At 33.2% G+C, this 72,089-nt stretch overlaps 4 protein-coding genes and 1 pseudogene across 8 annotated transcripts; 4 read left to right on the top strand and 1 right to left on the bottom strand.

The window, feature by feature from the left end:
* The first annotated feature begins 3,476 nt into the window (after nt 1–3,476).
* LOC148553753 (secreted RxLR effector protein 161 pseudogene) lies at nt 3,477–4,211 on the top strand (annotated as a pseudogene).
* A 12,785-nt stretch (nt 4,212–16,996) lies between these two features.
* LOC107609655 (protein NLP4) lies at nt 16,997–21,309 on the top strand. Of its 5 annotated transcripts, none has more exons than XM_088493759.1 (6): nt 16,997–17,067; nt 17,551–17,690; nt 17,829–18,664; nt 18,995–19,042; nt 19,150–20,056; nt 20,193–21,309. In XM_088493759.1, exons 2-6 carry the CDS (start codon nt 17,663–17,665, stop codon nt 21,110–21,112), a joined length of 2,739 nt encoding a protein of 912 aa, XP_088349885.1. In that variant the 5' UTR covers nt 16,997–17,067; nt 17,551–17,662; the 3' UTR covers nt 21,113–21,309. The 5 variants fall into 5 exon arrangements, with proteins under 5 accessions (XP_088349885.1, XP_016167149.3, XP_088349886.1 ...); XM_088493760.1 differs by having other exon boundaries at nt 17,020–17,336; XM_016311663.3 differs by having other exon boundaries at nt 17,551–18,664.
* A 19,684-nt stretch (nt 21,310–40,993) lies between these two features.
* On the top strand, nt 40,994–41,608 carry LOC107607473 (uncharacterized). Its single transcript, XM_088494874.1, has one exon. The coding sequence runs from the start codon at nt 40,994–40,996 to the stop codon at nt 41,606–41,608; it is 615 nt and encodes a 204-aa protein (XP_088351000.1).
* A 33-nt stretch (nt 41,609–41,641) lies between these two features.
* On the top strand, nt 41,642–42,283 carry LOC148553752 (uncharacterized). Its single transcript, XM_088494873.1, has one exon. It carries the CDS (start codon nt 41,642–41,644, stop codon nt 42,281–42,283), a length of 642 nt encoding a protein of 213 aa, XP_088350999.1.
* A 4,055-nt stretch (nt 42,284–46,338) lies between these two features.
* Nucleotides 46,339–60,709, bottom strand: LOC107609654 (uncharacterized). Its single transcript, XM_016311662.3, has 39 exons — nt 60,472–60,709; nt 59,453–59,517; nt 59,173–59,272; nt 58,905–59,012; nt 58,524–58,640; nt 58,192–58,342; nt 57,824–58,071; nt 57,498–57,689; nt 57,262–57,338; nt 57,064–57,181; nt 56,574–56,657; nt 56,084–56,179; nt 55,901–56,002; nt 55,721–55,789; nt 55,415–55,510; nt 55,226–55,333; nt 54,715–54,828; nt 54,459–54,542; nt 54,145–54,273; nt 53,433–53,631; nt 53,186–53,329; nt 52,093–52,136; nt 51,635–51,718; nt 51,446–51,514; nt 51,279–51,355; nt 50,806–50,875; nt 50,421–50,570; nt 49,914–49,979; nt 49,653–49,797; nt 49,439–49,503; nt 49,297–49,362; nt 49,036–49,129; nt 48,770–48,806; nt 48,577–48,634; nt 48,339–48,449; nt 48,062–48,129; nt 47,238–47,304; nt 47,078–47,146; nt 46,339–46,917 (listed from the first exon to the last, which is right to left on the bottom strand). The coding sequence occupies exons 1-39, from the start codon at nt 60,700–60,702 to the stop codon at nt 46,843–46,845; spliced, it is 4,047 nt and encodes a 1,348-aa protein (XP_016167148.2). The 5' UTR covers nt 60,703–60,709; the 3' UTR covers nt 46,339–46,842.
* Between the last annotated feature and the right edge of the window lie 11,380 nt (nt 60,710–72,089).

The following is a 72,089-nucleotide window of genomic DNA, read 5'->3' as shown; positions in this document are numbered from 1 at the left end:
TTTCTACCTATGGGTGCTCTCCTATTTATATACATTTGGAGATAGGGTGGTTGGGATATTTTAAATTTCAAACGGAGGGTGGTTACTAGGTTCCTATCCATAAATTCAAAATTCTAAGCTTATCTCATAACTGATTTTCAAATTTCGAATTTAATTTTGTTTCTAGAAGGGGTGGTTGTTACATGTGGTTACTCTCAAGGGTGAAGCCGATTGTACTGAGGAAGACAGAAAGAATGTAGAGCTCAACGCCAAAGCTGTCAACTTGCTCAACTGTGCAGTCATCTTCGAGGAATACCGATGAGTATCAAGATGCACAACGGAAAAGAAAATCTGGGACAAATTTTAAATCACTCATGAAGGCACAACTCTAGTAAAGAAGACCAGAATAGACATGCTAAACAGAGAATATGAAATGTTCTCAATGAGGGAAGGAGAATCGATAGATGAACTATTTGAAAGATTCAACGTCATCATCAATGGCTTGGATGCTATGGGGATTACATATTCTAAATATGTGCAATTGTGAGGAGAATATTGAGAAGTCTCACAAAAGAGTGGGAAACCAAGGCAATAGTTGTAGCTGAGAGTAGTGGCATTGATTCTATGACTTATGATTATTTGAGAGGAAATTTACTTGCTTTTGAAAACACATATTTAAAAAAGATACAAAAAAAAGGAATAGCTTTCAAATATGTTACTAACCCTCTGGATGATGAATCCAGTGATAACTCATCTGAAAATAATTTTGTTTTGTTTGCTAAGAAATTCAGGAAAATGGTGAAGCTGAAGGAAAGAAACAGAAGAAGTAGCTCAAGAAAACCAAAGAAGGATCTCAGTAAAGTGATCTGCTACAACTGCAAAGAGGCTGGACACTTCAAATTTGATTGCCTTAAACTGAAGAAGGAGGATAAGCCGAAAAAGGGAAAGAAGAAAGGTCTCATGGCTTCTTGGGAAGACTTGGAAAATGACTCTGATGAAGATGAAGAATCAGAAACCAAGTCTCAAACCTGCCTTATGGTAGATCACGTGGAACAGGTTTGCCTAGCATCCAAGCGAAAAGACAACATGTGGTATATGGATAGTGGGTGCTCTAGGCATATGACCGGAAAGACAACTTTCTTCATCAAGCTTGATGAGTATGATGGAGGGTTTGTCACTTTTGGTGATAATGGAAAAGGAAAGATAGTGGCCATAGGTAAAGTTGGTAAGAGTTTTTCTTCCTTCATAAATGATGTTTTACTTGTTGATGGTTTGAAACACAAGTTACTAAGCATTAGCCAATTATGTGATATTGGCTATGAAGTTATTTTTAGAAAATTGGATTGCTTAGTTTTTGGTGAAAAATCTGGTGAAATCTTGTTTGAAGCTAAAAGGTGTAATAATGTGTATAGATTGACTCTTGAGGATTTAAAAGATCAAAAAGTGACATGTTTTACTTCACTTGAATCTGAAAAATAGCTTTGGCATAAGAAACTGGGTCATGCAAGCATGTACCAGATTTCTAAACTTGTTAAGAAAAACTTGGTGAGAGGAATTCCTAACATTAAATTTGAAAAGGATATTACTTGTGATGCTTGCAACTAGGCAAACAAGTAAAATCCTCTTTCAAACCTAAAGATGGAATTTCCACCAAGAGGCCATTGAAAATGTTGCATATTGATCTTTTTAGTCCAACTAGAACTCAAAGTTTAGGAGGTAAACACTATAGTTTGGTGGTGGTGGATGACTATTCTAGATTCGGTTGGGTTCTCTTCTTAGCTCATAAGAATGATGCTTTTCATGCCTTTTCAACTATTTGTAAAAGGATTCAAAATGAAAAAGATTTGAAAATTACCCACTTGAGAAGTGATCATAGGAAAGAGTTTGAAAATTAAGATTTTGAAAAATTCTGTGATGATTTTGGTATTGCACATAACTTCTCATGTCCTAGAACTCCTCAACAAAATGGAGTAGTTGAAAGAAGGAATAGAAGCCTTCAAAAAATGACTAGGGCAATGCTTTGTGAAAATGAGGTACCAAAATTTTTGTGGTCTAAAGCTGTAAATACAGCTTGTTATATTTTGAATAGGACTATCATTCGAAAGGATTAAAGAAAACTCCTTATGAGTTATGGAAAGGAACCCCATCTAATCTTAAGTATTTCCATATTTTTGGATGCAAATGTTTTGTACTTAACAATAAAGAAATTCTTGAAAAATTTGATCCAAAATCCTATGAAGGAATGTTTGTTGGATACTCCACCACTAGCAAAGCATTTAGGATCTACCTCAAGGAACATAGAACCATAGAGGAATCCATACATGTGTCCTTTTGTGATACTAATTCAATTCCCAGTGCCCTTTTAGATGATGATGCAGGAAGTGAAGCTAATATGAACCATCAACCAAGTCAAGAAAATTCCAAAACTGTCCCAAGTGAAGAACATGTCCATCCAGAAATGTCTCATCAGGATGGAGGAGGCATTTCAGTTTTGTCTCCTAAACAAGCCAGAGAATCCGGAACAGAATAATCTACTGAATCTCATCAAGGCAGAACCTTACCTCAAAGGCCAAGAGAATGGAAGTTTTTTAAATGATTTTATCATTGGTGATCCTTCCCAAGGCGTAACCACTAGATCTTCAAGCAAGAAGTAATTGGAATCAAACAATGTTCCCTTCTTGTCCCAATTGGAACCTCTCAACATGAAGCAAGCTCTTGAAGATCCTTCTTGGATTAAAGCCATGGAAGAGAATCTAGCTCAATTTGAAAAGAATGAGGTTTTGACACTTGTACTAAATCCAAATGGTAAGAAGGTAACCGGTACAAAGTGGATCTTTAAAAATAAATTGGGTGAGGATGGTAGTGTTGTTCGTAACAGGGCTAGATTAGCGGCCCAAGGTTACGATCAAGAGGAAGGAATTGATTTTGATGAGTCTTTTACCCCGGTAGCTAGAATGAAAGCAATTAGATTGCTTCTTTCCTATGCTGCCCATAAGGGTTTTAAGATGTTTCAAATGGATGTTAAATGTGCTTTCCTTAATGACTTTATAGATAGAAAAGTATTTGTGGCTCAACCCCCCGGTTTTGAAAGTAAAGAATTTCCAAATCATGTTTTTAAACTTTCAAAGGCTCCTTATGGCCTTAGGCAAGCTCCAAGAGCTTGGTATGAAAGGCTTAGTGCCTTCTTGTTGGAAAATAAATTTCAAAGGGGTACCACCGATACTACTTTGTTTATAAAAGAATCTAATTATGATATTTTACTTATTCAAGTTTATGTGGATGACATACTGTTTGGTTCGGCCAATAAAATCTTGTGTGAAGAGTTTGGAAAACTTATGACTAGTGAGTTTGAAATGAGTTTAATGGGAGAATTAACCTTCTTTCTTGGCCTCCAAATTAAACAAACTCCTAGTGGTATTTTTATTCACCAAGGTAAATATGCAAAAGAATTAATCAAGAAATTTGGCCTTGAAAATTCCAAACCAATGGGAACACCTATGCATCCAAATACTAAACTTGAAAAGGATGAAAATAGCAAAGATGTGGATGAAACACGGTATAGAGGAATGATAGGCTCACTCATGTATCTTACATCCTCTAGGCCGGATATTGTTCAAAGTGTGGGTGTATGTTCAAGGTTTCAATCTCACCCAAAAGAATCTCATCTTTCAGTCGTCAAAAGAATCATTAGATACATTAAGGGCACATGTGACTTTGGCTTATGGTATCCTATATCTAATGATTTTTGTGCAGTAGGATTTTGTGATGCAGATTATGCGGGTGACCGAGTGGATAGAAGAAGTACATCTGGAATGTGTTGCTTCCTTGGAAGCTCACTCAATATGTGGTCAAGCAAGAAACAAGCCACTGTTGCTCTATCCACGACTGAAGCTGAATATATATCTGCCTCTACTTGTTGTTCTCAATTAATTTGGTTAAAAACTCAATTAGAGGATTATAAATTGAAAATCAATAGCATACCTTTATTTTGTGATAATATGAGTGCAATAAACATTTCTAAAAATTCTGTTCTGCACTCTAGAACTAAGCACATTGAAGTTAGATATCATTTTATTAGAGAACATGTGCAAAAAGGTACTATTGATATTCAATTTGTGAAATCCGAAGAACAACTGGCTGACATATTCACTAAACCTTTGTGTGAAGATAGGTTCTGTTCTTTAAGGAACAGTTTGGGAATGTTAGATTTGAGCTTTGTTGAAAAATTGTGATTTTATTGATTTTGTGTGTTTTTGTCTCGTAGGCAGCAGGGAGACAAAACTGGGCATATATTGAAAAAGCTTTGAAACAGGGCGAGACTGATCCTTGGTATCAGTAAACTTGAGCCCAACTAAACTCTTGTGGACCCACTCCATGATTCTGGCCCGTTCCCATTTTTTATTTTCATTAAAATTTTTTGGAAGAGTGTCACATCATATCTTTACAAAGAGAGTCCATGTCAAATCAATATCTTTTCTCTCCCACCTTTCAAGGAAAAGAACTTTCAGTTACTTATTTTATTTTATATTTCTTTGATTGAAAATCGTTTCATTTGATGATCAATATGCTCTCTCCACTCAGCATTTAATACAGTATCACCTCTCTCCACTCTCCACCCTCTTCGGCCACTCTTCACCTTCTCTATATCTACTTCATCTTTCATCATGAAAAAGAAGTTAGCCACTAGAAGAAGTAACGGAATCCCCTCCACCAAAAAAACCTCCATCATCCTTTGCTCCACAAACACACACTCATGTTCATATTCACTCTCTCTAATCTTCATCCCCCTCTTCACACTCTACCGATTCAATGAGAAAGAATGTGATTCATCCACGGACCTCTTCACGCAAGAAAGATGCAAAAGACAAGGGGCCAATGTCTGAAGAAGAAGAAGCGTCTCAGTCCTCACCACCACCCTCACCGCCACGACGCTCAACACCCCATCCTTCTGGCCAAACTGCATCGTCCCAGCGTTCAAAGGCTTACATTCTTCACAACACTCGTGAACCACCAAACTTGGACTCTCTGGAATTTAAAAATAAATTTGGTAAAAATCATTTTCATTTTGATCCTGCTCGTTTTGTATCATGCGTTGCATACGAATTTCATTCTCAAGTTTTAGTGAACCGCCATTTGTGTGCTACATCTGTTGTGAATCTGGAAAATCTGTCTGAAAAGGGTATATACTTTACTACACTCCTTGATAAGCTCAAATGGACTCCTCTTTTTAAGATTTGCAAACTAGTTTATCCGAATCTGATGCGTGAGTTCTATGCGAATATGATGTATCATGATGGTGCTTTACACTCTTATGTCAAGAGGGTGCATCTAACTCTGAACAGAGATACAGTGAGCGCTGCTCTAGGATACTAAGATAAAGGAGCAAAGGGGTACATGTCTGGCAAATGGGACTCCCATGTTGGAATTTCCCTTCAGGTTGCTCTATCTCGGGTCTGTGAGAACTTTTTGGCTCTTGATGGAACTATCTTGACTCACAAGGCTCTCAGTCCTGTGAGAGGGCTACTTCATCGCATCATCAATCACATTCTAATGCCCCAAAATGGTTTATATCAGCGAGTAACTGTCTGTGATACTCTTGTTTTATTTGCTGTTCTTAACTCTGCATCCATTTCTTTTTCATATCTCATGGTGCGACACATGTGGGATTGTGTTCGCAGCGATAAAAACGCAAATTTGCCTTATGAAATTTTTCTGACATGCATTTTTGAGTACATTGAAGTTAATTTGATTAATGAGCCTGTAGAGAACAGGGTTTCTACCATAAAGGGAGGCAGATTTCCTGAGTCCATAAAAAAGGAAAAAGTTCAAAAACATCCATGCTCTCTGATAGTGAAAATGACAGCATTCCTTCTTAATCTTTTAAACTTTTAGAATCTGTCAAAGATGTGTTGAATTAGTTTTCTCATATGTCTAATCTGATGGTCAAATCTTACAAAGAGGCTAGAAAACACGCATATGAAAACGAAAAGGCCTGGACCAAGTGCAATGAAATAGTCAATCTGCTGATCAAAAAAGCTTAGAAAAAGACATGGCTCATTCGGATGAAGATGATGATGACCTTGGCTCGGATATAAATCTTTCTGATGCTTGACTGATGTGTTTGTTGCTGCCTATAACTCTGAACAATTCCTATTTCACTGCTCTTTTGATTTAGTGTCTTTTGAACTGTTTGTAGTTGGATGACTGTACTAAGTATTTTCCTTTGAATCTTAATCAAATATTCTGCATTATTAGCATGATGTTTATAATCTATTTTGCAGGTCCCTCCTTGATGACAAAAGGGGGAGAAATTAAAAAGAAAAGAAAAAGGGGTTGATCTATTGATAAAAAATTGGAACTGCCAATCCAATTCATGTGCACTGTTTCTCTAATTTTTAGTGATGATTATTGCTTTATGCAAATTTTTAAGCTCTGATATGATTGGCTGAACATTTTATTGCTGGATATTTTTATTTTTGCCTGATTACACTGTTTGGCAGGAAATATTTTTTATAGCAGGGGTTACTGGCTTTGAATATATTGTTGTATAAAGTATGATGAGTTTGTGATATTTTGTTATGTACTCTAAAAGTACTCAATCATACTCTGTTTTAACAAGAAGTTTTTTAAGCAGCATGTTATTTGAAACTTGAGTCTTGATTAATTTTATAAAAAATTCTTTTGCTAAAAAATCAAGCTCTTTTGTTTAAACATATCTGAAAGGTTCCATGACTTGAATACATTATTTTTTTCGGAACTGTTTAAAGCATGCTGTTATAGGTATGACTTCCACTGGAAAAGATGCATACATTAAGGGGAGCTATGTGACAAATGGAAAGGGGGAGGATTCAAAATTTTCAAGGAAATTCTCTTAATCTTTAACCTTTTTCAAATTCATTTTTTTAATAATGTTTGTCATCAAGGGGGAGATTGTTGAGTTTGGAAAACTTCAAATTATTGTGATGATCAAACATTGTTAAAAATATTAATTAGAAATGATTAATTTGATTTTTTGCTTCAAATTATTTGTTTAATAATTTCTATTTTTGGGTGCAGAATTTTGATCATTGGGCATAAGCATCATAAAGCCCAATATATTGAAAATGTATTCAGCCTTGTACAAAATTCTATTTGATAAGTGGCTGAAATATTTATTTGGTTAGCAAGATAATTGGGCCAAGAAATTATTCAGCAAAGTCCAAAACAAGGCTTCCATTTGCCCTAACAATTGGTTAGTCCGAATTTGAAAGAAAGAAGAATGGAGTGGAGCATGTTCGGTTCGGTTAACCCTTCCCCTCTTTGATGGAATTCAAAAATTAATTAACTTAGTTTAATTGCATTGGTAACAGGAAAGAGAAAGTTGAAATTGATTTGATTGCTTTTATTTCCTCACACGTTACTATGCATAAGGGATGGAAAGTGGGTTTTAATTGATTTTAATTCCACTCATTACTTCCAAAGTTTTCTCTTTCTTCTCTCTCTTCTCTCTCTAGTTTTCGAATGTCACTTCTATCAGGGAAAGAAGATGGAAGAAGCTATCAGAGATAGAAGCAGAAAAGCTAAGAAGAAGCAAGCAGCCAAGGTGATGATGGCCTTTGCAAAAAGAATATCTACAGTATGGCGTGGCTAGGATTTTTGCCACTAAAGGCAAGATGTGGAGATGAAGCTTCAAGATCTCCATGCCTAAAAGTGGTAGCAATCTGTTTCGGTCAGAGAAGAAGATCTCTGAGGTAAAGCTCATTTCTAGTTTTTTTTCATCCATCACAGAAATTAGCTACTGTAGCTACGTGGAGGAAGAAGCAAAAATAGAACAGATGAAGCTGTGAAGGATCAAGAGTTCATTAAGGGTCAGAAATATTTCTTGGGGACAAAGTCAAGATAGAAGGTTCAGATTGATGAAGCTTGATGACAAGGGATGAGAGAGAGGTACATGCATGTTGTTATGATTTCGGTTTTCCCTATCTCTTCTCTCTGTCCGAACCGGTCAAGTGTTGGAGAAAAAGATTGGTGGTTTGGTTGAACCGGTTTTAACCTTGGAAGCTTCCCCTTCTAAATAAGGGTGAATGGCCAAGGGTTGGGATCAAGGAGAGAAATCACAAAGTTCTCATAGCTATCCAAAGCTAACAGAAGTTCTTCTCCTTCAATGTATTCTATTTTGTATTCTTTTCTTTAGTTTTGTCTGCCTGAGTCTCATAGTGAAAAAGGCAAAGAGAGTGAGGTTTGTAAGAAAAAGCCAGTGAGTGAAAAAAGACAGAGTGTACAAAATTAAAGAAAAAGCCATAGATGTCTTAGAGGTCCTTTTTACATCTATATGTTGTGTATCATGATTCTGTGAGAATCCCCTTGCAAGTTAGGTTAGCACTTAGCAGTTGAAAGTTTGGTAGGTGACCAAGTCAAGTTCAGTTTTGGGGATAGATTCTGGACTTGTCCCGGATAGGAATGGGTAGTTCCTAGGGAAGAATTGGTGTCTATAATCAGATGATTATAGTAAAATTCCATCCCAGTTGTGATGGAGACTGGATGTAGGCTGCATTGCACTTAGCAGCTGAACCAGGATACTTTTTGGTGTGATTCTCTCTTTCTCTTCTACTCCATCTCTATTTCTGTTGTGTAGGAGAGAAAATTGAAAAATATCTCCTGACTGGTTATGAGACAAAAAGAAAATGTCTCTTGACTAGTTATGAGACAAAAAGCAGAAAAATCTCCTGAAGATATTCTAAAAGGCAGAAAGTATTATTCAGTAAAAAGGTGCTAAGATTCAACCCCCTTCTCTTAGCCACTGATTACCATCACTCTCCAAATAGCAAACAACTTTCCTTGAAGAATATTGCAGCTCTCTATTGTTCCCAAACAGTCTCGTTGCCAATTTTCGTTTCAGTCTCTGTTAACACAGGCAAAACTAATTCGATCCCCAGAACTAGAGTAACTAGCATCACAATTGATCTTATAAGTACCAATCGAAGGAGGAACCCAAGAGCAACTAATCATAGAATGAATAGAAACTCGTTGCAATTCAAAGATATTTCAAAGCTCCTTCTTGAAGGCTAAAGCCATACAAGCCACTTTAAAAGGAGGCCAAGGCTCATGATAGTTAAAAATCTCATTGTTCCTAGCTCTCCAAATCTACCAAAGACCAGAAAAGAATATAAAAAGATCGTCTTTGCTATGGGACAAGAACCAGTTCTTCAAATCCAGAGGATGACTAGAAATCTCTAGAGTCTTCCAAACAAACTGAGCTTTCGAGCAATCCCGAATACAGTGAGAAACTGTTTCCTGGCAAATCAAGCAACTGGGGCAACTATTTGTAGGTGAAAGGCCTCTCCTGAGATGAAAAACAGCAGTGGGCAGTGCCTCTCACAGACAAAGCGAAGCTAAGAATTTGATCTTTTCTGGAATAAGCTGACGCCAACGCCGAACCAGTTCCCTCTCTCCTCCCATCCAAACATCTTCTTGCAGAGCCATAAGTAGTCATTACAGGCATTATAAACCTTACCTGTGCCTATCACTGAATGCTTTCATGCAAAATATGGTGAGGAGGAAAATAAACCTTCTCAAGGTGCCATTCCCAATCAATCATAGATCTAAAATTTGGAGATCCGAATAAAAAATGTGAACATAATCCATCTTATTACATAGTTACCCCCACTTTTCTCCATTTAGAGAACCAAAAATTCTGGTCAAAATCCCCGATGCACCAATCAAAACCATCCTTTAAAATATCCCAAATTTTTCACAAACTTCTCTAAACATAAGATCCATTATCCATAGAATGGCTGAAAGCTTCATCTAGAGAAAAACGGTATTTAACTACCAACAGTTGAACCCAAAGCTTGTAGGGACGATGAAAGAGTTACCAAACTAGTTTTCCAAGAAGAGCAACATTAGCACAAAATGGATCCCGTATTCCTAGGCCACCAAACTTCTTTGGAGTGATCAACACCTTCCGACTAATAAGATTTAGCCCCTGACTATTGACTTAACCTTTCTAGAAAAAATTCCTCATCATATATGCTATAGAATTTGTTATCCTTTTGGGAAAGAGAGAGACTTACATACGGTAAGTAGGAATAGCTGCCACAACCGAATTGATCAAACAGGGCCTTCCCACCCTGTTGAGTAAATGTCCTTTCCAGTTGGCTAGCCATCCTCAGATTTTATGCAGAACCTCATTAAAAGATGCTCGGGTCACCCGAGAATGACTAAGAGTAATCCCAAGATATTTGCCCAAATTCTGGAGGAAACAAATGAGAACACCCCAGTAAAGATTTCTTTTCTAGTTGCTGAAACATTATGGGAACACAACGCTTTAGACTTTTTCACATTAATCTTTATCCCAGAAACTTTACATAAACTCTCCAATGCTGCTATTATATTTTGAACTTGTAGTTTCTCCGCTTTACAAAAGAGAAGCAAATCATCAACGAACATTAAATGAAAAATTCTCGAACTCCCTCTAGAAATAGCAACCGGCTTCCACCTCCCCATAACAACTTGATGGTTAATCAAGTAGGATAGTCTCTTCATACACAACACATAAAGATATGGTGACATAGAATCTCCTTGCCGAAAACCCCGTCTAGGAGTAAAACTTTGCAATCTATTGCCATTCCAAAGAATAGACAAAGAGGATAAAGTGACACAGCTCATAACCAGGTTGACTATAGGAATAGAAAAATCAAATTTCATGAGGGTCTACTTTAGAAACCTCCAATCAACTCTGTTATATGCTTTCTTTAAATTAATCTTAAACGCCAGAGTTCCTTTCTTTGACTTAGTCCTTTTCATGAAATGAAGAATCTCTTGTGCTATAATAATGTTGTCTGGTACTCTCTTTAAAGAAATAAATCCCCTAAGAGAGGGCCAACAATATCCGTGAGATGAGGGCGGAGTCTGTGGACTAAAACTTTAATGATGACCTTGTAGACCACATTACAAAGACTAATATGTCTAAATGCCTTCATCAATATCGGTGAATCCACCTTGGGAATTAGAACTAGAAGAGTCTCCATCATCCTTAAAGTACTCCCAGAAAAAGCTTCTCTAACCATATTCCAAACATCCAAACCAATAATCTCCCAGTATTTCTTGAAGAAGTAAGCATGGAAACTATCCGAACCCGAAGCCTTAAAGGAAGTCAACATCCTTTAACTGACAGAATAAGCTCTTGAAGAAAGATTCAGCTTCCCATCTAAAAGCCTATGGATCCGTCTCTCACACACCATCCTTGAGAAAGAGACAGTGAATCTTATTTATCTTCCATTGCACAAGTGTCTGAACATAGAATAAGTTAGTATTTCTGTCCCCGAACTTCACCCACTATTCTTTGAATTTTTTAAACCAAAGAAGTTCCTCTTACACAAGAGTGTTACTATAATCCTCAATCAATTGTTGTTCCTTTTGACGCATGAAAGAATCTTCCCTCTCTTCCAAACGCTTCTGAAGATAATTAATTTTACATTCTAATTCATATTTTCTAACAAAGATGTTACCAAACACTGTAGAATTAAACTCAAGAGAATTCTTCTGCACCTCTGAAAGCTTGCTTTGCACCCCTCTAAAGCCAGACCACCAAGATTATTTCACAATATCTCTGTAACCAGGGTGAGTAACCCAAGCCGCCATAAAATGGAAGGGTCTATTTCTTTTCGACTGCGGTCGCCCTTTACAGTGCACTAAGATAAGATCGTGATTAGACTGCAGTCTATTCAGTATTTCTGCATAGGCCTCAGAAAAAAGAGATAACCATCCACTATTAATACAAACCCGATCAAGCCTTTTCGCCACCTCAGTATTGTTTTTCACCCTCCTCTACCAAGAAAAACATCTTTCAATAGTCTTTAAGTCAAACAGAGCACTATCCCCTTAAGAATTGGCAAACTGATCAGCACATCTACTAAAAAAATGATAACCCTTAGTTTCACAAGAGAAAAAAACCTCATTAAAATTACTGAGGACAATCCTAGACCCTTGAAAAGACGAAGACTGAGCTACCAGGTAATCCCAAAAAAGACATATAGTATTATGCTGAAAACTACCATAGATACCACTACACCTCTAAACCACATTTTGAAGTTGAACTTCGATTGTGACACATTGATCGCAAGCATCAACCAATTTGCAGTAAGTACCTTGCATTGAAGAAAGGAATCAGATACCACCTTTATGCCCAACTACCTCTTCTATACCCACAGGATAGTAACCGAGCCTTTTTTCAGAGCAGTTTTAAATGTTGAAAGAGAGACTGGGTCTCAATCTCAATAAAAATAAATAAGTCTAAATTTTCTAACAAGTTTCTTACAATTCACCTGGGTTAACTTATTAGAAGCACCCCTAATATTCCAAACTAGGATATTTAAACTATCGATTAAATAAAATTAATAAGAGAATACCAAGAAAATGTGAAATTAACTTGCACCACCAACCTCAGTAGAAGACATGTCCCCTAGAACGGAACAACTCGGGCCTCCATGCACCACTACCTTCTACTTCATTATAATGCATATTTATCCCGAGCCACAATCAATGAGATTAGCGGTGGCGTAGCGCTCTCCGTACCTCCTTGCACCCCTCCTTTTCAGACGTTGATGCAACGCCAAAATTCTGGGCCCCACTCACAGGAACTAGCGGTGGCGCTACTCCCTTCTCAAAATGAATCATGGCTAGACTCTCAAGGACCGGAGCATCCCCTGCCACGCCTCCAACCGGCGAGTTTTGCAATGATGCCAGATGCAGACATTTCTTGATGGAGGGCCTTCTCGTTGTTGGCGTATGGGTAGACGATGGCATACGTTGCTGGGTTGCCTCATGTCCGAACCAGACTCTCTGCTCTCTGGATCCTCGTGAAAGCTGAGGTTTAGACCTCTGGTGGCCACCGGAGCCAAAATAGATTTGATTGAAACCTTCGGCCTTCATTGTTAAATTGTGACCCAGTTTAAATTTTTCTTTCTTCAGCACCTTATGCCAGTCCATTTTTCCCTCTCCACATGCCTCCTTGCCATTGGCCTTATTCCCATACACGTAATTATCTCCAGATTTTGTACGCAAATTAGCATCATTATCCTTGCCTAAATTATCGGCTGGATCAACAGTTTCCGTTCTACCTGAATTTTGAATTTTCGAATCTAACTTGTCGCCGCCCTGCCCCTCCCCCTGAATAGATTCAACCCTCTTCTCTTACCTGGAACCCTACCTAAGCATTGAGATTTATCATAGCCATATCTTGCACAAAATTCACAAAGTAAAGTTAGATTTTCATACTCCACATCGTAAAAGACACTCTCAACTATGATATTCTTGATCACCGACACCTCTAAATTTATTTGAACACAAGCACATGCATATCTCCCCCTCTCTGCCAGTTTGGTGGCCAAATCAAATTTTACCAGAACTTCTATTGCAGCTGCAATACGTAGCATTGCCTGCTCCTGATGACACCAGATTGGGAGACCGGAGACCCGAATCCAAACTAACGTAGAACCAAAAGATTATTCACTAAGTTGAAAATCAACATCCCATAGTTTTACCGCGACGTAGTGACCCTCGATCAACCAAGGCCTATCAAGCATGACCTTCTCACGATCCTCAACAACATCGAATTTAATTAGGAAGTACCTAAATCCCACATCTAGTAAAGTGAAACCTCCTTTGATGCGCCATACTACCCTCAGCTTATGAGAAAGAGCTGTGTAACTATACTTCTTGTTCAGGACCTTAATCACCAAGGCTTCTCTATGAGATTCGGTCAAACAGGTCTTCGCCTCTATCCTAAAACTTACACATTGTGGCTGGGAATCACCCTGCTTGTCTACTGCTGTCGCAATACCATCCCCTGATAATGATCCGACAAGTACAAAGGCCTTCGACCTTGCTGTACCAATAACCTTATCTCGAAAAGAGACCTTAGGAACCTTCTGAAAATCATCCCGAGAAAGACCCTCCTTGTCACTGGAAGCACACCCATCCACACTCTCCTCCCCGTGTTTCCCCTTACCCCCTCATGTGTGCTCTCTCTTCGCTCATTTTTTTGTTTTTTGAAAGAAAGAAGTTTGCTGTTCATATTTTTTGTTCATTGTAGTTGTACATGCAGAATTTTGTAGTGAAACGTCTAAATTTATATAAATAGAACAAAGAATTAGAAAAGAGTGAAAATAAAAATACAAAGAGAAAGGATAATGATAATAATGATATAAGAGAGTGCGAATAATATATATGGAATAGTAAAAATAACAATAACTGTACATACAAATTGACTCCATGATAATAGAAACTGCCCCATGATAAGAGACACATGATTTTGGGCTATAGTGCATATGTGTAAAGGAAAAAGTTTGGTAACAAAAAATTTTCAGTCATAATTAGCTAAAACTTTCTATAATTTACTTCATTTATATAATTTAATAACAATTTTATTTTTTATCTCACTCTCCTATCAATACACTTATCATATTTTTATCAGCTCCATTTATTAATGACATTAATTATAATATTATATTCCTTACTATTAAACATTCTTGTAATCAATACTTAATATTTTTTTTTATGATTTAATTTTTATATTTAAGAATACAATAAAAACTAATAATAACTATAAAGAACGGTAATGATAATTTGTATTAAATGATTTAATTGTAATTGATTTTTTTATTTTTGTTAAGTCATTTATCATCATTCAATGGAGATACAAAACTTGAAAGCTACCCTAATATGGTTTTGTTTCCATTAATTCAATTATTTTCATTCAAAATTCACAATTCTAATACCATTGCAAGCACACTTAGAAATTTAGAATAGGCCGAGGAATTTTACAAGAAGTCATTTTTATCATTGCAAATAGTATGGCAATTGAATTCGACCTTAATACGGTAATTATGGTAGAAGGTGCTGATGAAGAATTTGAACAACAGACGGACTCACCCAACGAGGTTGTTGTCAGTCAACCAATTTTTGAGAATATGAAAAATCACACTAGTTTTGATGAGGTATGGTAATGAACCGATTTATTTCTTTTTTATGTTTTTATGTGTATTTATAATTATATTGTACTACTATGCATGTTCATACACATAACATTCATACGTTCATATACATAACATCCATAATTACGTACAACTAACATTTAAAAATTAAATTCATGTTTATTAGATATTACATCCATACACGTATCATTTTTTAGTTATTGCATAAGTAACTATAAAGTTAATACAAATATTTTTAAATTTTATCATAATTGAATTTAAAAAAATGTCAAATTCTTAACTTAATTTATTCAATTGATAAATTTACTCATAACATCCATAAATTTATACACATAACATCCATAATTTCATATTAATAACATCCATAATTTATACTCATAATATTCATAATTTCATACCTATGATGTCTATAATTAATAAATTTTTATAATTAATATTATCAAATTTTAAACTATACGTCTTATTGTATTCTTTAAATTATCTCATATGTGCACTAGTAGGTTATGATTTTAATTATTTTAATATTTTTGTTTAATATTCATATGTATGTTTATTTGTTAATTTTAATATAACGAGTTAATAATTATTTTTAAAAAATTATTTTTAAATTTTTGTAATATTTTATTTTTTATTTTTTAATAGTTTATGTGTAAAATATAAGTTGTATAGTAGAAATTGTTAAAAATTTTTAATTTAACTTCCATAATTTTTGTAGAGAATTATTCCATTTAATGGATAATAATGTGATTGAGAGATGTTGAGAATTTGATTTAAGAGAAACTGAAACTGATTTTAGAAAAAATATTAATGACTCCAAATATGCAGTAAAATGGTAGGTGATAAGGAGAATAAGTGATAAGGAGGTGTATATCACTTGCTTATCAAGAGAATAGAAATTTTTACATGACATTTCTATATTATAATTATTTTTTGATTACCTAGCATCACGCATGTGTAAAATGGAAAGAAAGAATTGGACATCAAACTTTCATATTCTCTTCATATATTATTATAGAAAATCCTCTTTATATATTGTTATAGATTAAACAAAATAAAATGTTACGTTCAATATAAATAAAATAAGAAATATTCAATACTCAGTATTACAGTAACATAAAATAATTATTATGATAAAATTTAAAATTACCAATTATACAATGCGATTATATCAAGTCAATCACGATAAAAATAATAAAAAATTCAAAATTTAAATTTATTAGATATTAAATAAAATAAAAAATATTCAACATTTTTAGAATAATAAATTAAAATATTAACAAAATAAATAAAAATTCATATATAAATTTTAGTAATTATAAAACGTGACTTTTAAATAAATTTAGAAAAGAACTGAACAATATTTTTAGATTATAATAATAAAGATAAATAAAAAGATAAAATTAAACACCAAATTTTCACCTTTCCTTTATATATTATTATAGATAAGTCAAAGAATCAAATTAGAGTACGTTCAAATGATAGAACTACTGGGAGAAAAAAGGAAGAACAAAGTTAAGGGATGTTTGTGTGCTGATGGGGGAGGTTTGAGTTTGACTTTACCTCAAAAGAGAGCGAGAGTTCCAATGAGTGGGACCCACCATTTGTGGCATCGGTTATCAGTATCTTCATTCTTCTTCTCAGTTGGTTGGAATCATCAGCATTCCATGATTTCTTTCTCCCTCACATACTTTCCAATGCCCCCTCCTTCGTTTCACTCATACATGTCAACATCTATCTTCTATTTATTACCATTACACTTCAATCTTATTTGAATTGTTATTTTGTATCCCTAAAATTAAATTAAACTAAACTAAACTAATTATTTATATCATTTTTAGACACACACAGGACAAGGTTCATTCTTGTGTCACGGTGGGTCCCTCCTAAGAATCCATCAATATTCATCATCAACCCACCATCTCCTATTTTATTTTATTAAATAAATTTCTTGCATTTCTTGTTTGTTGCTTTCTTACTCCTCACCTCCATTTATTAATTATTATTATTATTGACATCAGCATGAACTTGACAATTATAAAAGAGTGCACAGCACCAAATATCAAATAAAATAATAAAAACCAGAACTTGGAGTATCTTCAAGAATCTTTACATGGTAAGTTATTCCCTTCTTCTATCTTCGCTTTTAGCTTGCCGGAGGACCCTCCTTTCTTCGTCTTGATACAAAGGAACCGCATAGAAAAAAAGATTCCTTCAATTCACTCACTATAGCTAGAGTTTGGAATCTTGCACATAAAGTGTTATATTCTGAGTGTTATAGAGGAGAATCTTTTCTTTTTTGGTGAGCATGTCCACCATGTTTCGCCTCCAACTTTCTTCTTTTTGTTTACCCTTTTGCTTCGTCGATTAAGACTTTGCATCTAGGTTTTTCTTTTCAAACCTCGAATCTATTCTGTTCTTCATTTTTTGGTTTTCATTCTGATAAAATCAAAACTTATATAATTGTATATATGTATGTGCTGCTTTGACCTTAGCTTGCATCAGATTTTTAGTAGGAAAAAAGTAGAAACAATCATGATTCATTCATCAACTTTTCTTTTTTTCATTTGCTGACATTATTTGACTACTTTTTTGGCAGAAAGAAACTGTTTGAAGACTGAAGAAGCCGAATCCGAATCCTCTTACCTTTTTTTTTTTTTTGTTTAAGACAAGAAAGATTGTTTTGTTAGATCTGTTTTGGGAGCACCAACATGAGAGATGGTGGAGTGTTATCTTCAGGTACCATGCTGGAACCTACTCCTCCTCCTCCTCCTCCTTCACCACTACCACCACCGCCACCACCTCCTTCAGAGGTAGCAACAACAACAACAACATCAATATTAATGGACTTTGATTACATCAATGAACTCTTTGTAGATGGTTGCTGGTTAGCAGCTTCTTCTTCTTCTGCTGCTGCTGCTGCCGATGGATCTGCTGATTTCTATGTGTCAAGTCCTTCTTTTTCAAACCCCATATTTGATCCTTTCTCTTGGCCTTCCTTGGATACTGAACAAATTGAATCCCAAGAACGAGAACAGGAACATGAACAACAACAAGAACAACCACCTTTTAGCCATGACTTAGTTGTTGCTGCTAATAATTGTAGCCAGAATCAGCAACAACAGTATCATCACTATGAGAATCAGTCAGTGGAAAACAATAATCCAAATCCTAATAATCCTTCTGAGTTTTTCAGAAGGTGGTGGATTGCACCAAGTTCTAATCCGGGACCTGGATCTTATGTAGTTGAGAAGCTATTGAAGGCACTCATGTGTATCAAAGATGTGAACAGAAACAAAGACATGCTTATACAAATATGGATTCCAGTTATAAACAGAGGAGGCACTCAGATTCTCAGAACCAATGGGCTTCCATTCTCACTTGAATCAAGCTCTGTGAACCTTGCAAAGTACAGGGAAATTTCGGAGGTGTACCAGTTCTCCGCCGAGGAGGATTCGAAGGAGTTGGTGCCCGGATTGCCAGGGAGAGTTTACAAGGAGAAGGTTCCTGAGTGGACTCCTGATGTTAGATTCTTCAGGAGCTATGAATATCCAAGAGTTGACCATGCTCAAGTCTATGATGTGAGAGGATCATTGGCACTTCCAATCTTTGAGCAAGGTAGCAAGAATTGCTTAGGTGTTGTTGAAGTTGTCATGACTCAACAGAAAATCAACTATCGCCCTGAACTTGAAAGTGTTTGCCAAGCACTTGAGGTTTAATTTTCCTCCTCAACTTTCCTTATGTGTTATCTTTTATTTGCATAATGAACTTCTATTGTGTAATTACTTATATGTTATTTGTAATATCCTAAGAAAACTTGAAACTTGTGTTTGCTAGCTTTTTCCTTTCATCGTGCTATTGCTATTTCTGGAGATATAATTAATTTTTATGAAACTCTTCTTTCAATATCATCCTTTTCAAACTGATACTTTTATGACAAATATGATGTTGTTTACTTGTGATTGAATTTTTCTATTTTAGCTATTCAAATATAAGATTCATTTGTTAGTTTTAACTATTGGAGGAAATTTGTTATTTTGCAGGCTGTTAATCTTACAAGCTCAAAACTTCCAACTATTCAGAATGTGAAGGTAAAAATGGGAAAAAAAAAATCATCTGAGAGTAAAGATTTTTAATGAACTTGAACTTCTCAATTTCCTTATGATAACTGAACTGTTCCATTTTTTTTAATTTTCAGCGTACATCATGTGAAAAGTCCTATGAAACTGCATTGCCTGAGATTCAAGAAGTATTAAGATCTGCATGTGAAATTCACAAATTGCCATTGGCACAGACATGGATTCCATGCATCAAACAAGGCAAAGAAGGATGCCGGCACTCGGAAGACAACTATCCACACTGCATATCTCCAGTGGAGCATGCTTGCTATGTTGGTGACCCTTCAATCCAGGTCTTTCATGAGGCATGCTCTGAGCATCACTTGTTAAAAGGCCAAGGTGTTGCCGGCGGAGCATTCATGACGAATCAGCCTTGCTTCGCACCCGACATAACTTTGTTAAGCAAGACAGACTATCCACTTTCTCATCATGCAAGGATGTTTGGATTGCGCGCTGCAGTCGCCATACGCTTGCGAAGCATCTATAATAGTTCAGATGACTTTGTTCTTGAGTTCTTCTTGCCTTTGGAATGCATTGACAATGATGAACAGAAGAAGATGCTCACTTCATTGTCCTTGATCATACAAAGGGTTTGCCATAGCTTGAGGGTTATATCAGATAAGGAAGTGGAGGAGGAAACTGATTTTTCAGCTGAAGTGATAGCTCATGAAGATAGTGGCACTTTTGCTAGTGCTGCAGCGTGGCCAGAACCACTGCAGAGTCAAATTGTTGCTTCATTGGGTGCTCAAGAAAAATCAAGTGAAACTATGGGGACGAGTTTCTCCGACCAAAGGCAACAACAGCAAGAGAGTTCTGTTTTGAAAGGGAACCTTGACTCTAATGGGGAGTGTTCTACTTATAATGTCGGAAACTTGTCAAGTAAAACCGGAGACAAGAAGAAGAGCAAAGTAGATAAGACTATCACTCTGCAAGTTCTTCGCCAACACTTCGCCGGAAGCCTAAAAGATGCAGCAAAGAACATTGGTGGTAAGTGTTGTATTCATATGGAAAAATGTTTGTGCGACTCATTTTTTGTACTCAAAGAACATTATTGTGTTACAGCTTTGTTCTAGTTAATACAAATCTTATGGTACTTTGTCCTTATGGAATCATTACTTTGCAGTTTGTACTACAACCTTAAAAAGGATCTGCCGGCAACATGGGATAAAACGTTGGCCTTCAAGGAAGATCAAGAAGGTTGGTCATTCCTTGCAGAAGCTTCAACTTGTGATTGACTCAGTCCAAGGTGCTTCTGGTGCATTCCAAATAGATTCCTTCTATTCAAAATTCCCAGACTTAGCTGCTTCTCCAAATCTATCAGGAACAAGCCTGTTCTCAAATCTCAAGCAATGTGATAATAATCCAAACTCACTAAGCATACAGCCGGATCCTGGTTCGCTGAGTCCGGAAGGCGCATCAAAATCGCCGTCCTCTTCTTGCAGCCAGAGCTCGATTTCTAGCCATCCATGTTCCAGCATGGCTGAGCAACAGAATCATCATCACACAAATAATAATTTTGATAGTAGCAAAGATCAAATGGTGTTATTGGTTGGAGAGAATTCTAGCGGCGATGGCTTGTTGAAGAGGATAAGAAGTGAAGCAGAATTGAAAAGCTTGAATGAAGATAGAGCAAAAGTAGTCATGCCAAGATCGCAAAGTCAAGAAACACTTGGTCAACATAACCTTAAAAATGGGCACCATGGATCATTGTCAAGAACCAAAAGCAAAGGGACTCAAAAGGAGGATGCACCTTATAGAGTGAAAGTAACATATGGGGATGAGAAAGCAAGGTTCAAGATGCCAAAGAATTGGGGATATGAAGATCTTGTGCAAGAAGTTGGTAGGAGATTCTGCATAAGTGACATGAACAAATTTGATCTCAAATATTTGGATGATGATTATGAATGGGTGCTACTAACCTGTGATGATGATTTAGAAGAATGCATTGAAGTTTGTCAATCATCTGAGAGCACCACCATCAAGCTTTGTCTTCAATTCTCTAATACTAATCATAGTATGCGAAACCCTTTAGAATTTAGATAGCAATAATAGAAGTGAACCTTTTTTTTCACTTGTAAATTATAAGATTGTTTGTCATGTTGTGTGAATCAATCTTAGAAAGTTTGTAGTTTAAAGGTTCAACAATTCTTCTTTGAAGACTTTGTTTTGGCAGATTATAAGGACAAAGATGTACATATATCCATATTGCTTGAAGCAATAATCAAGTTCAACTTTCCTTACCTCTTAGTCTATCTAATTAGAGTTTGACTAACGAATTTTCTTAGTATCTTTTAATTTTTTTTTTTAATACTTTACTTAAAGAACGAAAGTTCTGGATGTGATTTATTATCATTTAAATGAAAGCATGTTAAGGGTTATCGTGCTTAAGTTTTTGATTGTTTCTCGATGATAATTAATAAATAATTTAGAGGCAAAGGACACCTAGGGATTTTGATATACAGAAATGAGATAATTAATTAAAATTAATCATATTCGTTAGTTGTTGTTTCCAGCGCGACACAATCATGGCACCGCTCTTGTTTGCATCGCATTTCCACTAGATAAGCCTCAAAATAGTTCTTGAAGTTGAACTCGAGCATCGAAGTAATTTCTAAAATTAATAATTTTTAAAATTAGTCCTTGAAATTGCACTCCACGACTCATAGTAGTCCTTGAAATAATTTCCGTTCATCGCTACCGAAAAATTGAGCTGGACTAAAACGGTCGTTTTGTATTTATTAAAAAAAAAAACCTAATCTCCAATACGACGTCGTTTTATATTTATAAAAAAAAAAATTAATCCTTATCTTCATTGTTCTTCTTCTTCAATGTCATAGTAACAACAAGAACAACATCATCAGAACCAACAAAAATTAGAGTTAAGAAAACTAACAATTACAAAAAATCACAAAAAAATCAACAACAATTAAAAAAGATCAATTAACCTATATAACAAGCATCAATCAACCTAAATAGCAACAATCACAAAAAAAACAGCAACAATTACAGAATCAAAAATAACAAAAAATTAACCTTGGCAACTACATTAAAACACAATCACCAGCAGCAATAATCATCCAAAATATTAAACAATAATGATTAAATAGCTAAAAAAAATCCACCTTTACCGCAGAGAAAAGAAGAAAAATGCAGAGGGAGACAAAGAGGAGAACAGAGAGCAGACGGCGACAATTAGGGAGGGGCTGTCAGTCGGGACAATGGAGAGCGCCTGGAGCTGACCGTGAGAGACATTCTGTTTGTGGCCTGGAGCGCCTGCCTCGTTGTGGAGTTGTTGGTAGGTTTTGGAGTCGCCGGAAAGTGCAGCAGGTTCGAGAGCAATGACGGTGGCGACGGAGGGTTGGGGGTGGTTGACAGAGCGCTTGAAAATAGTGGAAAAGTGTGAAATCTGAACGGCGAGATCGAAGAGCACTTGGATCTCGTGGTGGCGCGAAGAAGCAGATTGGAAGCGTGAGAGAAGGGGAAGGGGAAAGGGTAGGTTAGGGAGGGGGATCGGCACGGCACCGAAATAGAGGCAGGCGACAAAGAGGGTTGAGGAAAGCTTGCTTATGAGTGAGAGAAGGGAAAGGGAAAAGGATAGGTTGGAGAAGGGGAAGAGTTTGGGAAGGAAAAGGGAAAGGGAAAGGGAGGGGGTGTTTAACTTGTTTTTATTTTTTTCTTTTTTTTTTTAATAAACATAAAACTACGTTGTTTTCAATATTTTTTTTTTTACTTCTCAAAATGATGTCGTTTTAAGATTCCGACGAATGGAAAATTCTTTAAGGACTATTATGAGTTTCGGAGTGCAATTTCAGGGACGAATTTGAGGAATTATTAACTTTAGAGATTATTTTGAGACTCGAGTGCAACTTCAGGGACTACTTTAAAGCTTATCTCCATTTCCACTGGATACATATAACGTGATCTTAATGAAGCACTAACTACTATGAATTTTTCTTAACATTGTTGTGATAAGTATGCTTAGGTGGATGTCTATTTATGATAGACGGTTCAATATTCTCAAGAGAGAATGAATTTTATGAAGTTTGAAAATATAATTTCATGTACGTTTATAAATAGAGGTTTAAATTTATGACAAAATTACTACAATAATATATAAAAATTTTCTCTTTTTATTTTTCTTCATTTTTTCTGTGAGTTTTTAAGTTGCAATATATTAGTAAATATATAAATTACTTATATTATACAGAGATAATTATATTGGTGAATATTAATATTAGTGTCTTCTATTTACACTTTTTTATTTTGTATTTATTATATCTTTTTTAGTTATTTATTTCACAACACGTTATCAGCACAAGACTCTGATCAAATTTTAGAAAGACTCAAGTAATAAATTTTCATTATATCGAAACTCTCTTATCTTGAATTTAATGCTCTTGATATATCTGGAAACAACTATTTATCATGGATTCTAGATGTTGAAATTCATCTTAATTCAATAATAGATTTTGGAAATACCATTACGGCTGAAAATGATGCATCCCAAAAGAATAAAGTCAAATCCATGATCTTCAGTGGCGGAGCCACGTTGATGGAAAAGGGGCAATGGCCCTTCCCAAGCTTCTAATTTTTTAGTTTAACTCTCTTTTAATTATTAATTTTTCTCTCTTAACTTATATTTTTTATGTTCGCCCCTCCCAAAAAAATTTCTGGCTCCGCCCCTGATGATCTTCTTTCGTCGTCATCTTGACGAAGGATTGAAAAATGAATATCTCACATTCAAAGATCCTGCAGATCTATGGAAAGACCTTGTAGAAAGGTATAATTATCAAAAGACAGTGATACTTCCTCAAGCCCAATATGAATGGACACACTTGTGTCTACAGAATTTGAAATCCATAAATGAATATAATTCAGCAATGTTTCGAATCACCTCACGAATGAAATTATGTGGAAAAAAGATAACTGATAATGACATGTTAGAGAAAAACTTCTCGACCTTCCATGCCTCGAATGTACTCCTGCAGGCTGCAGCAGCAGTATCGAGAAAAAAGATTTAAAAAATATTCTAAGTTAATTTCTTGCCTTCTTGTTGCTGAACACAACAATGAGTTGCTTTTAAAAAATCATAAAGCGCGCCCAGTTGGTGACTTCCCATTTCCTGAAGCAAATGCGGCAAATCATTACTCCAAAAGAGGTAAATGGCAAGATTTTAGTAACAAGAAAAATTATGGAAGAAAGAAGAATTGTGTTCACAGGAAATGATCTCACTAGAAGTGGGATAAAGAAAAAAACAATAGGCAAAATAAATCAATAAAGGATAAATATTTTCGTTGTGGTGAAAAGGGTCATTGATTGCGTACCTGTAAATCCCCGAATTTTTTTAAAATTAAATAATTAGTTATTTATGAGCTAATATATTATATTGAGATATAATTTTTAAGAAAATTATTTTTTAACAAAAATAATTAAATAAAATTTTATAATTATTAAAATTTAATTTAATTATTACTTTTTCTATTAAATTTAATTATTTGTCAAAAAATAATTTGACAAAACAAAAATTAAATTAATTTTTATAGTTCTTATTATTACAATTATTATTATTATTATTATTATTATTATTATTATTATTATTATTATTATTATTATTATTATTATCGGCCGAAAGCCTTTAAGGGAATGAAAGAATAAAAAATGGAATGTGTTACTTGCTAAGCTTTATATTTATATATAATGACACATAAATCTTCTCTGTGTCATCTTAACACTAATTATCCATTCTTCTTTCATTAAACATTCCTTCTCCAAGCAATACTGAATCATTTTCTTTGGGAAAATGAAGAGAATGTCGTGAGTGAGAGAGAACGAGAGAATAATGGCACCGTGAACTTTCAGTCTCGATTTCTTGTAATTCGTAACTTCAATAAAAAATTTAATCCGATAAAAGTATTTATATCTTCTTTTTCTACGTGTTGGCGTTATTTTTGTCTGATAGAAATTGATGGTGATGTAACTCCGCTTTTCCTTGAGTTCGGCCAATTAGAGTTCTAAGAGACACAGATGATTTCTGACATTTTCTTCTTCAGCAGCTCGGTCAAAAAGTTTCTTCGAAATTTTCATTGACTTTGATTTCGTACGGAGGTAGGAAATTTATTTTTAAAGTTAAACATTTTTAATTTAGAATGCCTACAAAGTTAATTGGATATATATATATATTAATAAAAGTAATATTATTGAGTATGGATTATTGCTGTAAATGTGACTGGTTTGATTGTTATGAGAGATTAATTGGTGGAATGAAGCTTGGATTGAGGCTGTGAAAATGTGATTGTTGTGGAATTGCGAATTACTTAATGATGGTAGATATTGTTGTAAGCTTGTTTGAGAAATTATTGATTACTGGATATGTTAATTTGATTGGATGATATTACGTTGAGCGTTGAATTGATTTAGGCTTGTGCTCGGTCTGGATTTATTGTGATGACGGTTTATTTGTGACTGCTTTTTAATTATTAAGAATTTCGCTTATTTGAGAATTTTTGAGAAAAAGGCTGGTGAATGGTTGAGTAATAGGAAACCCGTAAGGGTGGTTTAGTTCGAATTTTAGAGGAAATGCCGAAATTTTATAAAATTTGAGGTTTTATTTAAAAAATTATTTTAAAAGATTTGGTTTTGAAAAATTAAATTACTTAAGATTTATTTAGTTGAGAAAAGGTGTACTTTATTTTAAACTCGATTTATTAAGAAAAACATAATGTTTTAAATCCAATTTTGTAAGGAGGGGTTTTGTTTTAAGAATTGTTTTGAGCTCGTTTTTTAAGAAAAGGAATCTCTATCACAGGAGAGCAGAGAACAAGGATTTAAAGAATATATTAACTTAAAGGAATCTCTGCCACAGGAAAGTAGAGAACAAAGACAAAGAAAAGGATGCTTTAAAAGTCTGTCTGCCACAGGAGAGCAGATGCGACCTTATTTGGGCCTTAGTGCCAAATGTATAGTGAGGACGTCCACACACTGAGAACTGTTTTTCAGATGTACGGTTATTGATTTGGAAAGTCACACTGTATGCGGCCTAGCCGTACGACTTATATGCACACTGTATGCATCTGGAAAACCATATCTAAGACTCGTGCCCAGGTAATGTCGGGAGCGGGTAGGCAACCGACACATGAGCTCATGGCCTGTATTAGGTATAGACATGCATCATGTTGTTTGCACATTTGCATTTGATTGCGCTTGCTTGTCTTATTACTTTGTGATCGTGCTGTTTGCCTTGTTGCGACTTGCTTGCACATTGAATTGAATCTCTTGCTTGTACTATTTGTTGTGAATGTATTAAAGTGATTACGAATTGGCATTTGACTGAAGATTAACTATGTGGCTGAGAGACGGGTAATGCGACTAGTTTTATATTCAAAATTTGTTTTGAGTTTAGAGATTTTAAAAAGAGATAATTAGTTAGCTAAATTAAAACCAAGAGTATTTTCAAAGGGTCCGATAAAAATAAAATTTTCTTGGGTAAAGTTAATTATTTGCACTTTATTTCATTACTTTTACGGCATTCCTATTCCCTACTGAGAACGTGTGGTTTGTTCTCACCCTAAATCTTCCACCCTTTCAGTGACACAGGTTCGGAGATTCAGTAAGAAGCTGCAGACGATTAGTAGATTTACTTGTGATTCCTGTTGTTTTTATAGAGTTCCCTCGCCCTTGTTGCTTCAGGATTTTTATTTTATCCAGAGGGATAGGTATTGTATTTGAGTTTTACATTGAATTTAATTGTATAGCATCTATTATTATTAATAATTATGTGATTATTATTATCTGAAGATCTTTTGTTATGTGATTTTAATTACTAAAATCTATTTTCTGAAATTTTCTTAAAAACTGAAACGTGATACCGACGTAAAGGCTCAATATTAAATAGATAATAAAAGAAAACAGGTTAGTAACTCCTTGCTTTTGGTATGATTATGACGTGCTATAAGTTAGGGTGTTACATTATGGTATCAGAGCAGTTCGTTCCTATTAGAGCCTTGGGAATGGACTGACTATGCTTCACTGCATACTCTGAGTGTCTGTCATACAATAGGACTTGTCCTAATGACAAGAGTTTGAGCTTTAAATGCATGATTGTCTATTGATTAATGTTGTTAGTCGACCGTTGCATCTCTCATGGTATTAGGTCTGGCCAACTTAATACTGATGATTTGTGCATACGGAAACACTAATGGATTGTCATAGACGAAATAGAATTAATAGGTGATGTGAATTATGGGTTTTGGGAACGTTAGAAATTGCATCTCGGGGTTGCTCGGTCACGTATCTTGTTCTTTCATGGTTTATCTTGAAGTTTTGTTTGGGGTTTCTTTCTTGGAAAGTGAACTAATTATTCCCCAATCTTATTCCTTGTTCAGATGCTATTTTCATTTGATCTTAACTGCGTACGTTTACTTAAACTTCTTGAGATATCTGCTTTTCTTAAGATGCGATTTGGTTCTTTTGCTTCATGTCTTGCATCTTATGTATATCTCATTCTGATTGAATTTGGTTCTTTTGAAGTTCTTGTTTCGAACCCTACATTCTGAATTATTCCTTGCCTGATAGTGTTCTTCAACATTCTCTTGAATTCCTGTGAACCCCGTCCATAAACTTTGTTCTTCTCTTCCTAAGTTTGATATCCTTTTAGGTAACTCAATCTTGTTTTAGAGTAACGTGTGATTCCTCCTTGTGCTGTTTAAATTCCTTTTCTTGGATCATGTATTCTCTGATGTAATTTTAGATTTGTTTAATGCATCAAAGTGAATCCTTGAAATCTTTGTGAACCTTGTCCAAGTTGCTTGTCCTTTCTCTGAGGCCTTATATCTTTTTGAGTAATTTGAGATTTGTTTTGGTGTCACGAGCGACCGTTATACATAGCAAGTGGTGCGTTAGTTCTTTATGATGCATTTCGTGAACACGAAAGGTGGAGTTTGTAAGCGTGCGACGTTACAGGATGTTTTGGGGTTTTTGAGTCTCATGAAGAAGTTTGCGAAAGTTAGATTTTTGACCAATATTGGGTTGCGAAGTGTTTGATGAGATTGAGAACTTCACGAATAGTCTATTTGTTAAAGTACATTTTGGAGTGGTGAATATACGTCAAGTTGATGTTTGGGAAGTTGGAACTCTGAAGTTGGTATGAGATCAATGTGCGGATGTTAAGCGTGTCATTTTAGCCCCATGCCTGTTTTATAATTTTTCGCCACCTTGTTCTACCATCGCATGTTTGGACCATATCATCTTTTGCATCAAACTTGCCTTGTAATTTCAACTTTGTAATCGTTCTTTTTCCTTATACCTGTATGCCATATGAACCTCTCTTATTTTAGAGCAATTTTTGAGGACGAAAATTTTTATAAGTGGGGTAGAAAGTAAGTCCCAGAATTTTTTTAAAATTAAATAATTAGCTATTTATGAACTAATATATTATATTGAGATATAGTTTTTAAGAAAACTATTTTTTAACAAAAATAATTAAATAAAATTTTATAATTATTGAAGTTTAATTTAATTATTATTTTTTTATTAAATTTAATTATTTATCAAAAAATAATTTGATAATACAAAAATTAAATTAATTTTTATAGTTCTTATTATTACTATTATTATTATTATTATCATTGTTATAATTATTATTATTACTATCGTTATTATTATTATTAATATTAAATTATTATCATTATTATTGTTATTATTATTATGGGCAATTTACACATCTAAATTGTTTGACCCCCAATATTACGCAAATACATTGTTTCCAAATTTAATACGCAAATGCATTGTTTCACTATTTTATGTAAACCGCTACTGGCAGCCACGGTTTATGTGTGAGTGTGTGAGTATAAACCGCTGCTGCCAGCAGCGGTTTACGTGCATGTGTATGTGAGTGTAAACCGCTACTGGCAGTAGCGGTTTACGTGCGTGTGTGTGAGTGTAAACCGCTATTGCCAGTAGCGATTTACGTGTATGTGTGTATACTATTTAAATAATATTATAAATAAAAAATTTAATTTATCATTTCACAATATAATTTAAAAAATATAAATATGCATGTAATAAATTTTTTATTTGTATTTATTATTAGAAGTGAGACCAAATTACAAATAAAAAAAATACAGTCTTCAAAGTATTGAATTATATAAAGCAAGACTAATTTTTTTTATTCTCATCTCTTTTAAAATTTATAAATAATAAAATAATTTATTTTTCGCCAAAAGTTTACTAAATTATATATTTTACTCTTTAAAAATCACTTCATTCTCTTTTATTTATATCAACCATACAAAGGAGATTGGAGAGTTTGGAAAATAGGTTGTGTTCTTTGCTGCTGATTTGCATTTGAGGTTCTAACTAAATGATTTTTTTTATTTGTGCAACTTTGTTGTCTTATACCAAAAAATAAAAATTATTTGTATTTTACAGTTGATTAATTAGATAAATAATAGTGATAGCATCATAATTTTGATGAATAAAATAAAAAATATAAATATGCATGTAATAATTTTTTATTTGTATTTATTATTAAAATGAGATTAAATAGCAAATCAAAGAGTGAGTACTCACAGAGTACTAAAATATATAAACTAAGACTAAATTTTTTTTATCTTCATCCCTTCTAAAACTCATGAATGATAAAATAATTTATTTTTAGTAAAAAATTTACTAAAGCATACACTTTTTCTTTAAAAATTACTTCATTTTTTATCCATATAAATCATATGATTGCAAAAAATATATACTCCGTTTTCTTTCTCTCAATTTTTTTGTAACTTAATTCAGCGGTTTATGTATTCCTCTAGCGATTTACGTTGATTAGAAAAAATGTTTGTTTATGCTAAATTAAGTTACAAAAAAAATTGAGAGAAAGAAAACGGAGTATATATTTTTTGCAATCATATGATTTATATGGATAAAAAATGAAATAATTTTTAAAGAAAAAGTGTATGCTTTAGTGAATTTTTTACTAAAAATAAATTATTTTATCATTCATGAGTTTTAGAAGGGATGAAGATAAAAAAAAATTTAGTCTGAGTTTATATATTTTAGTACTCTGTGAGTACTCACTCTTTGATTTGCTATTTAATCTCATTTTAATAATAAATACAAATAAAAAATTTATTACATGCATATTTATATTTTTTAAATTATATTGTGAAATGATAAATTAAATTTTTTATTTATAATATTATTTAAATAATATACACACATACACGTAAACCGCTACTGGCAGTAGCGGTTTACACTCACACACACGCACGTAAACCGCTGCTGGCAGCAGCGGTTTACACTCACACACTCACACACATAAACCGCTACTGCCAGTAGCGGTTTACATAAAATAGTGAAACAATGCATTTGCGTATTAAATTTGGAAATAATATATTTGCGTAATATTGAGGATCAAACAATTTAGATGCGTAAATTATCCTATTATTATTATTATTATTATTATTATTCCCATCGGCCGAAAGCCTTTAAGGGAATGAAAGAATAAAAAATGGAATGTGTTACTTGCTAAGCTTTATACGCATGAGTATATATATATAAAATCAATGACACATAAGTCTTTCATGTGTCACCTTAACACTAATTATCCATTCTTCTTTCATTAACCAATCCTTCTCCAAGCAATACTGAATCATTTTCTTTGGGAAAATGAAGAGAATGTCGTGAGTGAGAGAGAATGAGAGAACAATGGCACCGTAAAGTTTTAGTCTCGATTTTTTGTGATCCATAACTTCAATCAAAAATCTAATTCGATAAAAGTGTTTATATCTTCTTTTTTTACGTGTTGGCGTTATTTTTGTCCGATAAAAATTGACGATGACGTAGCTCCCATTCTCCTTGAATTTGGCCAATTAGAGTTCTAGGAGGCACAGATGATTTCTGACTATTTCTTCTTCAGCAGCTCTGTCAAAAAGTTTCTCCAAAATTTTTATTGACTTTAATTTCGTACGGAGGTAGGAAAATTATTTTTAAAGTTAAACGTTTTTAATTTAGAATGCCTACAAAGTTAATTGGATAATTGCAATATATATATAATAGTAATGTTATTGAGTATGGATTATTGCTGTGAATATGACTGGTTTGGTTGTTATCAGAGATTAATTGGTGGAATGAAGCTTAGATTGAGATTGTGAAAATGTGATTGTTGCGGAATTGAGAATTACGTAATGATTGTGGATATTGTTGCAAGCTTGTTTGAGAAATTATTGGTTACTGCATATGTTAATTTGATTGGATGATATTGTGTTGAGCGTTTAATTGATTTAGGCCTGTGTTCGGTTTGGATTTATTGTGATGACGGTTTATTTGTGACTGTTTTCTGATTATTAAAAATTTCGCTGATTTGAGAATTGTTGAGAAAAAGGCTGGTGAATGGTTGAGGAATAGGGAACCCGTAAGGGTGGTTTAGTCCGAATTTTAGAGAAAATGCTGCCGAAATTTTATAAAATTTGAGGTTTTATTTGAAAAATTATTTTAAAAGATTTGGTTTTGAAAATTAAATTACGCAAGATTTATTTAGTTGAGAAAAGGTGTACTTTATTTTAAACTCGATTTATTAAGAAAAACATAATGTTTTAAATCCAATTTTGTAAGGAGAGGTTTTGTTTTAAGAATTATTTTGAGCTCATTTTTCAAGATTCATAATAAATAATGAATGAGAGAAATCATGAGTACTTATGTATTACAACTTATGATTTAAATAAAAAGGTTATATTAGAAAAGTTACCCTCACTTTCATCTGAGTTATATTATACAAAAATTAGTACAATTGAATCATATGCCATTGTAAACCAGAAGTTTACTAGCCCAAATGAATTCATAACTTGGCATGATCGATTAGGTCATCTGTGAACAACCATGATGCGAAAAATTATTGAAAACTTCCATGGACATTCACTAAAGAACCAAAAGATTTTTAAATCTAGTGAATTTTGTTGTGCTGCATGTTCTCAGGGAAAGTTAATTTTAAGACCATCACCTGTAAAGATTGGATTTGAGTCTCCTGAATTTCTAGAAAGGATTCAACGCGATATATGTGGACCTATTCATCCCCCATGTGGATCTTTTAGATATTTTATGGCCCTAATAGACGCATCTTCGAGATGGTCACATGTGTGCTTATTGTCTTCTCGCAACCTAGCGTTTGCGAGATTACTTGCTCAAATTATTCAATTAAAAGCACAGTTTCCATAAAACCCAATCCTAGCAATTTGCCTTGATAATGCTAGTGAATTTACTTCCCAAGCCTTTGATGCTTATTGTATGGCTAACAGAATAAGCGTTGAACATCCAGTAGATCACACACAAAATGGGTTAGAAGAAACACTTATTAAACGTTTCCAATTAATTGCTAGACCCTTACTTATGAGAACAAATCTCCCAACCTCGAATTGGGGGCATGCTATTTTACATGCCGCAACACTTATTCGTTTGAGACCAACAAGTTACCATTAGTTCTCTCCTATGCAATTAGCTTTTGGCTAGCAGGCAAATATTTCCTATTTAAAGATATTCGGGTGTGCGATATATATTCCCATTGCACCACCTTCTTGCACCAAAATGGGACCCCAAAAAAAATTTAGTATATATGTTGGATATGATTATCCCTCTATAGTGAGGTATCTTGAGGTAAAAACTGGAGATGTATTTAAAGTTCGATTTGCGGATTGTCATTTTGATGAATCAAAATTTCCAATATTAGGGATAGAGAATAAGATTCTTAAAAAGAAACTTAATTGGAATGCATCATCCTTGATGCATTTAGATCCTCGATCAGGGCAATGTGAACTAGAAGTTCATCAAAAGATTATACATTTACAAATAATAGCAAATGAATTTTCTGATCCATTTTCTGATACAAAGAGGATAACCAAATCTTATATACCAGCTAAAAATGCCCCCAAGTCGAATTGATGTCCCAGTTGGACAAGTGGCTACTGAAACAAATTCGCGCCAAAAGCATGGTAGACCTGTCGGTTCCAAAGACAAAAATCCTCGAAAAAGAAAAGAGTTAAATACTATTTCTGTTAAAAAAGATTTAGTAAAGACACCTGCAGTTGTCCAAAATTCTGCTATAGTTTTAATGCTAAAAGACGTTCAGGTACTTGAAAATTGTGAGAATGATGAGATCTCGATAAATTATGTCTTTACAGGAGAAAAATTGGACCAGAATAAGACAATTGTCAATGAAATATTTGCATATAATGTGGCATTAAATATCATGCATGAAAGTGAGGATCTTGAGCCACGAACAGTCGAAGAATGTCGACAAAGGAATAATTGGCCAAAATGGGAAGAAGCTATAAAGGCTGAGTTAGACTCACTTGCAAAACGTGAAGTCTTTCGACCTGTAGTCCGTACACCAGAAGATATAAAACCTGTTGGATACATATGGGTATTTGTGAGAAAACGAAATGATAAAAATGAAGTTGTACGCTACAATGCTCGACTTGTGGCACAAGGTTTTTCACAAAGGCCCGGTATAGATTATAAAGAAACATATTTCCCTTTAGTGAATGCAATAACATTGCGTTATTTAGTCAGTTTATCCGCATACCATAAACTACATATGCATTTAATGGATGTGGTAACCACCTACTTATATGGATCATTAGATCGTGATATCTATATGAAAGTTGATGCATGGGCATCATGTTATGTTTTTCTATCATTTTTCATATCAAAAACTAGTTCATAATGCTTAATTATTGAATATTTTTATGCTTAAGTCATATATTGCTTTTATCTCTTTGAATTGAGTAATTTTGTAGGAAATGGTAGAAAAAGAAGCAAAAAGCACAAAACAAGCTCAAAAAAGAAAAAAGGAATTTTGAACACACTTTGAACCTTAGGCCACCCTTTTAAAAGTGTGGCCCGTGACCCATAAAAGGAAGCCAAGCACCAAGAATGCCCTGGCGCTCTTGTCTGGCGCTCTTGTGAGAGCGCAGCGCTCTCACCCACGCTCTCAACCACGCTCACTGCCCAGCGCCAGCGATTCTGTCAGCATGACCTTGTCCTCTTCAAAGGAGCATAACTTGAGTTGTAAAGCTCCAAATGATGTGCATTTAAAAGCATTAGAAAGTAGACATCCAGACCTTTCCAACAATATATAATAGTATGGGGTGGACATTTAATTAGAGCTTCAAAAGCTGGAGTTGAAATGGAACCTGGAGCAGGCCTGGCGCTCTTGCCAGCGCTCTCAACCACGCCCACTACCCAGCGCCAGCGATCCTGCCAGCATGACCCTACCCTCTTCAAAGAAGCATAACTTGATCTGTAGAGCTCCAAATGATGTTCTTACAAAGGCATTGGAATGTAGACATCCATAACCTTCCAACAATATATAATAAGTATGGGGTGGACATTCAATTAGAGCTTCAAAAGTTGGCATTGAAATGGAACCTGGAGCAGGCCTGGTGCTCTTGCCAGCACTCTCGACCACGCTCACTGCCCAGTGCCAGCAATCCTGCCAGCATGACCTTGTCATCTTCAAAAGAACATAACTTGAGCTAAAGAGATCCAAATGATGTGCTTCCAGTTGCGTTAGAAAGATGACATTTAGAGCTTTCCAACGATTTATAATAGTCTATAGTGGACATAAAATTAGAATACAAACAATAGGCATCTTTAAAGCCCCAAAAATACTTAAGCATCCAAGGGCCTGGCGCTCGTTCCTGGAGCATGTCCCAACGCTCGCCCCTCATGCTCTCATGCATCCTTGCTAGTGCAAGCGCCCAGCAGCCCATGTTATACTCCAAACATACCAAGACACCTTTGGAACCTTAAGTTGGCCCACTCTTCTAGATAATGTTCTCTAATAAACCCTAATTTTGTGGTTTATCTTGTGTTGAATTTAGAAGATTTTATCAACTTATCCCACATTTTTTCAATGAAATAGCATAGTTTTGTGAATCTCTCATAAATTGTGCTCAAGAGTAAAAACATATTTTTTTAGGCCTTTAAATTGCTAAATTTAATTCACTTTAATTCTATTCGATGTCTTGATGTGTTTGTTTAGTGATTTCAGGTTTAGGAGGCAAGGATTGGATCAAAGAAGTGAAGAAAAAGCATGCAAGATGGAGAATTCATGAAGAAATACGGAATTGGTGAATTCATGACAACGCGTACACGTGATAGAGGAACTTGCCAGGCCACGTGTATGCGTGATCCATGCGTACGCGTGACACTTCTCACGTGACCTCATTAAAGGAACACACTGGGGGCGATTTCTGAGCTCATCCAGGCCCAAATCCAACTCATTTCTGAAGCTATTTGATGCAGAATTCAAAAGAAAACAAGGGGGAGCAATTAGAGTAGTGTAGGAAACATGCTTTGGGTTAGTTCTGGAGAGAGAAGCTCCTTCTTCTCTCTAGAAATTAGGGTTCTTAGTTTAATTTCATCTTAAATTTAGGTTTTAATTCTTGTTTTCATCTAGTTTCTTTTACTTTTCCTTGTTCAATTGCTTTAATTTTCTTATTTCTTCTTGTTAATTTCTCATTTTGGTTACTTTTTATGTTGTTGAACTCTTGTTAATTTCCATTTTCTTTAATGCAATTGATGTCTTTTTATGTTTCTTATTGTTTAATTGAGTTGTTATTGTTATTTTCGTGCATATGCTAGTAGTAGATTTTACTATTCATGTAATTTAATATGATTTATTTTTATGCACACCAAGTGTTTGATAAAATGCTTGAGTTAGTTTTAAAGTAGATTTTGAGCATTCTTGGCTTGGAAAGAGAAATTAGGTGATCTTGAGTCATTAATACCCAATTTAGATTAGTGATCTAGAGTTGTTAGTTAATCTTGTTTCCATTGACATTACTTATGGATTGGGATTAACTAGACATATTTGACTTTCTTCCGATATTGAAGATAACGTAATAGACTTTATCTCTTGATAATTATTGTGTTATGATTAAAGACTAGGATAAAAAACTTTGATTATCAATCCTTGCCATGAATTCCTCTTTTTAGTATTTGTTATCTTTAATTGTTTTCTTTACTTTATTGTCATTTAAATTCTTGTCCTCTTAATTGCAAACCACCCATTTGGACCTCATAACCGATAACACACATACCTCACTGCAATTCGTTTGAGAGATGACTCAAGATCTAATACTCTTGGTATTTTTATTGATTTGTACTTGTGACAAATAAAATAAAATTTTGATAGAAGGTTATTTATCAGTTTGGAACTATAATTGCAACAAAGAGATTTCTTTTATTGAGAAGCAATTCTAAACCGACGGAGACCCTCGCATCATTCTCCACACCTTGAAGAAGAAAGGGTTGAATCCCTCATCGTTGTACTACATTACTTCTGGGACTTTAGATAGAATGATGAGCGTAATACATCCTTATCAAGCTTTGAGTCCATACTGTTTGAATGCATAATATGGTACATGATTAATTAGATATTCACTCATGAATTTCATGCGGCAGAAAAAATCTCTATATAGAGCCACTTTGATGTTTCAAAGGTCTACGTTGATCCCGCCTTGAAGGAGATGGTTGAATACTAAAGCACGTTTATAGAGGGGGAACTGTCACGTTTTGTTTGGATTACATAAGTTTTATCACAAAGCACATGGTCTGGCGCCAATGAACTTAAATGTGGGGATGCAGTGGTCAGAACAATTGTAGAAGTTTTACACACTACAAAGGTAACTTATGTTATTTAGTAAATTTGAATATGTTAGGTCTAATGTGGATATTTCGTAACCACTTTGACTGCGTTATCAGAAGGGTCCATTATGGATATTTGAGATTATTGTGTCAATTAACGCAGGTAGCAATGATTGATTTTATAAAGCATATAAAAATCCAAAGAAGGTTGAAACCCTTATTGAAAATCGATATGAGTGTACAAAATGTGAATATACACATAGAAGTGCTGCAATTAGCTAAGCTATATCATTTTTTATCAAATATTCTCTTAAATAATGGTTTTACAAGGCCTGTTTAGGCAATCAATTTAATTCAGTTTGCAATTTTTTAGGTTCAAGGTTGAGGTAGTATCTTTTGATGATACTGGAAGATATCACTTTGCTCTTGTGGGACAGGGAGATGGTTCAACTATATGAAGAATAGGCTGATAAATTAATAGATGAAGAGGTGATATAATTATTTGTATGTTTAATTGTATTACAACACACACTGAAAAATGTTCGCCATTATCTTTATTTTTAGATTGAAACCTTTCAATTTCTTTTAAGGCATTGATGAAGATGAATATCCTCCTACTTTGGATAACATACTTGATAGGAAATTGTTCTTTAAAATTAATATGAAGTCTGGAAACATCAACTAGTGTGATTAAGTCTATACTATATAGAAAATTTATAATCATGAAGATGTTATTGAAAAAAAACCTCCCTAACAGATTAACCAGCAATATATTTGGCCCTCATGTTACTGTATGTATTAATAAAATTGAATAATTGTTATTTTTTTTTAAAGAGAATAAGAAGTTTAGAATAATTTGACATGTAACCACTCCACGTGCTTTTTTTAGGAAAATGGTAGTAATAACTCAATTTATATCTCTGGGGCATGGTCAATCTTAAAGTCAATAATGATATGGTAAGTCATTTATGTAAGGATTTATACAATCATATCAAATTATTAATGAATGACGCGAAGAGAGATGCTGAGAATGAATGACACGAAGAGAAAGAGAGACTAAGAGCAACTCCAATGGAAGAGCTTTTCGAGGTTCCATTTTCTCTTTTTCTGACATAACACAAGATCAACTGTTAGAGAGAAGGAAAATTAAGTTCCTGCTCATGTTACGAGGAGAAAGAGTCCCTCCTCGGAGAAACTTGTGAATGCCAATGATAACTTGTCACATGGCAAGTTATCTTTAAAATAATTAATTATAATTTAATTATTTAATATAATTATTTAATTAATTATTTATATTAATCATTTAATAATTAGTTATAATAAATTATAATTAATATAAATAATTATATTTAATCAATATCAAATATTATTTATATTGTTATATTAAATCATAATTAATTAAATTTATTAATTGAACACATATGGTAATTTCATAATATTTATCGTTAATTATGAAACTTAATTATGTTTTTTCTATATTAAATAATTTTACAAATTAGTGTCATCTCGAATTATAAATTATATATTGTGAATTATTTTTATATATAATTTTTTTAATATTAATATTTTTTAACAATGAATTATTTTTGAATTTATAAATGTAAATAATATTATTGTAAAAAAATAGTAATTATATTAATTTTAATTATTTTAATTAATTAATTAGGTGGGACCACAATAGGGACTAAAGTTAGTTCCTTCTAATGGAGAAGAGAAAGATGTTTAGAGTTTCTATTTACGGTTTATGACGCAAAAACTGATGTGAAGTTACTTTTTATGACAGGTGAGCCACAAATAGAGACTGAGATGAGTTCCCTACTAGAGATGGTCTAAGAGCAACTCCAATGCTTCAGTTCTAATACCACTTTTTCTGACAAACAGAGTTCCCAATCATTGAAGGAAAGTGGAGAAGGGTCCCCACAGTTTTTTAGAGAAATGAGTCCCTTTAAATGGAGTCTTGTGGCAACCAATAATAACTTGCCAAATGGCAAGTTATTATAAAAAAATTATATAAAATTTTAATTAATTATATTATACTAAACAATTATATTAAATAATTAAATCATAATTAATTTAATAATAATTATAATAATTAATTATATTAAATAATTATATTTTTATTTAATTAATGATTTATATTAATTATTTATGTCATAATTAATATTGAATATTATTTATATTATTATATTAATTATAATTAATTAAATTTATTTACATTAAAAAATAAATTTAATGTTTACACTTTTATAAAATAATTGTTGGTTGGGTTAGTTATTTTTATTTTTAAAATTTAAAATGCTAATCACATTATTAAAATTAGCCATTGCAAAAGTAGCCGTTGCAAAATTAGCCGTTGGAAACTAGCTGTTACTATGTTACCGTTATTATTAATAAATTAATATTTTATTACTCTATATATACCACTTAGATACACTTCTATTCTCACACTTTCTACTACTCTTCTTCATCTTGTTCCAAGTTTATGAAATCAAGGTTCTGCTGATATTATTTTTTGTTCGAAAAAATGGATCCAAACCAACTCAACTCTTTTTTCAATTACTTACAAAACTTTTCTCAAATTCCAAATACCCAACAATCTCAAACCTCAAACTCTCAAGTTCCAAATCAAAACTTCACACTACCAAATACATTTCAAAATCCAAATCCTCAAAATCTTGCTAATTTTAATTTTCAAGCTCCTTATAATAATCAATTTCTTATATTCCAACCACAAAATCAAAATTGACAAACACCACATTTTCCATTTTTATCCATATTTAACCCCTCTATCGGAAATGTTACTCCAATTTCCTTGCCGTTTCCAACTCAATTCAGTGCATCAAGACATAACTCATCTGGTGTTGGTGACTCTTCTAACCCATTCTCTCAGACTCCTATACAATCTAGTCCAAATTCGCAATATTCAAATTTTGCCAACCCTCGTGGATTAGATGCTATCGACCTCAATGATGATGATATTGAAGATCGGAGGCAAGATAGTATTCAACACTGGCATTAGAAAGAGGATGAGATGCTGATCAGTGCATGGGTAAATGTTTCAACTGACCCTATAGTTGGTACCGATCAAAAGGGGGAATCATTTTGGAGTCGAATTCATAGCTACTGTGTAGAATTTTGCTCCGACATGAAAAGGGGGTAGTTGCATGTAAGAAACGATGGTATAAGATCAACAAGGCTGTTGTACAATTTGCTGGTTGCTACGATCAAGTTAGTTGAAACATAAGGAGTGGTTCGAACGCTTATGATATAAAGGAGTTGGCCTATAAAATTTATTCCACAAATTATGGTCAAAAATTTACTTTTGAGAGGCATTGGAACATGCTTCGTTTGGAGCAAAATGGAGAAGCCAACTACCTACACAGAGTGGCGGTTCAAAGAAAACCAAGGTTAATGCAACTGGAGCATACTCATCCTCATCAAATCCAGAAACACCGTTGGCTGACGAACCTGGTGTGGACTCTTCCGTTCGTCCACAAAGATCAAAAAAAGCAAGTGAAAAGATAAGGAAAAAGCACAAATGTCTGAAGATTTTAGCAAAAAAAAAATCATCGGTTGTTAAAAAAAGTATCTCTCATGAAAGATATTAAGAATGTTAGAGAAAATGAACTAATGGATAGAAAAAAAGAAAGAGAAGAGGAGATGGAACATAGAGCAAAGATTATGGCAATCAAAGAGAAGGAGTTACAAATTCAAGCAGCAATGAAAGAACAAGAATTACAAACTCAGAGGTATACTAAAGAAATGGAGATAAATGCAAAAGAAAGAGAAATGGAAAGGATGGCTAAGGAAAGGAAAAGGGAAATAGATATGCAAATACTTAATGTTGACACGTCTACAATGAGTGAAAAACGACGAGCTCTTCATGAGATTGCATGTGAGAAAATAATAGCTAAGTGGTTTACCTAATGGTTTCTTGTATTCGTGGAGTTATGTAGTATGTTCTTATTTTTATTGCGTATTACTGGTATGTGAATAGTTTGTTTTATTTATTTCTGATGTAACTTTTTAAATTAGTCAATATTATTGCACCGTTATTGTTCATGAACGTGACCGTTGCAAAACTAGCCGTTTTAAATTTAGACAAGAAAAAACTTGCTGTTAAGTAGCCGTTGCAAAACTACCCGTTAAGTAGCCGTTGTAAAACTAGCCGTTGAGAAGTAGGTACTTATTGCAGACACACTTATAAATATCAACTATCAATGACTCTGCAACTCCATTTCAACTCTTGTTTCTCATCTCGAAAGAGTACTAAAAATTACATTTCAAGATATGGCTAGAAATTTTAATGATATGTTTAATGAGGCTTTGTATGGCAAAAGAAGACGGCAAGATAACACACTCATAGATCATTGGATCGATGAGTGTTTACTCAAAGATTCAGAAGAAAAAGATATCGATAGAAGCTCTATCCTAACTCTTCGTAGATGGATCAACAGAGATCGAGAAGCAGGGCATGATCACCTTTTCCAAGATTATTTTGCAGATGAACCGGTGTATAATACTGACATTTTTCGACAGAGATTTCAAATGAGAAGACATGTGTTCCTTCGAATAGTAGACGCTCTCTCAAACGTCTATCCGTATTTCCAACAAAGGTTTGATGCAACTGGAAGAAGAGGCTTGTCATCACTCCAAAAATGTATCACTGTGATATGGATGTTAGCATATGGTATAGCAACTGATGCTGTTGATAATTATGTGCGTATAGGCAACAGCACTACAATTGAATGCTTGAAAAAATTTGTTAAATGTGTCATTTCGGTGTTTGAGGATGAATACTTGAGAAAACCAAATCCAAATGATGTACGACGCCTGCTACGAATGGCAGAGGGTCGTGGCTTTCCTAGCATGTTGGGTAGCATTGACTGCATGCATTGGCAATGAAAAAATTGTCCAAAGGCGTGGAAAGATGTGTACATGAGTGGTTATCGTGGGGTTGCAACCATAGTACTTGAGGTTGTAGCATCTTCAGACCTTTGGATATGGCATGCGTTCTTTAGAGTTTCTGGTTCAAATAACGATATCAACGTGTTAGATCGTTCTCCGGTGTTCGATGATATTCTAAATGACCATGCTCCAGAGGTAAATTATACTATTAATAGTAAAAATTATACTATGAGATACTATTTAGCAGATAGTATTTATCATGAATGGGCCACATTTGTCAAATCAATCTCAAAGCCACAAGGGGAGAAACGCAAGTTATTTGCACAATACCAAGAAGGGCAAAGAAAAGATGTGGAGCGAGCATTCGGAGTGTTGCAAGCACGCTTTGCAATTATACGTGGTCCAGCTCACATTTGGAAAAAGAAGAAACTTGCCAACATAATGAGAGCTTGTATTATATTGCATAATATGATTGTTGATGATGAAAGAGACACTTACGCAGGAAATTTTGCTCAAGACTTAGAGTATGATGATGTCGAAAATGGCTTATCACAACCTCAGCTGGGGGAGGAAGATTTTGCACCATACCATCAATTTCTCCAAAGAAATGTCCAACTTCAAAATAGGCAGCAGCATAGACAATTGAAAGAAGACTTGATTGAACACATATGATAATTTCACAATGCTTGTCGTCAACTATAGAGTTTAATTATGTTTTTCTTTACATTAAGTAATTTTACAAAAATTAGTGTAATCCCAAATTATATATTGTGTATTATAATTATATATGAATTTTATTAATATTAATATCTTTTAATAGTGAATTATTTTTAAATTTATAAATCTAAATAATATTATTAAAAAAATAATTACATTAATTTTAAGTATTTTAATTAATTAATTAATTAAGTGGGACCACAACAGAAACTAAAATTAGTTTTTTTTAATGAAAAAGAGAGAGATGTTTTGAGTTTCTATTTACTATTTATGATGCAAAAACTGATGTGGAGTTATTTTTTATGACAGGTGAGCCATAAATACAGACTGTGATGAATTCTCTACTGGAGATGCTCTAAGAATAATGCTAGAAGAGAGACTAAGAACGACGACAGCAGTTGCTGAAATTGACAGCGACGACAGAGACCAGAGCAAAATAGAGGTTAGGAATTCCTGTAAAAAGAGTAAAGAGCACATCGTGTGAATTAGGGCTACACAAACGAGAGAAGAGTACAGGTTACAGGATTTGTGTTTGTTTTGGGAGGGGGGAGGGGAGGTGTTAGGGCTCAGTGGACTTACCCTATTCTAACCTTGGTTTTTGAGCCTTCTGGGGTTAGGGCCAGTAAAAATTTTCTTTTAAAGTTTTTGGCCAAAGGCAAAAAATATTAAAGTGTTTAGGGCTAGTTCTAAGGCTGAAGGCTTAATTGACACTACTATGTGCCACGACCACCGATATGTATCTCACTACCGTATGGATCTCCCCTTTTCCGTCGAGGTGCCGCAAACCATACCGTAAGTTCGTAACATGTGCCACTGGATCGCTTCTTGCTTCATCGGCCTAGTCGCACCGGCGTCTTCCAGTGGTGCACGACCCCACTCCTACCAAGCGGACCATTGTCGCTACTACCTGTTCCAAGGAACGAGTTAACTCGCCTTGCATTATGTACCGACCCGGACCAGCAGCAGCATTTACTCCAACCCATGACCCAATAGCTAACTCGTCATCCCTTGGCCCAGCTACATCACGTTGAGCTTTTAATATAGTAAGTACTATTTTAACTTAATAAAAAAAAGTACTATTTTAACTTTTAAAAATATAGTAAGTACTATTTTAACTTTAAAAAAAAAAAATAAATAGCTCCTTAAACTTTTGATCCGCATACATTTATATTCTTCATAATTTAAAAATACATTTAAATTCTTGACTTTCTTAAAATCTAGACTAAGGTTCTGAAAATCGAATCAATCATCGAACTATTCTAACTACTGGTTCATTAGTTTATAGGTTTAATCGATTTGACCGTAGTTAAACCAAAAAAATTGTTTTATAATTAAATAATAAATAAAATATAAATAAACACATTAAAACATAATTATAGTCTAATATAAACTTTAAAATATCATCCAAATGAAAAGTACTACATAAACCAGAATGTTATGATCTCATTCAAATACAAACTCAAAAGTCAAATAACAAAAACAATCAATCAAACATAAAATGTCAACATCTAACTCATCCAAGTTTTTCATCAATCATCAAAATCCGCCATAACTTGCTGCAGATTTGCTTTATTGATATCATCACCTTCATTTCCACTACTTGGACCAAAAAAATGAAGTTGTGCAGCATAAAATATACTACTACTACCACCACCACCACTACTTTAATCTAAATCAGCATCAATCTCATTTAACAAAATATATAACACGTTATCAATAAATTAAATATTAAAACTATTGTAATAAATGATCAGACAATAAACTATAATACTCACAAAGTAAGTCTTCAATATTACTTAAAAGATTAGACTCTTTTTTAACAACCTCTTTTGTCACCCAAAAGTCAACCAAATCAATACTGTCAATATCAATTGGATCATATTGAACCTTTTGCTTTCTTTTTTATCTTTCCGTCCTAACAAATTAAATACAATATATGATAAGCCTAGTATATTAACTCCACAAAATCTAATTATATGAAATGAAAGGATGACATATATTACTTGGATTTAAGACGTAAATTATATGTAACATACTCAATATCACTTAGCCTATCATGCTCCAATCTATTCCTTCTTTTTGTATGAATTTAATAAAAAAAACAAGACTCCAATTCCTTTCACACCCCGAAAAAGCAGATGCTTGGTTAAGAATGCGAACTGCCATATTTTGTAAACATGGAGCAGAACCACTAAACAACCTCCACCATTCATCTACAAGTTACAATCTCATAGCTCGAGTATTAGTTATCAAATTAAGGAAATGAAAACATAAAATAACTAAATAAGTTATTGTCAAATAGATATTCTTACCAGGTTGAAATTTTTTGCAGCTCAAAAAGTTTCAGGCCTATCAAAGCTTTCCTTTTGATCTCTATATAAGTGTATTTCTTTCATTGCCTCAACTGAATCTAAATTATTAACCTTGCAATGCAATGTAACAAGATTAAGTAAACCTCATATGACGTCAGGTACTTTTTTATAATTTTCATCAAAAAAGCAAGCAGGATTCAAGAAATAAGCCGCTGCATGAAGATTTTTTTTTCAAATGTTTGTCCCATCTTGAGTTGATAATCTTTGTGTAAGGTTGATGTGCAGTCTTACTATGCTTGAACATTTCTTTGATTCCATTTTCTGACCTCAACATACCTTCATAGACATATCCCAATGATGATTTATCATCAGCATCTACCAACCTCATCAATTTAATCACTGAACTCACAAGTTTGCATACAGTAAAACAATCATCCCAAAATTTGTTGTCTAGGATAATTGCACTCGTAGCTCTATCATTAGTACTCGTTCCTAATTTGTGTCCGGTAAAGTGTGTATTAACAACCAATGCTTATAAATCCGCCTTGCGCTCAAAGATACTCTTCAATGTGATGAAAACAGTGGCAAAATGAGTTGCACATGGACAAACAATCTCCTTTCGAGTAGTTCTTTGTCTTAGCCAAGACAAAAACACCGTATAATTATACACAAACACTGTAATCTTCGAAGTACGTGTTGCAAAGTTAGAAATATACTGGTATGCTGCTTATATCTTTTAGAATAAGATTCAAGCAACGAACAGCACAAGGTGACCAGTGGACATATCGATCACTGGGTCTAATTTGTCCTATTTTAAAAATTTTCCCACGTGTGCATTCATATATCGGCTAAGTCAGTAGAACAAAAGTTATGTTTGATTTTTTCGTTGGGTCTGCCAAACCCAAGTAAACAGAAGGATCGATGTGTCCAAATTTTGAGAAGGTTTGGGATTTAAATATATTTTCAAATCGTTAGGGATTTAAATATCCGCATACCAAAAGATTAAGGACCTATTTGTCCTTTTCTCAATTTTTTTATAGTGATATTGTACGACCAAATTATTTTAATAATTAAGTTTAACTAAATTAATCTAATAATTTAAGTATTAATATTTAAAAATTTTAGTTGAAGAAAAAGGAAGAAAAAAAGAGATATAAGAAAAAAAATAAAGACTTAGTTAGACTTAATTAAAAAATAATTTATTCACTTAATATTTTTTTATATATTATAAATATATTTCTACTCTTGGGTCTTTGCTCCTTGTAGTCGTAAATTCGTAATGCCAGAACGACTTTAGCTAAGCATTTCAATATATTCATTAACTTTAATGCCATAATGCGTCATAAAAGTAAGAAAAATCGCTATTGAATTAAAATTTTTATGAACGTATGCAAATTGCATACATCACTTGCACATTCATGGTTGCTGAGAACCCTACCAGCCAGCGTTGTCACTTGTCAGGATGTAGAGTGTTGTCATTATATAACTATATATTAACGATTAAGTCATCTCATATGTTCTATTTGTTCTTGCGTCATAGACTCCCGTGTGCGTTTTTCCATTTCTAAAGGGTGCAAATGACTCTGGATTTTGCCTCATTTCTTTATGTCAACTACTCAACTTGTCAAGAGCTTACACCACCTGAACGCATTCTCAGGACCAACACTCAGCATTTTAAAAATAAAGGACCCATTGTAATTTAGTATCGACGAAAAAAAGTGATTGCCAACGTCACTTATTAGGTATTAGTGTGCACATACAGTTGGTTATCATTACATACAATCAGAAAAAAAATGAAACTTTTCTTAAATGTTACTTAGGTAGCTACATTGGTTTGAGCTCCTCCTTTGTCCTAATCCTAGTTCTAACACGATTTCAGTCAGCTATTGCACGCTACGGATAAACACACTTCGTCTTCAGAATCTAGTAATTTCATCAGATATAGTTACTAAAAAACTTCATTTTCTTCTATGAACCTTATATCATTTTAATGTTTTTTCTTTTCATTACTTTCACAGTAACCTTACATACAAGAGGTGCTTAACTGGGTACCAATGAGTCATCATATACACTAGTTCAGTGGCGGCCAAGTCAAAATTGGTGTATTTTCCTATCTGCCTTTTCGCCTATTAACATTCTGTACTTCACAGATGCTTCTTAACTAGTTGCCGACGACGCATAATCCAATCACAACTGTATGTTCTATGAAGAAGTTGATGAATGATTCTCCCCTTGGTCAATACATCTTGAAGGAGGACCAAAGATGCTTAATACAACCTGCAGCCAAAAACAATAAAAACAAAATATGTTCAGTATCGAAGACAGTTGAAAGTTCGAACGTGATCATCCTTAGTATGTTGTAGTATTCCTGGCGCTCTACCCTTTCATTCAATGTATTTTCATGAAAAACAAAAGCAAAAACAAAAACAACACTGACCGGCAAGAAAACAAGTCCATGCAAGAAACCAAGAAGTACTAATGACAAGTACATCTGAAAGTAATATACCTGCAAAATGCAAAAGTTAGTATAGAAATATATATACACACATACTTCTGTCCATAATTAAGAGGATAAACTAAAGATGAACTCATAATACCACAAAAACTTCTGTCCTTGAGAAGCAAAGAACAATAACTCCAACAAGCTTTGTTAGTGTAATGCCACTGCAATCAGCGTATAAGTAAATCTATTTCAGAAATGATATCATAAATTAAAGAAAATAAGATGGTTCTTGGGTTTAGGGGTAGCAAACGGGCCGAAACCCGCTGAGCAAGCTTGCATAACTCGCCAAAAAAGGCGGGCCGTGCTATAAATTTGAGACCATTATAATAAAAAAAGCCCGCCTAACCCACACTGCCTAATCCACGGGTTTTGGCGGGGCGGGGCGGGCTTTTGGCTTTAAAGATCATAATTAAATTTAGAATGTTACTTTTGTGCTTGTATTTGGAATGTTTGTTCATTTTACTTTAAGTTATAATTTGGACTATGTTTGATTGATTAGAAACTTGAACAATGTTTAATTATATGTTTTGGACAATGTTTGTTTTGCTTTGAACAATGTTAGTTTTAGTATTTTGTTTCAAATAAACTTGGTTGATGATTTTGTTTATTAGATATTTAAAATTATAAAAACTTTAGTGTTTGTGAATTTAGACATTATAATTTTTTTATGTCTTTAGAAATTATAAGTTTATTGAAACTTTGGTAAAATTATATATATTTTTTAATATTTAATAATTTAATAACTTTTTCAAAAAAAAAAAAGAGAGAATTGGCAGGATTAGCCCGTTAACCTGCCAATCCACCGTTAGGCAGAGCGGGGTAAAAATGCGGGGTAAAAATTTGGGACCGCCTCACTAGGTTGGATGCAGATGCTGATTGATTCAAACTAAAAATTAAATTGCTGCCAGGACAAATCACCTGAAAACTGAAGCCCCCATTGTACCCAAAGCCTCCTTAACACGTTGATCTTTGTCTCCACTAGTTACCTGCAGTAAAACTGGTCATGAGCAACTGACAGAAACCAGTTTGTAGAGAAAAATTATGAGCAACTGACAAAAACCATTTTGTGAGAAAATATCAAGTATTAAAGAGTTAATAACTTTGATAGCTCTTACATGAAAGAATTTCAAAATGATACAATTATGCATATGGATTATTCAAATTGAAAAATACTGGAAAGCAGAGTGATACTAACAGCAAAAGAATGAGTCATATGTACACAAAACTCGACCGCAATGCCCACTGACATAACAAGGTTGACCACTGAAACAGCATTCAACTGGATATTCAGAATGGCCATCACACCCTACAAAGCATAATTTTAAACAAATTAACTAGGTGATGCAGAATTCAAAAATATCAACTAGGTGCTGTATGACTTGGTTCAATAAACGGGAAGTGAAAAATCAAGTACAGCTTAAGAAAAAAAATACCATGAGATCTACAACAATCATCACCAACACCAACAAAATGATTGCTGAGCTCCATAAACTACAGAGTTTTAAATCAAAAAGATTATTAGACCAAGACAATTGATTCATCAAATGCTTTAACAAAATTGTGGAAATTGGAAGAGAAATAAAAATTATAGCTTGAAAATCATTCCCAAAATAAGTTGATGCCCACCTGCATGTGATAACCAAGCACACAATAAATACTGCACCTGTTACATCCATTATAAGATTTTGTTAATATCTTACAAGCTCAAAATCAACACACATGCTTAATAAATAAATTGAAGATTATTTCCGTAAGGATCAATCCCCTTCAGTCTCTTCCATATGAACATCCATATATTTTCTTGAAAAGAACACTTTACTTGCACAGAATTCTGACCAGAAAAGGCTTATGATGGCATGAGAAAATGCATAGGGGTTTCTCAAAATACTAACCAATAGCTATTGCAAGATTGACCAGTGCAGTCCTCCATATATTAAGGTATTGCTCGAAAAACATATAAAACACCGAATATGGGAAGATCTCAATCTGTATCAGAAAAGGAATTTCAGCTTGGACATAGTAAATGTAGCACAACAAAAGAGTATGTCTGGATTTCCAGATACAGTGTTACATGCTGATGTTATTTCAACATTATATATCTAAAAGGACAAAAATTAACATGATTCACCAAGTAGAAATGAATGAAACATCACCTTTAAAGAATCAGAAACTCTTGAAGCAAACTCTCGAGCAGCCCTCATGGAATTAACATAGTCAATCTAAAAAATTTTTACTGTTAAACTTTGGACTGTTTGATGCTACAGTAATCATAGAACAAACAATAAGAAATCCTACCTGCTTGTTGAGTGGAGTATGATAAGTACGGAATGATGATGCCTGGATAATACCACTGTCATAGCCTGAAAACGCAACCCAAATAGTTCATCCCAAAGTCAGATAGTACTCACACAGGAACTTAAACTGGTTAGGCTTCCAGGATACCCCAACCCATCCCTATGTTGAATTAAACAAGAAAAAAAGGACTTGAAAGAATGAATTCGACCGGAACCTTTCAGATCTACACTGCTGGTGTAAGCCCCATGACCACCTTTTGCACAATCAGCAGAAGGCAGAGAACTAAGAAACCATGGAAGTTTATCCTTAAATTGTGTTGTAGAGGGACGATCATTCCGCAAATCTGCATGACGAAAACACTGCGCAATCCAAATATTGTTTGATTAAGGCCTCAGAACAAAACAAGAAATCATCATAGTTTACTTTACAAAATATCCAAAATAAATAAAACAAAAAATAAAATAAAATAGCAGACCGTTGTGCAATCTTTGCATGCTCCATTTGAAACACAAGATCCTTCACCAGCAGAGCAGCAAGGAGGCTGGATTAATAAGGAAAAACCTTAGTCAGTTAAAGCAAAATCATGATAAACTTGGAGTACTACATTGAAATCTTATCCTTCATCAACACCTTTTCCCTCTCAATTAAAGCAAAATCTCATCTTCCAGGTAGTGATCCAAATTTTTTTTTTTTGGCTACTAAACAATTATTCTGCTAAAATATTCCTATTTAACACACTAAAAATAGAAGAAATAAAGTAATCAAAATGAAAGTTTAGGTCTACTATATTGAGTAAAATCCTAGCAATGTTCATTAATCTTCTGGCTACAACGAATACATTTCCCCAGGTCATGAAAATTTCTGTATAGTGAAATTACTGTAAAAACTATGATCGAGAGTCCCCTAACAGAATGTAATAAGCACGTCTTTATGACAAAATTGGGATCCGAGAAAAGTTCAAAAAATATCATGTACACCAGACCTGATCATCAGGAGGACAATAACTCCCGTTTGTGAACTTCCTGCAGCACCCAAATGCTTCTGGAGACACCCACACAAGATAATCATCAAGCCAAGAGGCAGCTGGCTTGGCAATATAACTAGTCTCCGGCACAAGGGCTGCCCTAGAAATCTACATGGTAAAAGACAGCACCCATAATAAGTGTCCAAGTTGATAGATAATCTTGGACTGCTGGCAGAGTGCAAACAAAACAACTATAAAAAGAAAACCCAATGGCCCATCAATAATAATAGTAAAAATAAAATAAACAAGAATTTGTAACATTGAATGTCCCAGGAAAAACCAAAATGAGGTATGGCTACATCATATAGAATCAAGTAAAGTCAGTTAACAGCTAATGACTTACCTCATTTAAAAGAGAGTCTGAATTGCATTGGCTAATGGAGCAAAGCTGATTTGTTTGTGTTGATTCTGAGCTGAAGTGAGGAAATAACATTAGAATTAATCATTCTTGACTATTATAGTACTAAGGCAAGATTAAGTATGTCCTAGTCAGAAACATATGAATCATGAATACTTTGAAACTTACCCTGCTGAAATACTAATATATCATAACTGAAGAAGACTCAGTGAAGAATTAACAATTAACTTCATAAAGCTTTGGTTGGGTGAAACAACTTATGATCAATGCTACCTTTTAGCGTAAGTGGATAAACTTTGTGAACCACAAGTTACAATAAATATTATTCAAGAAGGAAATATTACAAAAACACAGCAGTAACCAGTAACACTGGAATGCATCACTTTAACTTTAACAGAGTCCGAAAAATTTATCACATTAAGCATAATAGAGGATGAGATGAACCAAACATTTAGTACCTGTAGTTATAATTCTTCACAACGAAATACAAAGGTGGTCCAATTCTGAGATATTCTGACACATTAGTGAAATATCCCTGCAGGAAGACATATACGAGCTTGAAGATAACAAATTACACATGAAAAAGAAACATGAATGTAGTAGGGAGCAAACAAAAGTATTAAACCTGAAGATACGAGTCTCGTGGAAGAACAATCTGCTGCTCCAGACCAGGTTCAATTCTAGTACTCAGTGCCTATAAGGTTCAGATGAAGACAAATTAAGATAGGAATGGGGTATAGTGAAATAGAATTACATGTATGATTTGATTAATGTCACAACAACTACAAGAGTGCAAAGAAAAATGAAGACTTACAATGCTAGCAAATGCAAATGCTACAAATATAGCAATGACAACAATTTTTACTCCCCATATGCTCAGAATGGGAGCATGAACCTCCTGAAAAAAGGTAAGGAACAATCAATGGGATAAGAACAAGGTAGTAAGCAACACTATATACTGAAGTAAAAAATTGTTGGAGAAAAAGACAATGTTAATTAATTTAAAATCCATACAAAAATGAAAAAAAGAAACTCAAAAGGTTGACAGAACCATGAATTGTAACCTAAATATTGGGGATAAATGCCTGCTGACCAGGCTTGACACAAAGTCATAGCCTCCATTAGTAGAAGATCGTAGAAAAATTAAATTTATGACAACATTAAAGCAGCACATACAAAGGTAACATTGCCCTAAATTCTTAGTAATTTGGTCATATATTTTAGAAGTACCAGTAATAAGTTATTGAATTGGTAATACAGATGTTGTTTTACCTTCATATAACGTGCCAATAAACCACGCTTTCTCCTTCCGATTCCTGACAAGTTAAGAAAAAACAAACTTCAATAAATGACCATTTTGGTCCTCCAAATATACAACTTATCTATCTATCTATCTATAATTTATAAAAGTTGATACTAATTTTTTATGCAATGAGTTTTAGCCATATTAATTTTTTCTAATGATGCCACATCAGCACTTCTAAATACATAGCAACATATGAGAATCAACTAATCAACTAATCATTTTAGAAAAAAAAAATTAAAAAAAAACTTACCTATTATTATTATTATTCAATTGATACATAAATTATTAATTAAATACAATAAATATATACAAATAAAATGTCATAATAATCATAATTATAAAATTTCAGTTACAAATATTGAAATCCCACACTATTGGATTTACTTATACATGTTATATAAGACTCTTACTACTACACAATTTGGTCTATTTACTAATCATGTTACATACAACTCTTATTACTATTACTTTATTTGTTAATCTCTCATACAAATTGTCAAAAACTCTTTCAAGTAAGTTCAAATTTGGCACAACATCTCCTTACTAGGTATATTCAACTATATCATGATTATAAAATTAATTCATAATTTTATACTATATTTTTGGTATTTTTATTCGAATTTATTTTTTTCTAAATTTTTCCTTTAATTATTTACAAACAATGAAAACAATAAATATGTAGGTTTGTACAGCACTAATATAAAAAAAATTATATATTTTTTAAAATAAATGAATTCAAATTCCTAAAAAAAATAATCTATAATCCAATTTGTATTATATTTTAATTGAATAATTATATGGAATTATATGCAAATTATCAAATAAATATTTTATAAAATATTTTTAATATAAAACACTTCAAATTTAACATTAATATGCATATTATCTAATCACTCTCTAAATAATATTAGAATATACTATATAGTATAATTAATTTACCTCTCCGCACGTAACGCGGGTCTCATTCTAGTTATAGAGGAATTGGGGAAAGCTCATAATCAAATTGAGACAAGATATAGCAAGATATTGTAGTTCCATGAAGTAATATTTTGTTCATACTTTTATCAGGGTCAGCATGTGATGAATGGACTTTTATGCATGGAAAACAGTCGACTCTCATATCCTCTGTTCGCAGGGAGTCTAGAACTATCAGAGCAACAAAAGCTGTAACTTGGAGGAGAAAATCCAAAAGAACAGCCAATGCTGTGAAAGAAATCATGAAGGAAATTTAAGGATTAGAATTTTACACAACAGGAAAAGAAACTGAGACTAGCAAAGTCATAAAATTCCAAAAGGAATTACTTACCTGCAAACATGGAGAACACGCGGCATGCAGGCATCGAAATAATGCATCCAACTGCAAATGCTAAAACCTCTGATAAACTAGCCAATGTTATTGATGGTCCAACTTCCACAAGAGCCTTGCTCATTCGTTCTTCTAAAGGTAGCTCAAGTTTTTGCCTTTTCACTGAGTGAACTAGTATACACATGTTATCCACACCAACCTAACCAAAAAAGATTGAAAAATAAAAAAGAGTTGGTTATTGGCAATACAATGGCTGAATTTGACTATGATGTTCTACTACTATACAATTGTAGATATTTTATTATCCATTTCTACAGAAACTTTGATTAAACAAACTTGCAACTAATTAGAAGTTGGGACAGGTAGGCACACTTTATCTCTATGGACCTAATCACCATTGATGTTCATCTGGCTTGAACGGAACAATCCTATATTAAGAATGGGATGCTTTAGACTACCAAAGATAATTCTTTGTAGCACTCAATATGCTTAGTTTGTCTCAAAAGCTCAGAAACGATATTGTATACAAATGGCATTAAACACTTTTTTTTTTTTTAAATAAAAAAGGAAAATGGTATTTTATAGTAACTTCAGTTTTTTATCCAAATTTCATTTAGTTCTCAGCTTTTCTTTCTAACTATTAGCTTGCACATTTTTTCTGATTTTAAATTGTAACCAAGATTTCAGAAAGATCAGGCAAACAATGACTTACAGCTAGAACAAGAAATGGGATAACTTCCATGATGATCAGTGTTGATTTAACACCAAGGGCACTGAAAAATCCAACTGATCCAAGGACAGAAAGCATAACAAGCAGTACTCCTGAAAGACCAAGCAATACCTGTAATCCAGAATTACAGAATTATATATTTAAGTACCTTAAAAATCTCCTACTTGGTGAGAGAAGTGTTTGATGCACCCTGTTGTCATCATGTACATTAATAAAGTGGAGCAACATGGAGGAACCAAGATAAAGAAAAAAGAGAATAAAAAGAAAGATGGTTTGGCACAGCTGTTTGACTGCACCTTCGATGAAATATAGAAAGAAGAAGGATGTGGTGTATCTCCTAGAGTAAGAGATATATATGCAAACATCACGAGATAACTAACCTGCAATAAAATGAGGGATTAAACAACTGGTATCAACAAATAAAAACGATTTTAGAAATACAAGGCATATAACTCAATTCACATAGTTCCCATAATCATGCCTCAGATTAAAAATTGTTCTTAAATATTATTCAGGACAAGCAAACAGCGTGAATCAGAAAGAGGGTGATACCACTATAGTAATAGCATCAGCAGTACTTTCTCTTTTTAACTCTTCCTCGATGGAGCTTTCAGACGAAAAAGCAAGTGTCAAATTCCTTGATTGCACCATCGGTAATAGCTCATCCTATATCAAAGGACATAGTAAAAATGGGAAATCAAAAAAAAGAGAAATGATGGGAATGGCAATAGTTCCATGAGTCCATGACTCTTTCACATCACAAGACGACCAAGTAACCTACTAGAAAATGTATTCAATCTCTGTTAGATAGGCCAGAAGGACTAGTTATTGGATGGCTAAAATAAGCTAAATGTGAATGTTAAGACTCAATGAGAATCGAACACAACATAAGTACTTCCTAGGGATGAATGACAATGGAGCACTCTTGATAAGGTTCCTTTCTGCGGAACAGAATTGGCCAATGCAGGATAAGGATATGTGGGGACTTGTGGTTCTTATAAAGGGATGATGAAAATACCGATGAGCAAAAGGAAGGGAGAAAAAAATAAGTACAGGATATTACCTTCACCAACTGAATAAAAGTCTTCTCCCATGCAATTGCCTTGGCGGTTTGATTACCTTCTCCATCAACAGCATTATTCACAGGATAAGTTATGATAAACGCAGATGCCTGTCTTGATAGATCATAATATAGTTATCATATGCTCCACAAAATTCAACTTATTAAAAAGTAGAAGAGTAGAGAAAGTACCTCAGAGTAATCATTCCCAGAGTAACCCCCTAAGACGGTGCTTGGATCAAGAGGACCTTTAAATGCACTCATACATTTGTCTGCTGAGGAATAATGCTGAAAGAAACATTAGAAAATAATCAGGTCAGTTGCATCCTGCAATTATACAAAAGTAAAAATCTCACATAAAGGAATTTATTATAGTTGAATATAAGCCATATTCTGGCAGGAGATCTTTGTTATTGTTTCATATGCAAACTTGCAAATATCCAAAATTAACATCTACTAGTATAATCAACTTCAAGATGCAAAGATAAAATTTGGTACCTCAAAACAGTAATTGAGATGGTCAACTCCGCCATAATCATCGAAATTTTTTTGGTCCATTTTGAAGTACTACAACCAGGAAGAAAAAAACATTAATCAAAAGATGTTCAAATCATGCAAATTTATTAGAATGTGATGATGAAATATTAAAGGTAGCTAGCTGAATATCAATAACTATACCTGCAGGACACTCTGAGTGGCACAATCTTTGTCTAGTGGCTTCATACAGATGTCTTGAAGAGATACCATCAAGCCAGAATAATTAGCACGAATTGCATCAACCTGACAGCATTAAAGGAATGCCTTCACAATCCTAAAATATGAACAGAATATTTATGTAGTACTGCTAAATGGAACACTTACTTTCTTTTGTATTTCAAAGAGAAATTTAATGTTTTCCTCGGACACAATTCTTGGTGATGTAGTATTCACTTTATCTGGTACTGTTGCCAGTATGAGCTGAAAAATAAAAGTGTCATTCATCTAAATAAAAGGGAAAAATCAAATCCAGTCAATATTGACATCAATTAAGCTATTAGAGGAGAAATGATAAGAGTGCTCCTTTATGCCATCTGCCACATAATGTATAATGTCTAAGGCTTTATTTAAGAATGGTAGCTTTTCAAAAAGTCCTGAAGTAATCTTCCCTAAATGCAAGTGTTGGAAGTCAATGAAAAAAAAATATGAATAAATTTCCACGAGAAAAGGGAAGAAAGTGAAAGAAAGTTGATAAATAAAATAGTTAGGAGAACATTAAAGGCAGAATTTTGCATGATGCATCAATAATGAACTTGACAAGCTGATCTATTCTGGGGACTAACAAGAAAAAAGAAAAAGGAGCCAACATAAGAACCTGTTCAATTCTGTAAAATGGAGCAAGATGGCTGTCAAAAAACTGTTTCTCTTGTGCTGCTTTACTGCCAGGTCCTACCCAAAGCTGAAATGTAGGTAGTTATATTCAAAAATTAATGCTGATTCAAAGAATTATATAAAGAAGACGATAGAGGAAGTTCAGAAAGCCACGATAACAGAACAAAAAAGCTACTTCCTCATTCCCTATTCAATTCATTTTTCAGTACATTAGAAGTCAAAATTGCCAATCTTTCATTGTATTTTAATACTATTACAAGACAAGTGAGAGGAGAGTTAAAGCCAAATACTTAAAAGCTCTCGGAATTGAAATAAGAAATATATTTATTGGTAGAGAAATCAAATACATTGAATGGCTGAACTACAAAGAACGAAACAACTTTTGTCAGAGATGGATACAAGCTTCTTCAGAAAAAAGAATAGAATGAAGCAGAGCATTTAAAACAACAGAGAAACAACCATGGGATAGTTACCTTCTGAGGCCGTGTCTCAACCCTGAATCGGATTAGCCCCAGACAGAGAAGAAGAACTATAGCCAGAGATGATAACAAGACTGTAATTGGATTTCTAGCTACATACAATCCGTATTTCCTGATCATGTTTGCAAAAAGAGGTTAGATATTGTCCATATATAAGTTCACATATCACATAACCATAGCAAGGGCAGTGACCTGTAAAACTTTGACATGTATCCTTGCACAGTGGAGAGCTGAACTCCACTTCTGTTTTCTGGAGCCCCTTCAATCATCTTATTCATCATCATCAGTAAAAAGTCAAAACAGAGTCAGATTTATGACAAGCATTCACAAGGAAGAAAGTGAAGTAAAACCTTGTTTAAAAATTTTAAAATAAAGATAAAACAGTTCTCAAGCTTTCATATAATGAAAAAAAAATGACATATTATAACCTGCCGCATGGGGAGATTCTCATCCTTCTCCCTATTATGAGAGTGCACCACACTGCCACTAATGACATTAGACTCTGGTTTTGTTCTATATGACAGCTTTCTCTCCCTTATACGATGATAAAATCCCCAACCCAAGAACACAGCCATCAATATGATGTATAGGACTGCTAAAATCAAATCAACACATTTCACCTACAGATATCAAACAGTAAAAGCATATTAGTGAAGGACATTGATTAGATTTAAACTTAAACCATGTTTTATTTGTACAAACAAGATACATATGTGTTGGGAAATATCAAAATCTTGATAATATGCTCCCTTACCACTAAAGACCCGACTTTCACAGTGCAGGAATCTCTCTTATGGGTGGTAGTTGAAACTGAATCAGAGCATACTGATGATGAAGGACAATCACCACAAGAACATCCAAGAGAAATATCACCACATGAATAAGTTGAAACATTCATAGGCTTCATGCCAGATGACTTGATTGGGTTTGGCTGGAATGTAATTGCATATGGTGAACCAAGACTATAAAGGGCAGCTTTTCTACCAAGAAAAGAAAACCATTCTGCAAAAGGCAATCTCAATGTAAGCATCACAATTTCATACAATAAAAGAATAATTTTATACGATTAGAGAAACACCCATGGCCCCACTCACAATTTATAGGATTCAAAGTTCAGATTACCTTTGAAGTTTTGAGCACCAGCGCCAATGAACTGCATAGCTCGAGAATTCGTCGTGCCAAATTTTACATCCTTGCAGGAATCGTATAAACCTTCACCAAAAGCATCAGTAATGTAATAGTCAATCCCACTCACCGTGAAATTACCACCTACCTGAAAATTGTAACAATTGGAGTCTTCAGTAATAATTGCATTCTAAAAATATTGCCATAGCAATTTGTGATTTGCATCTGATTTACTGATAATGGTAACATAAAAGCATACGACCACAAATACTGGTGACATCTCTGTTCAGAGTAGTTAGCATTGGAAAGAAGAATGTACAGAGCCTTACCTTGTCGATTGATGTCACATTGATAAATAAACTCTGATTTGGAGAGCATGTCAACTCACAGAAAAGATTCAAAAAGTTTCTTAAGCATGCTGGACAACCGACAAGAAAAGGAATAGCCTGCCAGAGTATTGAAAGCATAAGCATTGGGATTTAAAATGCTAGTAATATTGATTGATGAGAAAGATAAACTAGAAAGATGTAGCACCATGACCTGGACAGGCATTACTATCACTAACCAGTGTATTAGTATGGAATCCATAATATATCCATAAAATTGCTTTCAACAAAATAAGAAAGATGAAACCCATTTGTTTGATCAATTCAAATAGTATGTATATGATGAGTATGCATCAACAATTAAAATCTAGCTAAAAGGATTACCTGTTGGACTTGAGTCTTTAATGTGTCAAACTGAGCCTCTGTACAACAAACATTCCCGGTAATTGTTGGACACAAACTTTGGATCTTCGATGAAAGCAAATCATCTGGCTGAAAGATACAATAATTCATAGGATCAAGCCACACTTTAAGGCTTTCAAGTTCAAACTGAAATAATCTTCATAATTATATAATGTGTGACCAAACAGGTTTATGTTTTTTAACTTCTGATTTTGAAAACAGAAAGGTAGAAATAAATAAATATATATACCTTCACAGCTGGGGAACCATAGGGACAGTTCACCACTTTACCATCAATGCGCTTTCCACAAATGTCATACATTGCACAATGATTCTCGGCATGTTTTTCCCTGTAGAAAAGAAAATGGAACTGAATATATTGTATCATTACGGACATTCAAATTCTGTCCTCCACACATTCAAATTCATAATGGAAATTCCAGAACTGGAACACAGCTGTTCATGAACCAATCATTGTCAGGTACAAAAACCCACGCCTGTACTTGTGTATAGGTATGAAGGTGGCTTACCCAGTTGCTGCAGCATCAGATGCCGAAAAATTGTCTGCTGCTACTAAAAATAAAATTACATAAACCTGCAAAAGATGAATGAGAGAAATTAGCAATCTGACCAAGTAAGGTGCACAATGCCGTTGCATTCAATCAAATCCAATTCAAGCAAGGAAACACCGCCCGAGCTCATGAAATAGAACAAATTATACTCTGCCGAAAATCTCTCTCACCCCTGTTTCTTCAATAGGGAGGTTAAAAAAGAAAAAAGGTCTAATCCATAAAGGATGGATCGAAGTTGTAAAGATACTAAATAACCTCCACTTTTGTGATGAGAGTGCTTATTCAAATTTCCAGAAAAAATATCTATCTTCTTCTTTTCTTTTTTTGTTTCATTCTTCTTTTCTTTTTTAATTTTTATTTTCCTCTTTCTGCGTCAGTAGTGTTCTGAGCGTATAACAGGTTGCAAATTCATAATGTCCGTACAATTTGCAAGCTCATAACGTTTGCGCAGCCATAATGAACACCATAAACTGCTGAAAAAAATGGATTAAACTTCTTATGATACAGCATCGCCTCAGTATAATTTATTCTACTTATGGAAGCTTCATATTCGTTCCCGAAATCTTGAAGCATTCCGAAATCATCGGAATGTTCTCCTCCGTTTCACACTCCGCCAATTCAAATTGAAATTCCACAGTTGTCCACCACCACAGGCTCATTTACTTCCTCCGTTGACAACGAAACCAAATGCAACTTTCCATAATCCTTTTTATTCAAACAATAATAATTACAAAAAAAAAAAAGAAGAAAAAAGAAGCAGTGGTTCATCTCTGGATCCATTTTCTCACAGAAAAAAAGAAAATTGAGAAGTATCGTCCGAATCTGAGGAAGAATGATGAGCAGAGGAGGCGAAAGCGAGTATAGATTTTGAATTAGAAACACGGCTCCACAAAAGAAGAGCGGAATCGGAAAGAATGAAGGTGAAATCAGAAACTAAACAGGAAAGAGTAAAAAGTGGAAGAAGAGAGAGGCATTGCCTGTAAGAGAGAGAGTATGGAGGAGGTGAGAAACCCTAGACGATGATGATGGTCCATTGGTTGGAGCAGGGAATGAGATGTTTGTGTGTTTGCGCAGTAGTGGGGAATGGTGGTTGTGTGTGTGTGTGTGAAGAGAGAGAAAGAAGAAAAAGAAAAGAAAAACCGTTTGCTGTTGCGGGAAGGGTGGGACTTGGAAGAGAGTGAGAGAGCGTGCGAGTCAAAAACCCGCATTTATAAAAACACAGTGTGCTGAGCAGAGTTAAACTGTAGCTACTCTTACTCGCCCCAGCTCATGACGTTGCCACCATCTCGCATTCCAGCGCAGCTTACGTACCACTGTTTGACTTCTTTTACCGCGTTCACATTCCCATATTCTACCCTCTCTTTAGTCTTTACCTCGTTATTAATACCTATCTGTTTAGATTATTGTTTGTAAATGGGGTTTGTATAAAATTAAGTTTGCAAAATTGATTTTAATTAAAAATAAATTGGAATTAGCGTAATTTATATTTAGTAATTTTTATTTAAAATAAATTATAATAAATTAAATATTATTTAAATTACATTATTTAAAATTGCTTTTGAATAAAAATTATAAAAAAAGAAATAAAATTATGTTATCTTATAATTTTATTTTAGATATCTAAATAAATTTTAATTTTTTTGGTACTTTTAATATTTTTTATTCTAATAGAATTAATAGAATTATAATATAAAATAAAAAAATATTCTATAAAAAAATAACAATAACAGTTAAAAAATTCATATAAATAAAAAAATAACAAGAATTTTATAAAAAATAATAATATAGGTAAGAGAGTATTAGAGCAAAAACATTATAAAACAAATAATAAATATACGAATAATAAGGACAAAGTTGGTATATAGAATTTTTTTTTCCGTTTAACATAAAAAAGTGAACGAAAAAGCAAAAATTTGTAGCTTCTAGTAATCGTGAGTTGAAGAGTAAATTTACTTCTGCGTTCAGACGATAAAAAATTGCCAAACATACAAATGAAGCATTTAAGAGATTCAAACGCACTTCTTTTTTTTTAATATGTTTGCCAAATATACCCTTAATAGTCAAAATGAAATAATGGTCAATACTCACTAATTATTCCTAGCTAATGAATAAAATTTTGAACTCTTTCTTTTTCTTTAATGTGTTAAAAACAAGGTGTTTGCTATTATACTAAAAAAATGTTGTCTAATTATTAAAATAAATTAAATAATTAATTTTAAATTTAGTCACCCAAAAAAAATTTTAAATTTAAAAATATAAAAGTTAAAAAATTTTAAATATTTTAAAATTATTATAAAAAGTAATTTAAATAAAAATTAAACACCAAATAAAAAATATCATAAAATTAACTTAAAAACAATATATATTTAATTTGTTTTCATTGAAGTCTTAGAATGATAATCGGGAAAATTAATTAATATTTTCAATTATTATTTGTAATAAAAATAATTATGTTGCGTATGTAAAAGAAAATTAACAACCAAATTAATTATTCGTATAAAGTATATATTAAAGAATAAATTTTTACATTCAAGTAAAATTTTTATGTAAGTTTATCCAAGTTATTATAACAATTTTTCAAATCACGTGTTTCTTCTCCTTTTACTTCTCCTTTTCCGTCTCTTTCTCCTTCTCCTTCTTCTTCTCCTTCTCCTTCTCCTCGTATTTCTTTTTCTTCTAAATTTGCGCATGTTATTCTTCTTCCCTTCTTCTCCTCCTTCTTTCTTCTTCATCCAATTTTACATACGCATATTTTTTTTCTTTCCTTCTTCTCCTCCTATTTCTTCTCATCCTCTTAGAGATTATCAATTCAATTCAAAACAACTGTGTCCATTCAATTCAATTCAATTCATAATGAACCGAACATATTATTAAGATGAAATAATTGTATTGTACTAAATGAATGAAACCTTATCCATTATATAAAATTAAATTCAAAACAACTCTCTGCATAATAAACTGAACACGTTATTAAGGTGAAACAATTGTATAATACTAAATGAACGAAAGAAAGAATTGTATAGTACTAAATGAACGAAACATTATCCATTATATAAAATCAAATTCAAAACAGCTTTCTGCATAACGAATCGAACACGTTATTAAGGTAAAATAATTGTATAGTACTAAACGAACGGAACATTATCCATTATATAAAATCAAATTCAAAACACATGTATCTACAATTTAGAGATCAATTCAATTCAATTTAATTCAATTTAGGATACATGCGTCCATTCAATTCAATTCATAATGAACCGAACATGTTATTAAAGTGAAATAATTGTATAATACTAAATGAACGGAACATTATCCATTATATAAAATCAAATTCAAAACAATTTTCTGCATAATAAACTGAACATGTTATTAAGGTGAAACAATTGTATAGTACTAAATGAACGGAACATTATTCATTATATAAAATCAAATTCAAAACCCTTGTGTCTACAATTTAGAGATTATCAATTCAATTCAAAACACCAGCGTCCATCCAATTCAATTCAATTTAGCAATTGCATTTCATTCAATTCGATTGAAAAAATAATCCATTAGTAAAATGTTAGTGTTGTTGGTGATGACGATAAGAAAAGAGGAGAAAAAGAAGAGGAGGAGGAGGAGGAGGAGAAGAATCTGTGTGGGCGAAGAAGAAAGAGGAGGAGGAGGAGGGGGTGGTATGCGTGAATTTGAAAGAAGAAGAAAATGACGTATACGTGTATTTCAAAGAAGAAGAAGAAGTGCGGAGGAGGAGAAGAAGAAAAAGCGCGTGTAATGATACTCTTTTAATGAGAGTGATTTTTGTTGGTGTTGGACCTATTTAAATAAATTTGGATGAAAAAATACTTGGACGTGTAACAATCCTGTATATTAAAATATACATTAAAAATAAATTAAATAATAAATATAATTATACATAAATATATAATAATTTATTTAATAGTTGATTTTTTGTGTACACATAATATTTTTTAAATTAAAATATTATTCGAACATTTATCATTTGTTAATTTAATTTTAAAATTAAACATGTGAGTTTGATCTATAAAAACATACAACAATTAGTAGATTTTTTTTTCATATTTAGACAATAATGATGTGTTGGAAAATAATGATATCTCTCCGTGTCATCTAATTTATTAAAGATCTGATTTAATTTAGAGAAAAATTTAAGTTTATAATGCGTTTATTCGTGTTTTATTTTCTTTTTTTTTTTGTAAAAATAATAAATAATAAATGAAAATGGAAAACAGATTTTTTATTTTTATTAATTTCTCTTTTAGAAACAAAATATATAAAAATAAAGACAAAAAAAATCCTAATTTTCTAAAAACTAAATTGACATTTAATATTTTAATACTATTTTAAGTATTAACTTGTTTTTTATTTTTAGAATTTAGTTAATATGTGTTCTAAGAACATATAATAAATTTATTATTAGTAAAAATTTTAATTATTTTTATTTAATAAATATAAAATAAATATATTAAAAATTAAAATTTTTTATATTTTTAATAAAAAATTTTAATTTATAAATTTAATGTGTCTTTAAAATACAAAATAGATAAATCTTTTATTTCTATAGTTTACTAATTCTGATTTTTAAGTTTTCTTGCTTTTAGTGAATTATATATATTGATTTTTAAGTTCTCTTGCTTTTAGTGAATTATATATATATATATATATATATATATATATATATATATATATATATATATATTAAGTTGAAGTTGAGGAAGAGTCAAAAATTAATCTTGTAATAAAAATAAAATAAAATAAATTTTTTAAAGAGACTAAAATAAAATTTGTATACAATTTATAAAAAAATTTAAAATTTGGGTGGGGTCATTGTCCATTTGTCCTCTTTTGTTATATGTGACTCCGTCTAGGCGCCTATATATATATATTTTTATGTTTTTTTTTGGTTATATGTATATGTACAGTGGTGGAACTTAGTTGAGACAAGGAAGGGTCATGATCCCTCTAAATTTTTGTTAAAAAAATTAGTAGTACTTCTTCAAAAAATAAAAAATAGTTCAATTGGCTCAAATACTTTACTATGACTTAAAATACCAAAGTTTAATCTTCATCTCTTGCTTTTATTGCACAATAGTTTTTAGTTTTAAACATTTAAAACATGTTGGATTTGGACTTAACCGAGTGTATTTGTATTTCACAACTCTCTATTCAATAAACAACACTTCCTCTACCTTCGAGTTCAAATATAAAAATTAGGTATTTTTTATTTATGTAATTTAATATTATTTTATATTTGACTATTTATTTAATTTATTTTTTATATGATAAAAAAAATTAGAATATTCAATAAGTATTGATATTATTGTATTTATATAAATTAATAAAAAATCAATAAATATTATAAATTTTAATATTTGTGTTTCTAACTTCTTTTCTACATATTTTATAGGATATATATTCAAATTTTTATATAAAATAATCGTAAAAAATCAAAGAATTGATGTATTTTTTAAGAGGAAGGCTAATATTCAAGAAGGAGAACATATAACTTTACAATATCAACATCTGTAGATAGTTCTTCTACTTTAATGAATCACAAAAAAAGCGAGATATAACATTCAAAAGTTTAAAGAGTTGCATCCGATAAGTTTGACCTTAATTCTTTGAAACGAGACCCTGGAAAACGGCTTTAAATTTGGCAATATCACCCAAATCAGAGAGATGAGGTTAGACAAACTTATTTCTAATGGAGTCCATATCAAAAGCACCTTAACAATTATTTTCTATTTAGCCCCTCAAAATTTTGTTTCAAGCTCCGCCACTATATATATATATATACACATAAGGGTAGAATTGCTGTTGTGCTTCTTATGTTTTTTAAAATTATTTAATATTAAGTTGAACTAGAAATTCTAAAATCAAAAGAAATTTCAATTCAATTGTTTTTGCTATTTATATCTATTTATCCTTATACTATTGATTTGTTGGTCTAAAGTCTAAGCTTTTTCAAAACAGATTTCTCCGGGTTTTATTTATTTATTTTCTTTATGGCCCTTATTCGCTTAAGCTTATTTAATATCAAGTTGTGTAAGACAACGACTATGACTGACAGGGAAAAAAATACTATAATTAATTATTTTAGAAGTAGACTGATAGACACGTATATTTTGTATTTTTTGAGAAATTTTAAATCATTTTTGTTCATTTCTGTTAAAGCCCATCACGTCCATATATATATATATATATATATATATAGGAACAAAAGTAAAAATCTACTTATGTTTATTGACAACGTTTAGATCTGTTATCTAGATTATTTGTTTATTAATATTAGATGTAGGGTTATTTATTATAATTTTTTAATAAAAGTACATAAAAAATATATAGTATATAAAGTGTAATAATTTAACAGATATTTTTTAAGAAAATTTTTCATTCTTTTTCAACAATATGAATAATTTATTTTTTTCTTTCTCTTAATTCTTTTTAGTTTATCAAACCATCAACATCACAACTTAAACGATTTAGAACAGGAAATTTTTTTCATGGTGCGATAAGCATGAAAAGTAATAAAATTATGAATCAAATTGAAAAAGTTGTAAATTGAGATCCAATTGTTGCCAATACAGTTTGATAAGAGGCTATTTCGCAACACTCTTTCTTGGTGAACATAGCTGTTTCGATCAACGAGTTAAAAGGAAGAAGATCTGAATCCTTATTACTGTGTGATTCATTGATTTCTCAAAATGGCGAACATGATAAACAGATCCTCGAGTGATGATTTTGACAACAATAGCAATGGCAATCTCCTCCATCAACTCACAAATCTCCAATATCAAATTTTAAAGAACACCACAAGTCCGATTCAATATCAATCAAACCCCGATTTTGTTCTCCTTAGAGAAAATTTAAGTGGTAGAAGTCTTGGAGCTACATTGGCATGCTCTCATTGTAACAAGTAAGGCCACACAGAAGATGTGTGCTATAAGAAGTATGGGTACTCCTCCCATTTCTATCAACAGTAGCAACATGACACCACCATGAATCACGTGATCACTGAGGGGCATGATGATATACTCGGTGACAAAAAATTTCAATTCAATTGTCTTCAAGAGAACACTGAAATATCAAGATCTGAATTCACTCCAGAGCAAAGATTTGCCTGTTAGAGTTGATCAAAGACAAAAGTGTGCAGCAACAATCTCATAATGTAAATCAATTTTTGACCAATTCCATTCAGACCTCCATTCCAGGTAAAATCATTGCATTAATGCGAGAATTATGAGTATTATCACTCCAAAATTTGTACTATGGGTCATTGACTCCGGTGCAACAGATCATGTGACTTTTGACTTAAAAATTTTTGCAAACTTTCAAAATATTGCTCCAATCAATGTAATATTGCCAAATGGGACCAAAACTATTAGCATCATCATTGGTACGATCACATTCTCTACAAATTTTTTTCTCAAAACTATTTTATGCATTCCTTCTTTTGATTTTAAACTGATCTCTATGTCAAAATTAACCTCAAACTTATATTGTCAACTGTTAATCAATGATAAGTGTTGTGAGATACAAGATCGATCCACATAAAAAATGATTGACATTGCTGAGTGTATAAAAAAGTTATATACAATGACTAGAGAACTAGAATTCTCTCACTTTCCCCCTCCTCCAACAAAGCAAGTTTTATTGGCGGCAACTACGACTACTACTCATCCCACAATACCTTCACACAGTGAGCATAACAACATTTGGCATCTTAGATTAAGACACATACCCATGCATAAATTGATTTTACTGAAGAAGTATTATCCTTTTATAGATTGTATTGCTTCAAAATTTTCTTGTGACTCATGTTATTTTACAAAACAAAAGAAATTATCTTTTGATCTTAGTACCACTGAAATAAAAGACTGTTTTGATTTAGTTTATATGGATATATGGAGTCCTATTTCTGTCCCTTCCAATGAAGGACATAGGTATTTTTTATTGTGGTGGATGGCAAGAATAGATTCACTTGGATTTTTTTTTTTATAAAAACCAAATCTGAGACATCACAATTGGTTATTAATTTTGTGAATTTTGTCAGAGTACAATTTGAAAAACAAGTTAAGTGTATAAGGACTGACAATGGGACATAATTCATTCTAAAATTCTTTTTTGCATCAATTAGCATTTTACACCAAATCTCTTGTGTAGAAACACCAGAGTAAAATAGAATTGTAGAGCGAAAGCACTAGCACATTTTAGGTATTGCTAGAGCACTGTTATTTCAATCAGGAATTTCACATTATTTTTGCCAATACGCAGTTGCTCATGCTATTCACCTAATTAATAGGCTGCCCAACACTAAACTGGATAATGCTAGTCCTTATAAGCTTTTGTATGGTAATTTACCTGACCTTTCATATTTAAGAGTGTTTGGTTCTCTTGTATATGCCTCCACATTAACAAATTCAAGAACAAAATTAGACCCAAGAGCCAGGAAAACAGATTTTCTCGGTTTAAATTAGGAACAAAGGGTTTTCGACTTATTAATTTAAAATCAAAGAAAATTTTTATATCTAGAAATATAACTTTCTATGAAACTTATTTTTCATTTTTACATTCCACTAGCATTGACATTCATACGGTACCCACTCGTACTCCACAATGCATTAATCTTTTTTAATAGGATACACCATTGACACATCATTTACAATCACCCACACCTACCACATAGATTCAAATGAACATTTGTCAAGTTCAATGCATTCACCAATTTTCTCACACACCATTGCACCCATTACTACACCACACACCAACATTGCACCTGCATCACAAAACTATGACATCACACATGACTGCATCACTAGAAAATCTAAAAGAGTCAAGAAACCGCCTGCTTATTTGAAGGACTATCATTGTATGATAACCCACACAGCTCACTCTAGCAATTTTGCCAACTCTAACTCTTTATATCCTATCTCACAACACTTTGTTATATGATAAACTAACCCCAAAATATAAGTCACTTTCTCTAGCCATCACCTCAAATCCAGAACCTAGCACTTATGAGGAAGCGACTGCATATGAATGTTGGAAAAAGGCAATATAAGATGAATCGACAGCTCTAGATCAGAACAGAACTTGGTGTCTTACTGAACTCTCAAAAGGCAAGAAGGCTGTGGGTTGCAAATAATTTTTCGGGTAAAATTCAATTCCGATGGCACCATAGAGAGGCACAAAGCGAGGCTAGTTGCAAAATGATTCACTCAAGTATAAGGAGTAGATTATGGCGATACTTTTAGTCCAGTTGTCAAAATGACTACCCTACGAGTAATGTTAGCATTAGCAGTGGCAAAGAAATGGCATTTGAAACAACTGGACGTCAATACTGCTTTCTTTCACGGAGATTTAAACAAGGAAGTTTATATGAAAATACCACCCGGTTTAGCTGTGTCACAACCAAGTTTGGTTTGTAAATTACAAAAGTCTCTATATGGGCTTAAGCAAGCAAACAGGTAATGGAACATTAAACTCACTCAGCTCTTGTGGATGCTAGTTATAAGCAGTTTTTTTTATGATCATTCACTCTTCATCAAGAAACAATCCGAAAGCTTCACTGTCATTCTAGTATAGGTTGATGACTTAGTTTTAACCGGGAATGACATTGGCAAAATCAATACCATCAAATAAATTTTGGATGACAAATTCAAAATAAAGGATCTTGGTGATCTCAAGTACTTTTGGGGAATGGAGGTAGCACGCTCTAACTCTGAAATTCACATTTATCAGCGGAAGTACGTCATGGACCTTCTCAAGGATTTTGGTTATCTAGATTGCAAGTCTCTTTCCACTCCTTTTGATTATAGTAAAAAACTCTCGAAAGAATCCGGTACCATTTTAACGGACAACACTACTTACCAGCTCATCGGCCGCCTTCTTTACCTCACAAATACTAGACCCGATATCTCTTACGCTGTGGGATGTTTGAGTCAGTTTTTGGACTATGCAACCACTTCTCACCTACAGGCTGCTTTTTGCATATTTAAAGGACAGACCTGCAACTGGTCTATTCTTCTCCTCTACTTCTAATCTGCATCTCACCGGATTTGCCGATGCTGACTGGGCTACCTGTGCCGATACTCGTCGTTCCGTTTCCGGTTATTGCTTCATGCTTAGGAATTCTCTCATTAGCTGGAAGAGTAAGAAGCAAACCACAGTTGCCAAGTCCTTTGCAGAAGCTGAATATAGGTTTCTTGTTATTGCCACTTGTGAAACTAGTTGGTTATCTTTCTTAATGGATTTTATTGGTTTGCCGCGTCAAAAGTCTATCACTTTATTCTGTGACAACCAGTTAGCCATTCACATTGCCAACAATCCCATCTTTCATGAAAGAACCAAATACATTGAAGTGGACTGTCACATTGTTTGTAAAAAGCATTTATCTGGTTTCATTCATTTGATGCCAGTTCGTTTCAAAGTGCCAATTTTCTTACCAAAACTCTGCCACCGGGTCCTTTTCTTACTAATGTTTCCAAGTTAGGATTGTTAGATTTATACATTTCTAGCTTGCAGAAGGGTGTTACCTAGATTTTTTTTATCAATTTAGATGTAGAGTTATTTGTTATAATTTTTTTAGTGGAAGTACATAAGAAGTACATAGTATATAAAATGTAATAACTCAACGAATATTTTTTAAGGAGATTTTTCATTCTCTTCAATAATGAGAATAACTTATTTTTCTCCATCTCTTAATCTCTTTTAGTTTATCAAACTATTAACATCACAGTTTGAAGAGTTTAGGATATAAATTTTTTTTTTAAATCTAAATTTAGGATATTATGTTGTTCAACTTCAAATATTTCTTATTGTATAGACCATCCAAACTAGTTTAGCTTAAGACAAGTATTAATATAAACAACTCATTGTATTGATGTGTGAACAACTAAGAGAATAAAAAAATAAAAAATAAAACTCTTTAATTAAAGGCTAACTCAATAATTGATATATATTTTGGCCTTACAAACTCAAACAAACAACCAAATTCTTTTGAAAGGACGTTAATTATATATTTTAAAACTCATTAGCTCTAAGCATCAAGCAAGACATCAACTTCAACATCGCACATAATTCTCCAAATCCCTTCGTATATAATTGCCTCTATAATACGCATGTACACAGAGAGGTGTTATTATATATTATTAAGAAATAAGAGTTAACCATCAATTTGTTAACCAAAAAATTTAATCGCTACTAAAATAATCCTTAAAAAATATTATCAACAAAATAACTTTTAAATAATTTAAAAATACGATAAAAATAATTAATAATTATTATATTTTCTGTAAATGACAAAAACACTTTTGTATTCAACAAACATCCATTTGATATAAAATCATTTGAATAAATATTTAAAAAGTATAAAAAAAAAATTCAGAACAAAATTTTATCTTTAGATTTTTTTTTTCAAGTGATAATTCACATGTTAATGGTCAATTTGGTCTTGGAAAGATTGGCGATCGTCATTTTCGTCTCCAAATAATTTTTTTAATCAAATTAGTCCTTAAAAGATTTAACATTAATCTCGTTTGTCCTTCCGTCAAATATTTAACATATTCCATTAACGATTTTGCACGTGTGGCATTAAGTGAGAACTCATCAGAGATGAAACAACGTCATTTTGTGGTATTAGTGTGTTTTGGTTAAATATGATGCTGTTTCTTATTATTGTTAAGGTAATTATGAAGAAGAAGAAGAAAGGAAAGACAGAAGAGGGGAGCGACGGCGGGGAGGCGTGGTGCTGCTGGCCTGCCGCCGTCACAATCATGATCGTCGTCACAATCATGAGAGAGAGAGAGAGAGAGAGTAAGTTCGGTTGAGAGAGAAGCAAAGACGGGGAGAGAGGAGATTAAGCTCATGGTAAAAGAGAAAAGAAAAGGAGACGATAGAAAAAGCCATTGTTGTCCCCACCATCGTCGAGCTAAAGAAGGAAGGAGAGAGACGAAGGAAAGGGGAGATACGAACGAGGGAGGGAGAGAGGGAGAGAGAGAGAGAGAGATAATGCAACGAGCAAAGGAAGGAGGGGTTGTTTCTGCACTGCCGAACTTTCGTCATCGTCGCTAGCTCCCTTCTCTGTCATTGTCGTGTGTTAGTTCCCTAAGCTAATTCTTATCAATTCTTATCAATGCTTATCAGAATATTCGCCTCTTTTTACCAAATCTATTTAACCCCTTCAAAACACAGGAAAGATATGCAAGCCTACAACTACAACCATAATTGGTAACAATGACACTAAAAATAGCACAACACAGAGGTGGCAATTCACTTGGAAAGCAATATCGCATACCCCAACACTTCGCTTATTGTTCTTGACCACTAATACCACCTTCAACCCTTCCCTCCAATGCTACAATCTCAATGTCAAATTTACTTCCCCACACTTTGTCCTATCTATGACATGGTCTGACTCTAATGGTGCTGTACCTTCCAAGCTTAGTGTTCCGATTCCAAGGGTCTTGGTTGATAGGGAATCACCGGTGTTCTTCTGGGCACTCAGCATCACATTGAGGTGAAGCTCTGCCTCCTCCTTCTTGTGAATCACCATATCCTTTCCTGCCTGCCCAACGAC

Source organism: Arachis ipaensis, chromosome B7, assembly GCF_059453495.1.
Source record: "Arachis ipaensis isolate K30076 ecotype BB chromosome B7, ASM5945349v1, whole genome shotgun sequence".
In the NCBI taxonomy this organism is placed as follows: domain Eukaryota; kingdom Viridiplantae; phylum Streptophyta; class Magnoliopsida; order Fabales; family Fabaceae; genus Arachis; species Arachis ipaensis.
This window is presented reverse-complemented; position numbering and strand designations above follow the sequence as displayed.

Excerpts from the sequence above, each read along its gene's own strand:
- LOC107609655 (XM_016311663.3), top strand. The coding sequence starts at position 17,663 with ATGAGAGATGGTGGAGTGTTATCTTCAGGTACCATGCTGGAACCTACT. Across the intron at positions 19,043-19,149 it reads CAACTATTCAGAATGTGAAG|CGTACATCATGTGAAAAGTC; the intron begins GTAAAAATGGGA and ends TTTAATTTTCAG. Across the intron at positions 20,057-20,192 it reads TGCAGCAAAGAACATTGGTG|TTTGTACTACAACCTTAAAA; the intron begins GTAAGTGTTGTA and ends ATTACTTTGCAG.
- LOC107607473 (XM_088494874.1), top strand. The coding sequence starts at position 40,994 with ATGGCTAGAAATTTTAATGATATGTTTAATGAGGCTTTGTATGGCAAA.
- LOC148553752 (XM_088494873.1), top strand. The coding sequence starts at position 41,642 with ATGAGTGGTTATCGTGGGGTTGCAACCATAGTACTTGAGGTTGTAGCA.
- LOC107609654 (XM_016311662.3), bottom strand. The coding sequence starts at position 60,702 with ATGCGGGTTTTTGACTCGCACGCTCTCTCACTCTCTTCCAAGTCCCAC. Across the intron at positions 56,658-57,063 it reads TTGAGACACGGCCTCAGAAG|CTTTGGGTAGGACCTGGCAG; the intron begins GTAACTATCCCA and ends CCTACATTTCAG. Across the intron at positions 49,363-49,438 it reads ATACTCCACTCAACAAGCAG|ATTGACTATGTTAATTCCAT; the intron begins GTAGGATTTCTT and ends AAAATTTTTTAG.